Source organism: Lathyrus oleraceus, chromosome 6, assembly GCF_024323335.1.
Source record: "Lathyrus oleraceus cultivar Zhongwan6 chromosome 6, CAAS_Psat_ZW6_1.0, whole genome shotgun sequence".
NCBI classification, from domain to species: domain Eukaryota; kingdom Viridiplantae; phylum Streptophyta; class Magnoliopsida; order Fabales; family Fabaceae; genus Lathyrus; species Lathyrus oleraceus.
Window position 1 is genome coordinate 307,614,548 of NC_066584.1, and position 72,089 is coordinate 307,686,636.

Genomic DNA, 72,089 nt, shown 5'->3' on the forward strand with positions numbered 1-72,089 from the left:
TGTATCTGACCTTATCTGGTTGATGTATGACTATGGCACTGATTGTGCACTTTTGCTATGTGATGGTGATTTTTCATTCAGTGATTGGTTTTCAAGCTTTATTTGCTTTGCTGTATGCACTCTCACGAGCACACACATGGTTGGGGGTATCTTGCTAAATCACATATCTCCGATCTGCACGATAAAATCAGACGCTGAATATCAGAATATTGATGTCGGATTATTATTTGTCTCAGTGATGCCAGGATCGAGAGACAAAGTGTCCTTCATATGAATAGACACTGCATCCATGCATTGATCATAATAACTGTGCTTTATTTTGCAGGTGTTTGTTATTAACGTGCTTGCTTGTGACAGGAATCATTGCTCGCGCTCGAAGGACAGTACCTTTGCGCTCAACACGCCCTCACAGATATTATACCAGAAGGAATACTCCCAGACTCATGGAGCTTCCCAGTGCTGATATGCTTGAATTGAAGGAAAAGATGACCGAGCTGATCAATATAATGCAAGGCTTTGCAATTGGTCAGAAAGCGCTGGCGGATAAAGTTGAGAAACTCGAGCGGGTTTCTGCTCAGAACAGTGGGGTCAACCTGGATGGAGTCTCCAACCAGGGGCAGGGATCCAGAGACGGCGGGAAGAGGACAACAGTTGGTCTGGTGAATAATGCTGGTGCTGCTGGTCAACCTGGGCCTAGTCAGAATACGAAAGACAACTTTGTGCCTCCGTTTTATGGTTTTGACGAAGATCAGGAGGAAGATAGAGAGGCTGACCAGTTCTCTATGCGAAATGAGCCTTTTGTGCCTTATGACATTCCTCCTCAGAACAAGGAAATTCAGCTGCTGGCTGAGAAGATAAAAGTGCTTGAGAGCTATGCCACGCCTGGGGTGGTAAACATGTCCAACATGGGATTGGTGGAGGGAATTGTGATTCCTCAGAAGTTCAAGGCGCCTGCGTTCGATAAATACAACGGTAGTTCCTGCCCGGAAACTCATCTCCAGGCATTTGTCCGCAAAATCTCAGCATACACCGCGGATCAAAAACTGTGGATGTACTTTTTCCAGGACAGCCTGTCTGGAGGCTCCTTGGAATGGTACACCAAGTTGAGATCGTCCGATATCAAAAGCTGGCAAGATTTGGGAGATGCTTTCTTTAAGCAATACCAATTTAATGCTGATATGGCTCCGAGTCGTACCCAGCTGCAGGGTATGTCTCAAAAGCATAACGAAGGATTCAAGGAGTATGCTCAGCGATGGAGAGAACTGGCTGCGAGGGTGCAACCTCCTCTGGTGGACAGGGAGATGTCGGATTTGTTTATGGGGACCCTGCAGGGGCCGTTTGCAGAACGAATGGTGGGTGTCCTGTTACCAACTTCTCTGATATCGTGGTAGCTGGAGAAAGAATAGAGAGTTGGTTAAAGCTGGGCAAAATTCAGGGTGCGTCTTCTTCTTCTTCAGGGTCGAAAAAGCCGTTTGGTAACAATGGTGGACAGAGGAAGAAGAGGGAGATACCAGTGCAGTGTACGCTCAACGCGGACCCAGTAGGGACCGTTACTTCCAGCACAATGCTGCAGTAACAATTCCTGCTGAGTCTCATTCAGCACAACCGCAACAACAACAACAGCAGCAACAGCAACAAAGACAACAACCCTTTCAGCAGAGACAACAAAGGGCTGGTTATCAGATCCGAGGCAGAGCGCAGGATCGTCAATTTGATAGGCCTCCAGTGAGTTATGCTTTCTTGTTTAAGAAGCTGCAGGATTTGGGCCTTGTGCAGACCAGAACTCTGGCACCTTTGAGACCTGATCAAAGGCCAGCCAGTTATGATGAGAATGCTAAATGTGAATTCCACTCGGGTGCGCCCGGGCACAACATTGAGAACTGTAAAGCTTTTAAGCACACAGTTCAAGACCTGGTGGATTCCAAAGCCATTAATTTTGCGCCATCTCCCAATGTCAACGCAAATCCCATGCCCGCGCATGGTCAGAGGGGGGTGAATGCAATTTCTGAGGAAAGTCGAGTTGGGCTATTTGATGTTGATCAGCTGAAGACGCCTTTGGCTGAGGTCAAGAGGCAGTTGTTAAGAAATGGGGTTTACCCGGGCTGCGGGTTTGAGTGTGCTGAGTGCACTATTTCTGCAAATGGTTGTGAGCTTCTGAGGAAGCATGTCCAGGGGCTGATGGACGATGGGGAGATTGTGATCGATAAGTCTGAAGGGAAGAAGGAGGAGGTCTCCACCATAACCATTTTCTATGACCCGGTAGATTTGTCAAATCTAGTGGAGGAGGCCCCAGTTACCATCACGGTACCTGGGCCGATTCCATACGACAAAGAGGATGCCGTGCCATGGCATTATGGGGGAGAGGTATATTGTAATGGTGAGAGGTTGGAAGAACAATCTGCTAGTGAAACCACCGTGCTAAAGGTGGATAATGCCGGTCCCAGCGGTTTCACTCGCAGTGGAAGGTTATTTGCTCCCGATGCTTTGAGGAGGGGGGAGGAAGAAAAAGAGAAAAAAGAAAAGGCCGAGGCTTTAGCCAGGGCGAAAGGGAAGGCTGTGGCAGAGAATGGAAATACTCCTGTGACGACACCGACGCCTGCGGGGTCGGATAATAAATTTGATGATGAAACTGAAGAGTTTCTGAGGATCATCAAGAAGTCAGAGTACAAGCTGGTGGATCATTTGCAGCAAACTCCGTCCAAAATCTCCATTCTTTCACTGTTACTGAGCTCAGAGGGGCATAGGGAAGCCTTGTTGAAAATATTGAAGAAAGCTTATGTTCCTCAGGAGATCACAATCAACCAATTGGAGACGGTCGTATCCAACGTGCATGCTAGCCATGGGCTGGGCTTTACGGATATGGACCTGACAGTGGACGGCAGGAATCATAACCGGGCTCTACACATTGCCATGGAATGCAAAGGAGCCGTGCTTTCGCATGTGCTGGTTGATACCGGTTCCTCTTTGAATGTGTTGCCTAAGAAGGCCCTGGCAAAGCTAAACTGTGATGGGCTGATTTTGACCCCGACTGATCTGATTGTGCGGGCATTTGATGGGTCAAAGCGGGCTGTATTTGGGGAGGTGGAATTGCCAGTGAAGATTGGCCCAGAAGTGTTTAAGTCGACCTTTATGTTATGGACATCCAGCCAGCCTACAGTTGTTTGTTGGGTAGGCCGTGGATCCATGCTGCGGGAGCAGTTACATCGACTTTGCACCAGAAACTGAAATATGTCTGGGGAGCCAAGTCGTTACTGTTTGCGGAGAGGAGGACATCTTTGTCAGCCACCTGTCTTCGTTTAAGTATGTGGAGATGGATGGAGAGATATGGGAAACGCCTAGTCAGGCATTTGAAACCGTCAAGGTGGAGAATGCTCTGTTTGCTAAGCAAGAAGAGGAGAAACCATCCATCGCTTCGTACAAGCAGGCTGCTGAGGTAGTTAAAAGTGGAGAGGCTCCAGGCTGGGGCAGAATGATGGAAGTCCCTGAGAAGAAGGACCGGTTTGGGGTCGGATATAAGCCGAGCCGAGGCTCTGGGCCGAACAGAGGGGGTCGTACGTCTGTAACTTTCACGAGTGCCGGAATGCTAGATCCAGACCACATCTGCATGATGGGTGAAGATACTGACAGCGACTGTGACATGGACCGGTGGATAACGCCGTGCGAACCAGGGATGGAAATCCACAACTGGAAGGCCGAGGAAATCATCCGGGTCACTCTCCTCGAAGAGTAATATTTTTCTTGTTTTCTTTCTTATTTGCATGCAAACCATGCGTGTTGCCCGACACGTAATGGTCCATTGTAAGGGCCACCTCATGTTTAAATTTGCAGAATTTGGCATCATTAATAAAAGGATGTTTTTCAGTTAAAAGCGGTGTTCCCTGTTTTTCATTTATTTTTGCAGTTTAAAAATAAAAACAAATAAAAATGGCAATGTTTTCATTTTTCTTCTTTTCAAATTTTTCACACCGGTTCTAAAGCAATGCATGAATCAACATTCATGCAGATGCGATTCCTCTCCGGATCTCATTGATAACAATCCTGTTACACCCTTGTATGACTTCGACAATCCGATCTATCTTGCTGAAGAAGAAGACGAAGAAGATTGTGAACTACCAGGGGAATTGGCCAGGTTGTTAAAACAAGAGGAGAAGGTCATTCAGCCGCATGAGGAACAGATTGAGGTCGTGAACCTGGGTACCGACGAGGCTAAGAAGGAAGTGAAAATCGGGGCTGCTTTGGAGGAAAGTGTCAAGAGCAGAATGGTGGCATTGTTGAAAGAATATGTCGACATCTTTGCCTGGTCTTATCAAGATATGCCAGGGTTGGATACCGATATTGTTGTGCACAAGCTACCGTTGAGAACAGATTGTCCTCCAGTGAAGCAGAAGTTGCGCAGAACTCGACCTGATATGGCGATGAAGATTAAGGAAGAAGTGCAGAAGCAGTGGGATGCTGGTTTCCTTGCTGTCACTAATTATCCGCCATGGGTTGCGAACATTGTGCCAGTCCCGAAGAAGGATGGGAAGGTGAGAATGTGTGTGGACTACCGAGATCTGAACAGAGCTAGTCCGAAGGATGATTTTCCACTACCTCACATTGACGTGTTGGTAGATAATACTGCTCAATTCTCGGTGTTTTCCTTCATGGATGGCTTTTCTGGCTATAATCAAATCAAAATGTCGCCAGATGATATGGAGAAAACAACGTTCATTACACCGTGGGGTACCTTTTGTTACAAGGTGATGCCATTCGGTCTCAAAAACGCCGGTGCTACTTATCAGAGAGCTATGGTGACTTTGTTTCATGATATGATTCATCATGAAATTGAATGCTATGTTGATGACATGATAGCAAAGTCCCAAACAGAAGAGGGGCATTTGGTAGATCTGGCTAAGTTGTTCGACCGGTTGAGACAGTTCAGACTGAGGTTGAATCCGAACAAGTGCACGTTCGGAGTGCGGTCCGGTAAACTGCTGGGGTTCATTGTAAGCGAGAAAGGAATCGAGGTTGATCCTGCAAAAGTGAAAGCAATAAAAGAAATGCCTGAACCGAGAACAGAGAAGGAGGTTCGTGGTTTCTTAGGTAGATTGAACTACATTTCACGGTTCATATCTCACTTAACAGCCACGTGTGAACCGATATTCAAATTGTTGAGAAAAGATCAAACGGTCAGGTGGAATGATGATTGCCAAGCGGCGTTTGAAAAAATAAAAGAGTATTTGCAGGAGCCTCCGATTCTGATGCCTCCTGTGGAGGGAAGACCGTTAATTCTGTACCTGACAGTCCTCGAGGGGTCTATGGGGTGTGTATTGGGGCAGCATGACGAGTCTGGTCGAAAAGAGCATGCCATATACTACCTTAGCAAAAAGTTTACCGACTGTGAAACAAGATATTCACTGCTCGAGAAAACTTGCTGTGCTTTGGTCTGGGCTGCTCGCCGACTAAGGCAGTACATACTGGTTCATACCACTTTATTGATTTCCAAGATGGATCCAATCAAGTACATTTTTGAGAAGCCAGCATTGACCGGACGAGTTGCGAGGTGGCAAATGATTTTGACAGAATATGATATACAGTATACCTCTCAGAAAGCGATCAAGGGGAGTGTATTGTCTGATTACCTCGCCCAGCAACCCATTGATGATTATCAACCGATGAAGTTTGAATTCCCTGATGAGGACATCATGTTTCTCAAATCGAAAGATTGTGAGGAACCGATCCCGGAGGAGGGGCCTGACCCTGAATCCGAATGGATTCTGATGTTTGATGGGGCCGTTAACGTGAATGGAAGCGGTGTTGGTGCTGTTTTGGTTACGCCGAAAGGATCTCATATTCCTTTTGCTGCCCGGATAACATTTGAGTGTACCAACAACGTAGCTGAATATGAAGCTTGCATATTGGGGATTGAAGAGGCGATTGATTTGAGAATCAAGAACCTTGTCATTTATGGAGATTCAGCTCTGGTGATAAATCAGGTTAACGGGAAATGGTATACGCATCAATCTCATTTGGTTCCGTATCGAGATTATACGAGGAGATTGTTGACGTTTTTCACCGAGGTGAAGTTGCATCATGTGCCTAGAGAGGAGAATCCTTTGGCAGATGCTTTGGCTACTCTGGCCGCCTTGATTAAGGTGCAGAGGTGGAATCAGTTCCCCCATGTTGAAGTGGGACGTCTGGATAGACCGGCTTATGTGTTTGCTGTTGATACGGCCTCTGATGATGAGAAACCGTGGTATTATGATATCAAGCGCTATCTAGAGACTCAAGAGTATCCTGAGGGAGCATCGAAGAAAGATAGAAAGACTCTGCGGAGGTTAGCCATGGTGTTCTACCTGAATAAGGATGGGGTTTTGTATAAGCGGAATTTTGATTGGGTCTTGCTCAGATGTGTTGATGATGCAGAAGCAAGCCGATTGATGAAAGAGGTTCACGAGGGATCATTCGGTACCCATGCCAGTGGGAATGCAATGGTAAAGAAGCTGCTGAGAGCAGGTTATTACTGGATGACAATGGAGGCCCAATGTTTTAATTTCGTGCGGAAGTGCCATAAATGCCAGATTTATGCTGATAAGGTGCACGTGCCTCCAAATCCGTTGAGCTTAATGTCATCTCCATGGCCGTTTGCTATGTGGGGCATTGATATGATTGGAAAGATAGAGCCTACAGCTTCGAATGGGCACCGATTCATATTAGTGGCTATTGATTACTTCACCAAGTGGGTAGAAGCAGCTTCTTATACGAATGTGACGAAGCAGGTTGTAGCCAGATTTCTTAAGAGAGACATCATTTGCAGATATGGGGTTCCCGAGAGGATCATTACTGATAATGGTTCTAATTTGAACAATAAGATGATGGCAGAGCTGTGCCGGGAATTCAAGATTGAGCATCACAATTCTTCTCCCTATCGTCCGAAGATGAATGGGGCGGTTGAGGTAGCCAACAAGAATATAAAGAAGATTGTGCAGAAAATGGTGGTAACCTACAAGGATTGGCATGAGATGTTGCCGTTTGCATTGCATGGGTATCGAACGTCGGTACGCACATCTACTGGGGCAACTCCTTTCTCGTTGGTATATGGGATGGAGGCTGTGTTACCTATTGAGGTTCAGATTCCCTCTTTGAGAGTCCTGATGGACGTGAAATTGCAAGAGGCTGAATGGGTAAGGACCCGGTATGAGGAGTTGAGCCTGATAGAGGAAAAGAGGCTAGCGGCTATCTGTCATGGGCAGTTATATCAGCAGCGGATGAAGCGTGCTTTTGACAAGAAGGTGCGACCTCGGGTATATCACGTAGGTGATATGGTGCTGAAAAGGATCCTTCCTCCTCAAAACGATCGTAGGGGCAAATGGACACCGAATTATGAAGGTCCATTCGTGGTCAAGAAGGTTTTCTCTGGCGGAGCCTTGTTGTTAACGACCATGGATGGCGAGGATTTTCCATCCCCTGTGAATGCGGACGCAGTTAAAAAATACTTCGTATAAATTGACCCGCTGGACGAAAAGAACAAAATAGTCCAGGCAAAAATGGGCATCCCGGCGAACCGAAAAACAGAAAAAAGGTTCGGGCAAAAATTAGGGATAAGATGAAAAATGTACACCCGGCAAGTCGAAAACCTGAAGAGGCGACTTGGGCAAAAAAGGGTATCCCGGTGGACTGAAAACCTGAAAGGGCGGTCCAGGCAAAAGAGGGATTGAAACGAACAACTGCGTCTAGCATGATCGTTTGCGCTTTGGTTAAAGCATCATGGATAATACCCGGTAGGGATCAATCAGAATCGCTTTGTTCAGAAGGCAGAAAGCACGGAGAGTTTGAGGACATATGGGGTGTAACCGAGTTGGAACTCGATGAGATTACGGGTTTCACATTGCCATTAGGATAGATTTTTCATTTTGAGCGCAATTACCTCTTTTCAGGAATTGCTCCCTTTGTATTGCTCAGTTGAGCCACACACTTTTCAATCAATAAAATGCACATTCAGTCAAATAATTTTGTTTTTGTTTTTCATTACCGCTTTGATTGCAAAAACATCCGATTATTTTGATAAAGAATTTTTGCATTTTAAGACATACAGGTTCCTTCCAAGGCATGTTTATAAGATTGAATGCTGGAAATCTTATTTGGAAGGTTGAGTGACCCAAGTGTTGAAATCTTGACACGCCTGGGGCACGGTTTTATCTGACGATCTGTTTTGCAGGTACTGTTAGATATTCTTCACTCACTTGCAGGTTGTGATGTGGAAGCTTTGTAATAGATCCCCAGAGAGTTCGCTCAGGAACGAAGGTATGAAGGGAGGAACGACGAAGTGACGTTGAGGCGTACGACGATCCTTGATGATAATCAAGAAGACTCTTCAAAGTCGAAAGACTTGAAAGTATGTAATTCCCCACAGAGTCCGATCGGGGACGAGTGCACAAAGGAGGGCGACGAAGAGGCGACGAGAGACGTCCGACGACCCTTGAAATTAACCAAGAAGACTCTTCAAAGTCGGAAAATTGAAATTTCTGTATAAATCCCAGGAGTACGTTTCTCGTCGAGCGCGGAGCAATTTGGAATACAAAATGATGGAGCAGAAAAGGTCCAGACGAGTCTGGGAGTTCTCCAAAGTGGAAAGCCGATATGAGTATTGGAGGTAGACACCATGGTTCGACGAGTTGACGGGTGTTTTATACCAACTATTCTCATTTCCCAGCTAAGTCCCCAAGCAGAGTTATAGGACTAGCTCCCCAGCAGATCCAATGTCTGTGACTTCTCCAGCCGAGTCAAGAGGGCTGTCCCCGGCAGGTTTACAACGATGTTTCCTCAGCAGCCAAGCCAGAAGGTTGCTATTCCCCGAGGGGAGCGGGTTTCAATGAAATATATCTCCAACAGTGTTCATCCTACCAGTGGATTGAACAAGTTCCCGTAGCGGACAGATTTTGCATCCCCAGCTGAGATGATTCTACATATGGATTGCATGGGTTGTCCCAGCGGAGTAGTATGCGGTTCCCTAGCAGGGTCAAGATGGTTATCCTCAGCAGGTGATATATGGATGTTTCCCCAGATGAGTCTGGAGATTGCTATTCCCCTAGCAGAGTCTCTGTGAGAATTTCCCCAGTGAAGTCGACAGGTATCTGTGAGGGTTTCCCGAAGCGGAGTCAGTATTGATATCCTCAGCAAGTCAAAGATTGTTGTATCCCACAGAGTGCTGGTGGTGCTTATCCCCAGCAGTTTCTCGAGTGGATTGGGTGCAAAGGAGGTTCTTCCCCAGCAAGGGTTGCCTTATTCCCCGCAGCAGCGTTATTCCCCAGCAGGGTGGAAATCCGAGTGGTGGCGAGTTCTCAGCAGAGTGTCTCACATTCCCCAGAAGGGTCCCTTGAGGGGGATGTTTTTGTTTTTTATGCATTCATCATGAAAAATAACATGGCATATTGCATAGAAAAATGAATAATCGCGTGGCATTTCCATGTTTATGGAGCATTACGCAGAAAAAATCAATCATGCATCATTGCAAGCATAAGCTAGTCTCAAGCCGTGGTTACCGTTTGAGAAGTGGTTCTTGCCAAACAGTGAAGGTGTTGCTCCGAGGAGTTTAGCCTCATGGTTTGACCAAAGGTATTTCCCCAGTAGTACGATTCTGGGGGAGGTTTCTGTCGTGCGAGACAGATGGTGAAAGTGTTGCTCTGAGGAGTGTGGTACCATGACGTCAGATCAGCAGTGTTCCCCAGTAGTGCGATATTGGAGGAAATGTTTCTGTCGGACAGAGATGGAAATGATATCAGAAGACGTTACGCGATCAGCGCGATTCCGGGGTTCAAATGGAGAAAAGGAGATGTTGCGACATTTTCTGGAGATCGGGGTTCAATCAGAGAAGAGTATATGCTGAGGCATTTTCTGGGGTTCAAATGGAGATTGGAGTTGAAGATTATATCCAGGATGAGGTCCTTGGGATTATCTTCTGTTCATGTGTCACCTTAGACTTTGGCGGATGCCAGTGGAGGTCGTTACGGGTGTCTTCGGAAGAAGAGATGCACATGTTACCTTCCTTATGTGAAGGTGTACCCTCTGATATGTCGCCCTCAGAGTGGTTTGGTGTTATTTCCGTCATTGCCAGCGGAATTATCACGGGAGAATGGAGAAAAGGATATGCTGAGGCATTTTCCTGGGGTTCAAATGGAAAAAAGGAAATGTGGAGACATTTTCTGGAGATGGGGTTCAAATGGAGAAAGGGAGATGTTGCGGCATTTTCTGGAGAACGGGGTTCATATTGGCGATCGCGGGTTATCGTCAGGCGACTGGGGTCCAAATCGGAGAATGGGGTTCATTATTTTGGCAAAGAAGGAGTGCTGAGGCATTTTCCGGGGTTCAAATGCAGAGATCTGAGGATCGTTTGCGCAGAGGAAATTTCGGGGTTCAAGAAAAGAAAAAAAAGGAAAAAAAAGAGAATGATAATCCTGAGTGGATGTGTGGTGCTCAGACCATGGTTATCCCTGTGCTACCATTTATTTTGGTATCCAGGTCGACGGTTTCGAGTTTGTTTCTTCGCCGATGCTGACGGGTGTCGTTAATTATTATCCCATCAGAGTGCAAATTGTTCGTCTGTTCTTGGTATTCAATCACTCTTCATCCTGATCATCCGAAAGCCGAGGCTATTTCGTATCGACAGGTTCACAGTGGATTGAATAGGGGCAGCTGTAACACCTCAAAATTTGCCCTTCTCTCTTGGGACTAGCATTAACATATTTGCATATCATTTTAGGGCATTAGGCATTTCATATTGCATAACATGTGGTTACATAGTGCAAGCCATCTTCCCAAGTCTTGATCAGGAGATGAGGAAGTTCAAAGGTGCAAGCCTAGGGTTTTATTGACTGATCATGGCCATCTGAGGATTGGACTGTGAATTAGGGTTTCATGATTCTCAAGGGTATTGGTCTTCATGTTGATTGAATTGATACATCATCATCATCATGGTGGGATGTCATCAGAAGATTGAAGAAGATTCCTTGAGATTAGGGTTTTGACCACTGGTCAACCCTAATCAGTTGTATTGGCCAATCAGGGTTTAATCAGGAGATGGTGTTTGAGATGGAGATGAGGATCATTTTGTGATTATATGGTGATTATTGAGGCTAGGGTGTCACCCTTGAGCCATTTCAGTTGGAGATTGGGGCTTAAATTGATCAATGCATTGCCAAATTCATCTATCAGATGCAAAGTCAACTGTGGTCAACTGTGCTTGATCTGATGGATGTGGAGGTGGAAATGAGTTGGATACACTTCATTCATGTTGGAACAAGTGATATTTGACATCTCAAAGCTTAAGAATGAAGAAAATCAAGTCAGGACAAAAACTGCCAAAAATAGCAACTGACTTGTAATAGAAGTTTCCAAAAGTGGAAAGTTTTTGACCTCAAAAACAGAAGTCCAAGGAAGCTTCAAATGAAAAATTGTTCAACATGACAGATGTAGGTCTTGTTCTCACCTTTCCAAAAAGTCCAAGAACTTGAAAATCCAATGTACGGTTTGCAAAATATGGCTCAGTGAATTTCAGAAAAGATCCGTAATCAGGAGGCCATAACTACCACATACTTTGTCCAAATTGCGAGTTCTTTATATGCACAAACTCCATTTGACATGTACTTTGAGGGTGCATCATTGGATTTGTTCAAAAATGGCCAAGGCAAAAAGTCACTTTTCAACTGGACAGCTGAATTGGACCAGGGGCAAAATTGTCCAAAAGTCAAAATATTGGGAATTTTTGAATGGGACTTTTTCCAGCACCTCAGGAATGGCATTTTAAGTGTGTTTGAATATTCATTTCATGGTTAATGCACAAGGTTTGAGTTTTGTCTTGAAAAATGGAAATGACAAAAATGGACATTTTGCAAATACATGGTGAGTTTGAGAAATACATGACCAATTGCAATGGGAATTGTTTCTACACTTCACATATGGTGTTTTGGACATGTTGGAACCAATTGTGAGCTGGCATGATTTGCCCTCATTTGCAAAAATTACCATTTCACTTAATTATGCCAAATGCTAATTACATGATTAGTGGAGGATTAAGCCAACATATATATTCCAAATCATTTGCTAATCATAACAGAAAATCACATTCTCCAAAGCTAGATCTAGAACTCTTCCAATTCTCTCAAACCTTCAAGAACACACCAATCTTCAATCTCACTTTTCTTCCTCATTCTTCAACCAAAATTGGAGATTCTTGTTGCATTCGATCACAAACCTCATCCTCACCATCTGTTTTGCAAAATTAAGAGGAATTAGGTGCTGCATCGTGACTGTTGCTAATGCCTTCATCCATGGTGATTTCGGATTGCGAGCTGTAGGAGCGAAATTGAAGGGACCTGAGCATCACATCACCTTGCCTGGAGCTTCTTCTACTGCTGTTTGAAGAAAAGAAGCGCAAAAGACCTCTCAATCACGACTGCCATTACAGGTTTGAGCAATTTTCGAGTTTCATGTTTTGCTCGATGTGCATATGCGTTTTATAGAGCTTGCTATGTAGATCGTCGTGATAGTTTTGGAATTGCGAATGGAGGACTGTGTAGGGAGATATTCGGATTCGAATTTTGGATGTGAAACCCTAGATCGAGTGATTCGTTTGATTTAGGAAGAGTTGAGAGAAATAGAGTTCATAGTTGTAATCCTCTTGTTGAGACGGTTCGAATGGTACCGGCCATGTCCATTTTCGTTAGCATTTGATGTTCTTCATGATTTTGAAAATTCTGGAAAATCTCTTACTGAAAACGATGAAGAAGATGATGTTTGATCCAAATTGTCATTTGAATTTTCAAATTTGCTGTTTCCCGCCGCGCAAAAAAAAATTACCATAATGCCACTGAAATTTCATTTTTGTTAATTTAAGTTAATTCATTTTAATTCTTAAAAAATTCACTAACACCTTAAAAAATTCATAAAAAATAGTAAAAAATCCAAAAAAATATGGAAATTTTTTCTATAGCTTCCTTGGTGAGTGTAGGTTTTTTTTGACCTATTGGTCAAAGTTGTGCTTGGGGAATATTTTATTTGACCTAGGGTTTTCTAATGTATGTCACATTTTGATACATGTTTGTAATTTGATCATGAAATGCTCATAATGTAGAATAAATTCTTGAAAATTTTTGTGGTGGTTCTTGGCTCATTGAGGATTATTTATATGTAAATTTCATGAATTTTGGATACCTGGTTAGAGAGCAGCAAATTCTGGAACTTAGGTGTGACAATTTGTGTCACACCTCATTATGTCAACTTGCAGGATTTTTTTGAGTGACCTATACATGTTGAAATAAAATGAAATTTTGCATGATGATTGGTTGGCATGTTGGGATGTTGTATGAAGTTTTGTAGAATTTTTCACTGCATTTTCTATTTGATCATGATTTTTCATTTCTGGAGATCATTTGTGCAAGCTCATATGACATAGGTTTGTAATTTTGATGTGAAATCCTCATATGGTATTGTATGGCCATGAAATTTGATATGCATGAACTAGACACATGTTAGGACCTCCTTGTTTTGGTCTCATCCATTTCTTTTTTGTTTTCAATGAGATATGAATTTTTGAAGTGGATGTATGCATTGATGGTGTGAATTGGAGCATGAAATTGTGTCTGTTTTTGTTGATTTTCATTGACATGGTTCCATTTGCCCAATTGAGCTCAAATTTGACATGGTAGACCTTGATTGACCCCTGTTTAGGTGTATTTAATTTGAGATTTTTTTGATGTGTTTTGGCATGGCTTTGAATGCAATACTTCTGTTTGTATATTTGGTGCTTCATTTGAACCAATATGGATTGTTTTGTGCATGAATTGAACTTGATGGATGATATAAACATGAGACCAATGATGTTTGCTCTTGTTTGATGTTAATTTGATGTTGGATGGTGGATACCTTGCTGTTTTAATTTTTTTCTTGCTTTTGGACCCTAGGCTTGGCCTAGTGGTCTAGTTGCTAATATTTGCTTGGTTTTTCAGGATCAAAAGCATAATGTACATGGAGAATGATCCAAATCCAATTTTGATTGATGTTGTGGATGTTTGTACACTAACATAACATTTTTTTGTAGGTGTTGGAGCTTGGGCTTAAGCCTTGAGCTTGCTTTGTGTTGTATTGTTTAAACTGTTTGATTGTTTGCCGTATAGTTTGTCTGATTGATTACTGATTGAGTTTGATTGTTTCCAGGTACTTTAGTTGCTCAGTTCCTTGTGAACTTTTGCTTTGCGTTGCTTAAGCAACTTGCATTTGAGGTATAACCTTCTTACTTCATGTAGTCTGGAGACCCGGCTGTTACCGGGCCGGGCAAATTGTCTGAAGTCCTCCTTAAGAGGCAATGCTTGTGTATGTTTATTTTTAAGCCAAGCAGGAAAAGCCCTTCAAGTAAGGCAATTGGTGGAAGGTAGGGACAAGCAACCTGTCCCCCACTATTCAGTTGAGTCTTCTCCTTGCTCCCATTACATGGTTGTAGCATTGAGATCAAAAGCCCAAGATCTGTGCAGTGCACATTGAGTCAGAGTCATCGAGTATAAAAGGGTTCCCCTATTCTGGACCCATGCTCATTTGTCAGCTCTCCCTGGTTAGGGATAAGAGCTGTGAGGTCTGATCCTCACTTCATCCCATCATCTGCTTCACCTTAGCCTCGTAATGGCAAGGTTAAGAGCGAAACCAGCCTGTACAGACGACTTGCTTAGGCAGTCAAACCTGATTGATTGAGCCCCTTGTTTGGCTATAGTGCGTGTTATGTGGATATCTGATTGACATGCTTGTTTGAGATACCTGTTCTCATTTGATGATGTATGATTGTATGCTTGTGTGCTAGCTTCTTTCCTGGTTAGGTTAGTTTGCTTATGCAAGTAGGATAGAAAACCGAACTTAGGGTTAACGATGCATGACAACATTAGGCTCGAGTCTCAGCTCCCTAGTTGTGTATCTTTCCCCGGTTTCTGGTTAGCAATTTAGTCCCTTTCAGGGGAACTACATCGCCCTGATCCTCGTGCCAGACGAGGTATGTAGGCAGGTGGTCGTGCGAGACCACTCCGGGCAACCTTTTTCTTTTTTGCGTGCGTTTACTTGTTATCTGACTGTGCTGTTTGGTGTTTTGGTTCGGATGCCGACGTAAGCCCAGTGATTGGCTGTCGGGCTCCAAGTTTGCCGTTTTGTGCGTGTTTTGGTTCGGATGCCGACATAATTCCATCAAGTGGTTGTCGGGCTCCATGTTTGCCACCCTTGCTTGTTTGTATGTGTTGTGTTGTTTGGCGTGCGTAAGCCGAACTACAGTGGCTCTGATTCTTGTTCCAGACAAGATATGTAGGCATAAGGTGCGATACCTTATCGAGCCCGTTCCTCTTAATCCCACCTGCGTTCCCCGTGTGTGTGTGTGATGTTTAGCAACCTTTTCTTTATTCTAGGACGTGGATCCCTAGGAGTACCTAGGACGTGAGGGGTGCTAATACCTTCCCCTCGCGTAACCGACTCCCGAACCCATTCTCTTGGTCGCGAGACCATGTCTTTTCCAGGTTTCTCTGAGCGTTTCCTTTCCCTATCTTGGGATAAATAACGTTTAGTGGCGGCTCTGTGTGTGTTTTATTTTGAGTCTCGCCGGTTGATTTTTCGCAGGATGCGACAGTGGGTTGTTAATCAATCGCTGCAAAGATGAATGATACTAATGGCATTCTGAATTCTCTTCCAATTCTTGACGGAAAAAATTGGAACCGATGGAGCAAGCAGATGAAGTCCTTGTTTGGCTTTCATGAAACCCTAAAAGTGGTTACTAATGGCGTCCCTGAGCTTGCTGACAATGCAACCGATGCTCAGAGAGCCGCGAACAAGGAGGCGAAGAAGAAAGACTGCAAGGCCGCATATTGCATTCAATCGTCGATCTATTCGGAAAATTTCGACAAGATCTCTCATGTTAAATCGGCGAAAGAGACATGGGATATTCTTGTCAAGTACTATGAAGGAGGCGAGGGAGTTAAAGTCGTCAAATTATAGGCTTTGTGATGATAGTATGAATTAATGTATATGGGAGAAGATGAAAAGATTGCAGGCTATGTGTCGAAGGTGCAAACTCTCGTTCATCTCATGAAGGCTTATGGTGAAACCCTAACTGATAAGATGATAGTTGAGAAGGTAATTCATATGTTGACCTCTCACTTTGATCACGTAATCGTATCTATTCAAGAATCAAACAATCTTGAAACCCTGAAACTGGAATATTTGGTTGGTTCTGGAGGCGCATGAGATTAGGATTTTCTGAAGGAAAGGGGTTCAAGATTCGATACAAGCACTGCAGGCTTAGGCTTGAAAGAAGCATGGTGGTTCCGACAAGTTCAAATAAAAAGGAGACAAGACTCAAAGCAAGAAGTCTTGGTCGAACCCTCAAAAGCATAAGGTCGATGATAGGGCTTCTGAATCCTCGAAAAGAGGAGAAGGAAACTCCTATCAGAAAGACAAAAAGAGAAAAAATGAGTGTAGTGTTATAACTGTGAAAATGGGGTAACTTGGAGAAAAATTGTTGGTACAATAAAGACAAGGGAACGACAAAAGGAAAGGAGGAAGGTGTGAACCTTGAACGCCAAGATTCAAATGATTATGAAGATATGGTGGTTATGGTTGCAGTTATAGATGACCATGTCGACTCTAAGATCCGGTTCCTCGTCTCGGGCTGCTCGAATCACATGACTGGTCGAAAAGTGTGGTTAGCATATTTCGACTCGTCGAAGAAGAGCAAGGTCAAACTTGCTGATAATAGCTCGTTGCAAGCAAAAGGTACTGGCGACATAGTTATTTTAAAGGAGCAATGGAGGACAGGCTATGATCAAAGATGTATTTTATGTACCTAGAATAAAGTGCAATCTGCTAAGTATTGAACAAATAGTCGAAAAAGGTTTCTCATTGGTTATGAAATATAGAGCCTTGGAACTGTTTGACACTTAGAATAATTTGGTCTTAAAATCTCCTTTGTCGAAGAATAGGACATTCAAGACCATGATTAGTTCGACTGAAGTACAATGTCTAAAAACTATCGTCGACCATAACCATAGTTGGTTGTGGCATTTGAGGTTTGGACATTTGAACTTTCGATTACTCAATCAACTGATTACTCAATATATGGTAATTGTTATACCAAGTATTGAGATGCCCGACAAACTCTGTGAAGGTTGCTTAGTCGGAAAGTAATCCATAAAGTCTTTCGTTTTGACTATGTCAATGAGATTCTCTTGCATACTATAAGTAGTATATTCATATGTATGTGGCTCATTTGAGGATCATACCATTGGTGGAAACAAGTATTTTTTTCTCATTTTCCAATGAGTATAGTAGAAAGCTTTGGATCTATGTGATCAAGCGAAAAGATAAAATATTTGCAATCTTTAAGAAATTCAAAATACTTGTCGAAAACCAGAGTAAAAAGAAGATCAAGGTTCTGCAAACAGATGAAGGTGGTGAATATACATCAAAGATGTTTGAAGAATTATATGCAGAACATAGTATTGATTGTGAGGTAACAACTTCTTACATGCCTCAACATAATGGAATAAAAGAAAGAAGAAACAAGATCATATTAGACATGGCGAGATGCATGCTGAAGTAGAAGGATTTTCCAAAATCCTTATGGGGTGAAGTTGTTCCCACTGCTACTTATATTATGAACATATGCCCTACCAAGAAGCTGAAGAACAAGGTTCTTGAAGAAGTGTGGAGTGGAAAGCGACCATCAGTGATTCATTAGAAGGTATTTGGCTTTATTTGTTACAAGCATGTTCCTGATGTGAGAAGAAGGAAGCTTAATGACAAGAGTGAACCTATGATTGTGGTAGGATATCACAAAACTGGAGCATACATGCTATTCAATCCAATAAATGAGAAGATCATGATGAGCCGAGATATTGTTATTAATGAAAATTATGCTTGGGATTGGAATTCCAGTGATCTGATTAACAAGCCATTTATGAACTATGGCATCGACGAAGAAACCGATGAAGTTGAAGTCAAAGAAATTGTTGATATTCCAGTCGAAGCAGTTGCTGACATTCCTGAAATAGTCGAAGTCGGAGAGGGTATGGCTAGCACAAGCCAGAGACCTCAAAGAACTAGAGTTCATCCAATAAGACTTCAAGACTACGAAGTGACTGGTGATGATGAAGTCACGCCAAATTGGGAATTAGTTCATTTTATTAACTTGCAGGTGTTGAACAATAAACTATAACGATGCTTTGAAGAAAATGAAGTGGAAGTATGCTATGATCAAAGAGTTGTAAACAATCAAAAGAAACAACACATGGGAGTTGGTCGAATTGCCGACACTTACAAAAGCTATCAAAGTGAAATGGGTGTTCAAGCTGAAGCACAATGCTGATGGGTCGATAGCAAGACATAAGGCAAGATTTGTAGTTCAAGGATTTCTTAAGAGAGCAGCACTCGACTACTCTGAAGTATATGCACATGTCGCAATATTAGAGACTGTCAAATTGGTTGTAGCCTTGACATGCAAGCATGACTGGTCGGTATTTCACTTAGATGTGAAAGAAACATTTTTGAATGGTCCTTTAGACGAAGCAGTCTATGTCACACAACCTCATGAATTTGTGATACATGAGGAAGCAAGAAAAGTGTATAAGTTGGACAAAGTTCTATATGGCCTCAAGCAGATACTTAGGGCATGGAATAAGAAGATCGACTCATACTTAGTTGAATTGGGATTCATCAAATGTATGTCTGAGTATGGTGTCTATGCACAGGTTATGAACCACCTTTAGAGTCAGATCCACCATCAGAGTTAGACTCACCTTCAGAGTCAAAGTCATCTTCAAAGCCATACTCACCTTTGTAGTCAAAGTCATCTTTAGATTCAGACTCTCCTTCAGAGGAAGAATCTCCTTCAGAGGCAGAATCAAACTCTAGTGTTGACACTGCATTAGAGTTGGACTGAGACTTGCTTCATGTCGCAACCTGAAAAATACAGTGCGCAAAAAAAACAACCGGCAAAAGAAAAAGACAGAAGAGTCGCCACCGTGCGTTATTCATCCCAAAGGAAGGAAAGGAAACGCTCGAAGTAAACCTGAAAAAGGAAAGGACAAGACGGGGCCTCGCAACCAAATCTTGGGTTTGGGAGTCGGTTATGCGAAGGGAAGGTATTAGCACCCCTACGCATCCGTAGTACTCTACGGGATCCACTTTTGTAGTTTTCGTCTAAAGGGTGTGGGTTTATCTAATGTACTATTTACTAAAAAAAAGGGTTAAATGAAAATGACTCGCGCGGATGTCGCATCCACTGCATACGTATCTCATATGAATATGAGAATCAGAGTCTTCGTAGCTCGGCTGACCTATGGGTTGGGGGATGTGTTTTGGACGAACGACGTCACTACGCAATCTACCGGATGCTCGACCTTTGGAGACTTACTCGCCTGTAGTAGAAGGAGTAAACGTGTGTTATGGAGAAGAAAAATCAATGAAGGGTTTGTTTGCATTGTAGGAACGCGCATGCAAAAGGGTAATGAGGATAAGACCTCATAGCTCTTAACCCTGGACAAAGGAACCTGCATAAAGTAAACACAAAAACATTGCCTCCTATCGAGGTCTTCCAGCTAGGAAAGCAGTAAAATGCGGGAAAAACGTAAAAGTACCACACGGATAAAGATCCGAAGTAACAGCAATTAAAGGAGTAAGAAACCCAGGGATCTCCCAAGCTAATGCCATCAAAGAAAGGTGAGTCAGTACAAGTAATCGGAATGAAACCTCCAGGGGTTATCCCACAAATAAAGTGGGAAACCACGCAAGTTATCCCTGCAAAAGTCATGTGCCTTCACAAAAACTCAACAAAAGGGTTAGTGAAACAAGATAGGGTAACCAAGAGTTGCCCCCAAATCAAAATGTAACCACATGAATCATGCTCTTTCAATTCACAAAAAGCTCACAAAAAGCAACTAAGGGTAGGAGGCCTAAACCTCTTGTCAAACACATGCATCAAAAGGGTATCAAATCCACCCATAATACCTCATACATTTAGAGCATTCAAATTAAAGGCATAAAGATGATGGATATAGGGCAAACCTGATTGGAGAGCTTGATTGAAATTGAGTTGCACCCGTGAGGCAAAGGTGATTCTGTGCAGTTGAGTTCCCTTCAGGGTTTGGACCCTGCTCTGAACTCTGTTAGCTCTTCTCTCACTATCTTTTTCCTCAGGGTTTTGTTCCAAGGAAACCTCAGAGTATTTTACTTCTCTTCCTTTTTCTCAAGTGAAGCCTTGGTATTTATAGACTGAATTTCATGGTTTTGTGGGCTCAAATGAGAGAGACCCAAGTCCAAAATTTTTTATTATATTTTATTTATTTATTTTTTATTATTTTTATTTATTTATTTTTTTTGTAAAAAATTATTTATTTATTTATTTATTTATTTATTTATTTCCTTTTTTTTTTCGTTTTCTTTTTTTTTTTCTTTTTTTTTCGGATCTAATTCTGATTGACATGATGAAATGCAATATGAAATGCTAAATGAATGCATGAATGAGGAGGGCAAATTTTGGGGTGTTACAGCTGCCCCTATTCAATCATCAGCTAAACCGAGTAGGATGAAAGCGAACAGCTTATCAGACAAACGGGGTGAGCTGTGATTGAATACCAAAGACAGACCGAAAATTTGCGCTCCGAGAACACCACAAAAACGCGGAAATACACCGTGCTGTTTATTTTTCTTCCGATCCTCTGGCTTAATCTGGAGTTTCGATCCTCTGGCTGAACCTATACTCAATTTAGTCCTCTGGTTGGATATTAATTTTGATCCTCGGGTTGGATACGATTTTGATCTTCTGGCTAGATCTTCTTCGATCTTCTGGCTAGATCTCCTCCGTTTCGATTCTCTGGCTGAATCTATTTCCTTTGATTCTCTGGCTGAATCTACTTCGATCTTCTGGCTAGATCTGAATTGTTGCGATTTTCGATCTTCTGGCTAGATCTTCTTTGTTTCGATTCTCTGGCTGAATCTACTTCGATCTTCTGGCTAGATCTGGATTGTTTTGATGATAAATTCCCGTCATTAGGATCCCGCATCTGAGGCATGCGCTGGTTGACCCTCTTTTGAAATCTACACCCAACCTTCATATTAGATATGCAACTTCGAGAATATTCCACTTTTGGGCTTCATACATATTCTTCGGGCTAGAACATGTTGTAACGACTCCTCAATTAGACTTGGGCTTGCTGGGGAAATAAAGCTTATAGGCGACTTCACTGGGGAATCTTCAAATTGAGCCTTAGGCTGGCTTACTGGAACACGATTCTCAGGCTGAATCTTCGAAATGACCCTCAGGCTGGATCACTGGAACACGATTCTCAGGCTGAATCTTTGAAATGACCCTCAGGCTGGATCACTGGAACACGATTCTCAGGCTGAATCTTCGAAATGGACCCTCAGGCTGGATCACTAGAACACGATTCTCAGGCTGAATCTTCAAAATGAACCTCAGGCCGGATCACTGGAACACGATTCTCAGGCTGAATCTTCAAAATGACCCTCAGGCTGGATCACTGGAAAACGATTCTCAGGCTGAATCTTCAAAATGACCCTCAGGCTGGATCACTGGAAAACGATTCTCAGGCTGAATCTTCAAAATGACCCTCAGGCTGGATCACTGGAAAACGATTCTCAGGCTGAATCTTCAAAATGACCCTCAGGCTGGATCACTGGAAAACGATTCTCAGGCTGAATCTTCAAAATGACCCTCAGGCTGGATCACTGGAAAACGATTCTCAGGCTGAATCTTCAAAACGATCCTCAGGCTGGATCACTCACGCTTGATCCTCTGGCTGGATCTCATGACCTTGGTTGTAAAGTAATTCTTCAGTCTGATTGGAAGAACCTGTTTATCAGCTTATGTGTATGCTTGATATGATATGCATGCAAATGCAAATGTTATGCATGGTGTAAAAAGAAATCTGCTTGGGGAAGCAAACTCCGATAGGGAACAGATCGCTGTATCAATCCTTGAATGCTCTGTGGGGAATGATCCGTCTTTCGGGATCAATGAGCCACCAAAAATAAATTGGCTGCTTGAAAAGTTGACCTTGCGGGGGGAGTATCAACTATGGAAACTTTGTTCGGCGAGGCTCTGTGAGGAGAGTCTGTGGGGAAAACACTTCCTGGGGAAATGTCGTAGGAAACGGCCTTTGCTGGGGATAGGAACTTGCTAATCGCCCTCAAGCTGGGGATTAACAAATCTGTTAAAAATAATCTGCTGGGGAATGAGATGAACACTAGGAACGCCACCCTCTCATCTGTTGGTTATGCAACCACTCCGCTGTTGCTAGGAAGATACAGTCTGATACTGTCAACTTCACTGGGGATAGACAATCTGGATACTGTCAACTCTACTGGGGATAGACAGTCTGGATACTGTCAACTCTGTTGGGGAACATGCTCTGCTGAGGAGAGACTTTGTCAACCGCTTGGGGATGAGGATTCATGACTTGGCATCCGGTTCCTGTGACCTACAACCAAAAATACACGTATGCCTCGGGGGAATTACTCGGTTTGAATTCACCGTTCGGGATTAAGCACATTCAAAGCAATTTTAAATGTTTTCCTGTGCAAATCATCTGCAAAAGCCACCATTATGTTCATATGCAATATGTTTTATCAAAAATTCGGACATTTTTGCAAACAAACTGATAAATGAAAAATAAAGAGACTCTTTAACTGAATTATTCGACTCTTAATGGGGAGAAAATTTGTGCCAGGAATAGGCGAGGGTATCAGGAAGCTGATCCCTGAAAAGAGGTGATCGCTATAAAAAGAGAACTATCCTAATGACAACGGGGATACGGGGTCCCACTGAGTTCCGACTCTGCTATGACTCGTATGTCCTCAAGACGCTCTGCTCATCTTGCTTTCTGAAGTGGATGATTAGTCGATCTTTAACCTTCGAAGATTGTCGGATTGAATGAAACGGTGATATAACACTGATGAACTCAGATCACAGTCATTCGCTTATTCCCTAACTTTTGCCTGGATCGCCCCCTTTTCGGGTTTTCAATCCATCGGGATACCCATTTTTGCCTGAGCCGCCCTTTTGGGTTTTCGACTCACCGGGTGTACTCTTTTTTTATATCCCTAATTTTTGCCCGAACCTCTTTATTCTCTTTTTTTGGTTTTCAATCCAGCGGGTCTATTTTATGCGAAGTATATTTTTATAACTGCGTCTGAGTTAATAGGGGACGGGAATCCTTCGCCATCCATGGTTGTTAGCATCAAAGCTCCGCCATAGAAAATCCTTTTAACCACGTACGGACCCTCAAAGTTCGGTATCCATTTGCCCCTGTGATCTGTGTTGGGAGGAAGAAATCTTTTGAGTACCAATTCACCGACTTGATACCCCCGAGGGCGCACTTTCTGACCAAATGCTTTCTTCATTTGTCTCTGACCGAGATACGTCAATTCTGGGTACGTAGTTCCAGCATAGCACCATTTCCCGTTGGTTTGATTGATGACCAAAGCTGAATCCCTGTATACATCCGGGGTTTTAATCTGTATATTGATGGCTTCCTCAAGTCTTAGGATACAGGCTTCGTATTCGGCTTCATTGTTGGTGCAGGGAAAAGTTATTCTGGCACCAAATGGCATATGAACCCCCTTCCGGTGTGACCGACTCCGCGACCATTGACGTGGACCGCCCCATCAAACATCATAACCCATTTGGATTCAGGGTCAGGCCCCTCCTCCGGGAGTGGTTCCTCTCAATCTTTCGATTTGAGAAACATGATGTCCTCATCAGGAAAGTCAAACCTCATAGGTTGGTAATCATCAATCGGTTGCTCTGCAAGATAGTCTGACAAGACACTTCCCTTGATGGCTTTTTGTGAAGTGTATTGGATGTCATACTCTGTCAGTATCATTTGTCACCTAGTAACCTTTCTGGTAAGTGATGGCTTTTCAAAAATATACTTGACTGGATCCATTTTTGATATCAATAGAGTCGTGTGAGTCAACATATACTGTCTTAGTCGGCGAGCAGCCCATGCCAAAGCGCGGCAAGTTTTCTCGAGCAATGAGTATCTTTGTTCACAGTCGGTAAACTTTTGCTAAGGTAGTATATTGCATGCTCTTTTCGACCTGACTCGTCATGCTGACCGAGCACACAACCTATTGACCTTTCTAACACAGTCAAGTACATGATCAATGGTTTTTCCTCTCGGCCTGTAGACTGGCCCCGATCTTGATCTCTTTCTTGTCGTCTTCGGTACCAACGTTGATGGTCTCAACCACCTCCTGGTAAGGTGTAATAGCTCAGTCCTCCTGTTTCAACAATCTGGCTAACCCTTCAGGCAATTCACAATCTTCCTCAGCCCATTCTTCGGCTTGATAGATAGGATTGTCGAAGTCATACTTTGCCATAGCAGTGTCGTTAGCAGTGAGATCCGAGTGGTCGGCTCTGCATGATGGAGGATCATGCTTTACCTTAGAATGAGAGATTTTTTTTTGGAAAGAAAGAAAAAACGAAAAAAGAAACATTGCCATTTTTTTTTGTAAAAGTAAAAAAAAAAACTGAAAGAAAGAGAACACAAAATTGTTTGCAAAAACCGTCCTTTATTGATGATAAAAATAATTGCGAAATGTAACTAAATGGATGGCCCTACAAATGAGCCGTTACACCTTGGGCAAAGTGTGAGACTTTATTATGCATGTAATAAAGGAAAACAATAAAAATCACTCTTTCAGTAGAGTAACCCGGACGGTTTTTTCAGACGACCAATTGTCGAGCTTTTCTCCCGGGACACACGGGCGAATCCAGCTATCTAAGTCACAGTCGCTGTCAGCCTTGTCTTCATCTGCAGCATTGACGATGTGGGGGGAAACCAAACCCCCGCTGGAGAGAGTACGGTTTCATTCTTCTGAGATCCCGGAGCATACCCCAATCCAAACTTGTCTTCTTTGATGACTGGCTCCACAAATTTGCCCCAGCCTTGGGCATTACCAGCTTTAACCACTTTGACAGCTTGCTTGTATGAAGAGATAGAAGTCCCGACCTTCTCAAACTCAGGTGAAAAGACAGCTTCGGGCGCGACCTCATTGATGTTTGTAGTTTCGAAGCCCTGACACAGCATCTCATGCATCTCGCCATCCATCTCTACATACTTAAATGTAGACAGGTGGCTAACAAAAATATCCTCTTCACCACATACAGTGACGATCTGACCTTCTAGTTCATATTTGAGCTTCTGGTGGAGGGTAGAAGTAACAGCACCGGCAGCATGAATCCAAGGCCGACCTAGCAGACAGCTGTAGGCAGGCTGGATATCCATCACATAAAAGGTGCTCTTAAACACCTGCGGTCCAATCTTAACTGGCAACTCAACTTCGCCAAAAACAGCTCTCTTAGAGCCATCAAAAGCCCTCACAACTAAGTTACTTGGCCTCAGGATGATGCCATCGCAATCCAACTTCATTAAGGCTTTCTTTGGAAGAACATTCAGAGAAGAGCCTGTATCAACCAAAACATGGGAAAGCACCACCCCTTTGCACTCCATTATGATATGCAAGGCTTTGTTGTGATTCCTGCCCTCAGGTGTCAGGTCATTATCGGTGAAACCTAGCCCCCGGCTAGCGTTTACATTGGAAACTACCGACTCCAGCTGGTTAACAGTTATCTCAGGTGGAACATAGGCCATATTCAGTACTTTCAATAAGGCTGCTCTGTGCGCCTCAGAGCATAGCAATAGTGAGAGAATGGAGATCTTTGAGGGTGTCTGATTTAGCTGGTCGACTACCTTGTAGTCACTTTTCTTGATAATCCTCATAAACTCATCCACTTCCTTCTCGAATGCGGTCTTAGGAGGATCTTCCTCAGTAGTAACCTCTTCGGTGGATACCTGTTTCCCTTTAGCCTTGGCAGCTGCCTCGGCTTCAGTATTCGCGCGTAATGTTGATGGTGCAAATAGGCGTCCACTGCGAGTGAAGCCACCAACCCCTCCAACATTGTCTACAGCGGAGCTACCAATGTCAATGTCTTCTTCGTTAACTTTCTGCCCCTGGCAGTAGATATCAGCCCCATAGTGCCACGGGATAGCACTGTCTTTCTCATACGGAACAGGTCCTGGTACCGTGATGGTGATTGGACCAACCAAAGTCGGTTGAGGGCTGTCAGAGTAAATTGCGACTGGTGCTGAACTTTCGATGTTCACCGCCGCTGGTTCTGTACTTTCTGGGAAATATATTGTTGTCGGAGCGAGTCTCTCGGGAACATATATTTCTTCAGGAGTGAAATAAAACGTCACCGTTGATACATCATTCTTCACCGGACGGGCCTGATCGAACTTAAGACAACCTTCATCTATCAGCTGCTGAATACCCCTTCTCAAACTGTCACGTCCGTTTTCGGCAGCTTGACAATTTCTGTATTCTTCCCCACAGCCCGGGAAAATCTGTCCTTTCAGAAGTCGGTCTTTAACCACCGATAACGAAGTCTTCACCTTAGTCACATCAGAAACCAAATTCAAAGTTTCCCCACTATCAACAGCATTAATCCTCTGCCCGCCGTGAGCCGGCATCGGGTTCTGGATAACATTAGGCACCGGAGCAAAATTGATAGCCTGGGCATCTCTCAAATCTTGTACCTTTAACTGGAGAGCCTTGCAATTATCTGTAGTATGGCCAGGTGCGTTGGAGTGAAAAGCGCATCTGGCGTTGACATCATAACCTCTAGGCAAATTATTGGGATCGATTGGTGGGGCCAGAGTTCTCAATGTAACCAGATTCATGTCAATCAGCTTGGGAAGTAATACTGAATAAGGCATTGGGATTGGCTCGATGACCCGGTCCGTCTGCCTTGGACGTTGTTGATAGTGTCTCTGCTGACCCGGATTACCTCCTTGTTGTTGATTGTTGTACCTGGGTTGTTGTTGCGGATGATATTGCGGTTGAGGAACAAGTGTTGGAATAGTGACTGCGGCCACTTGATCTTGATAATAATTAGGGCGTCCTTTACTCCTGCCTCTGCCGACATACACAACGCTTGCCTCGCCTTCTTTTCTTCGCTGACCGTTACCAGCAAACGGTCTCTTGGGACCTGATGGGTTGGAAACACTATTGTCTTGAATTCAGCCCATCTTCAACAGACTCTCGATTCTTTCTCCAGCAATTACTATCTCTGCAAAGTTGATTGACGGGCAAGCAGCCAATCTCTCAATATAATTGCCTTGAAGAATGTTCATGAACATGTCCGCCATCTCCCTTTCAGACATAGGGGGTTGGACGGACGCAGCAATCTGTCTCCAACGCTGAGCATATTCTCTAAAGGTCTCCTTGGCAGTCTGGGACATACCTTGCAACAAGGTCCGATTTGGAGCCATGTCCAAGTTGTATTGATATTGCTTGACAAAAGCCTCTGCCAAGTCTTTCTAGCTCTTGATGGTAGTACGAGACAAATGAGAATACCATTCACGAGAAGCTCCAGTTAGACTATCTTCAAAATAGTACATCCACAACTTTTCATCTTCCGTGTGAGCTCCCAACCTTCCCAAATAAGATTGGAGATGAGTGCGTGGGCAAGAAGCCCCGTTGTATTTCTCAAAAGTAGGGGGTTTGAACTTGTGAGGAATCCTTACTCCCTGAACCAGACCAAGATTTGTGACATCAAAGCCTAAGGAATTTTGAGACTCCAAAGATTTGAGCTTCTCAGCAAGCTCATCCATACGGCGAGTGGTCTCGAGGGCCTCGTCGTGCAAAGAAAATTGATCATACTGATAATCTTCAGTAATGGGGTGCCCGTTAATCCGAATTCCTTGATTCACATTGTACCTTCCGCCAATACCATTTCCAACATTCCCTATGTTGCCAACATTACCCGGGTTTCCATCAGCATTTGCGTTACCCGCGTTACCAGTGTTCACAGGGTTATCAGCGTTCCCAGGGTTACCAGGGTTTCTCTCAGCATTTAGTATCTCCACCTCAGGCCTCGGTTACCCAACCAATTCCCTCAACTTTTCTTGACCTGCTGCCATACCAGTCATCAATGTCATGAACTGATCCATCCTTTCACGCATATCAGCCAGCTCTTTCTGTACTTGGTCCATCGCTAGTCGTGGACGGTTTTCCTTTGTCGGGTATCTGTGAACTCGCTTGGGACCAATAACTGCCTGATACAGGGAACAAACATTAGACACTGCGGTGACACTTGCAAAACAGACAAGGGTTAATATGCATGGTATGCGATGCACTGCTTGTTCAGTTTTAAGGCACCCCCGTTTTGAAAGGGAATACCCTGCAAATGAATAAGCATGAGATGTTGGATGCAAATATGCAGATGATGTTATGCAATGCAAAGGCATGTCAATCAGAATTGATGGATCCGCTTGAACATCTGTCAGGTTGCACTTCCTGGAGAGAAATTCACTGAGGAATATAATACAACCCCAAAACTCTGCTCCAGAAAACCGGGTTGGTTGGAGGTTAAGGTTTCCTGAATTTAGCCCACCCCTCACTGGTAGGTTCTAAGAACAGAAGTTCGTCAGCTTCAGCCCTTCAGTCGCGAATAATACGTTTACCACTGAAGGTTTGGCATTATTACGGGATAAAAGACCTCCACTGACTCCCCTCAACAGGACATCCTAAAGCAAGTTCCCAGTCTCGGGGTCCTCGGATTGATCAGCGAGAATGCGCCCACCAGAGCTAACATAATCACGTCTCGGAGGAGAGACCTCGACTGAGTTCTCGGGAAATGGTCACCAGAGTCGACGATTTCTAAAGGAACACCATGTCGTTACGGAACATCCGTAGGATATAATATATCCAAAAGAAACCTCGTCTGGGTGTGGTTCTTCACGAACGACTTAACGTAGCAACATGCCACGCAAGCCTCATGATCATCCACTCTAAAACCTGTGTGTACACTCAAGCCGGGGTAATGGGCTTATCTCTCATAGAACATCCCATCCCAACAAACAAACAAACAGATCCAGCAGATATAGCAGGTGAATGTAAGCAGGTAAGTAAATAAAGGTACAAAAGCATGAACACCCAATAAACAAGAAATCACACAAGCTAGGAGAGACTCGCTTAGGGAAGATGGACCAGCAAGAGGTCAACTTCTTTCAGGTCCCCAGCAGAGTCGCCAGCTGTCGCAACCTGAAAAATACAGTGCGCAAAAAAAACAACCGGCGAAAGAAAAAGACAGAAGAGTCGCCACCGTGCGTTATTCATCCCAAAGGAAGGAAAGGAAACGCTCGAAGTAAACCTGAAAAAGGAAAGGACAAGACGGGGTCTCGCAACCAAATCTTGGGTTCGGGAGTCGGTTATGCGAAGGGAAGGTATTAGCACCCCTACGCATCCGTAGTATTCTACGGGATCCACTTTTGTAGTTTTCGTCTAAAGGGTGTGGGTTTATCTAATGTACTATTTACTAAAAAAAAGGGTTAAATGAAAATGACTCGCGCGGATGTCGCATCCACTACATACGTATCTCATCTGAATATGAGAATCAGAGTCTTCGTAGCTCGGCTGACCTATGGGTTGGGGGATGTGTTTTGGACGAACGACGTCACTACGCAATCTACCGGATGCTCGACCTTTGGAGACTTACTCGCCTGTAGTAGAAGGAGTAAACGTGTGTTATGGAGAAGAAAAATCAATGAAGGGTTTGTTTGCATTGTAGGAACGCGCATGCAAAAGGGTAATGAGGATAAGACCTCATAGCTCTTAACCCTGGACAAAGGAACCTGCATAAAGTAAACACAAAAACATTGCCTCCTATCGAGGTCTTCCAGCTAGGAAAGCAGTAAAATGCGGGAAAAATATAAAAGTACCACACGGATAAAGATCCGAAGTAACAGCAATTAAAGGAGTAAGAAACTCAGGGATCTCCCAAGCTAATGCCATCAAAGAAAGGTGAGTCAGTACAAGTAATCGGAATGAAACCTCCAGGGGTTATCCCACAAATAAAGTGGAAAACCACGCAAGTTATCCCTGCAAAAGTCATGTGCCTTCACAAAAACTCAACAAAAGGGTTAGTGAAACAAGATAGGGTAACCAAGAGTTGCCCCCAAATCAAAATGTAACCACATGAATCATGCTCTTTCAATTCACAAAAAGCTCACAAAAAGCAACCAAGGGTAGGAGGCCTAAACCTCTTGTCAAACACATGCATCAAAAGGGTATCAAATTCACCCATAATACCTCATACATTTAGAGCATTCAAATTAAAGGCATAAAGATGATGGATATAGGGCAAACCTGATTGGAGAGCTTGATTGAAATTGAGTTGCACCCGTGAGGCAAAGGTGATTCTGTGCAGTTGAGTTCCCTTCAGGGTTTGGACCCTGCTCTGAACTCTGTTAGCTCTTCTCTCACTATCTTTTTCCTCAGGGTTTTGTTCCAAGGAAACCTCAGAGTATTTTGCTTTTCTTCCTTTTTCTCAAGTGAAGTCTTGGTATTTATAGACTGAATTTCATGGTTTTGTGGGCTCAAATGAGAGAGACCCAAGTCCAAATTTTTTTATTATATTTTATTTATTTTTTATTATTATTTTTATTTATTTATTTTTTTTGTAAAAAATTATTTATTTATTTATTTATTTATTTTTTCCATTTTTTTTTTTTCGTTTTTTTTTTCCGGATCTAATTCTGATTGATATGATGAAATGCAATATGAAATGCTAAATGAATGCATGAATGAGGAGGGCAAATTTTGGGGTGTTACACTTCAATCCCATGTTTATGATTCTTTCACTATGACATCTCAGCTGACTTCAACCTTGTTGGTGACTGGGCAATATAACTTATAAGCACATCTAACGTGGTAACCTATAAGCAACATGACTTTGCTTATGTCATCCAATTTCCTTCTACTGGTATATGTTTGTAACATATAGAAACAAACACCTTGAAATGGATGACACTTTTCTTTCTTAAAGTGGCAATTACTTCACCCCATAATTTCTTTGGTAGATTATTCTTCTTCAGCGTGTTCCTAGTCATGTCAAGCAGAGTTATATTTCTCCTTTCAACAAGACCATATGTTGTAGAGTGTATGGAGAAGTCACCTCATACTAGATATTGTATTCCTCACAGAACTTCTTGAACCCCGTTGAGTTGAACTCATCTCCACCATCAGTTATGAGGATCTTCAACCTTTGTCCATTTTGATTTCCATCTTTCAGTTTCAACTTCTGGAACTCATCAAACACCTCACATTTGAAATTAACGAGTTCTATCCATATCATTATTGTTAAATCATCCGTAAATGACACAGAGTACTTATTCCCTCCAAGTGAAGGCACCTCAAATGACCCACATACATCAGAATGTACCACACCCAAAGCATGAGTTACTCTTGGAGGCACTTCTAATGAGAATGACAATCTTGGTTGTTTGACTCTCATGCATATATAACATGATTTCTCTGGTGCACAATCTTAGGAATTCCATGTACTAGATTCTTTAAACCCATATGCCCTAAACCTCTGTAGTTCAGATGCCATAATCTCTTGTGCCACAACTGACTTCCCCCTTCAGTATTTCTTTCACTAAGGCATTGAGTGCCTGTTGTTTCAACATTCACCTTGAATGTCCTATTTCTTCTTAGTTCATACTGTATAATCAGCTTATGATTAAATTTATATAACTTAGATATTTTCCTTCATGGTTACTGAAAAACATTTTTCAATCAGCTAACCTACACTCATCAGATTGCTATTCATGTCAAGATCATACCATACATCCTTGATCAGTATAATTTTACCATTATTCAACTTAACTCTGATATTTACCATTATTTTAGCATTTAGATACTCATCATCAGTACATCTGATCTTTGTCCTTTTACCAGAGTCAAAATCAATCAGTCATTGCTTATTTCTAGTTAGATGACTTTAGTAGTCAATGTCCATATACCAGTTCACCGTTGATCCACCTACATTATTAGATGCCATTAATATCACATGTTCATCATCAGAATCTCCTCTGGATATGTTGGCTTCTTCACCTATGCTAACCTTGTTTGACCAAGAATTAACAACAAAATGGCCAAACTTGTTGCAACTATAGCACTGAACCTTCCTCTTGTCAAACTTCTCATTTCCCTTCTGAACATTCTGATGTTTCTTATCAAAATTGGAGAGTTTTGACTTATAAACACCACCACCATACTTTTTCTTGTTCTTTAGCCATGCTTTCTTCTAGTTCTTCTTTCCAGAAGAAGCTTTTAGAGTCTGAGCCTTCAGAGCATGTTCAATCTCATTTTCAGAGTTTCTTTCAATCAGACACAACTTTTGTGCCTCTAAGCTACTCTAAAGATCTTCAATTCTCATGGTGCTTGTATCTTTAGAGTATTATATGGCTACAAATATGTAATCAAATTGAGGAGTAAGTGATCTCAGTACTTTTCAATGATTACTTGTTCATAGAGCGTTTATCTATAAGACTTCATCTCATTTGTGATCACAATTACTCTAGAGATGTAATCAGGCACTTTCTCATTATTCTTCATGCTGAGATTCTCATATTTCTTGCGTAGGGACTACAACTTGTCTTTCTTCACTGATGTATCACCATAATAGCACCGCATCAGTGTATCCCATATCACCTTCGCCATTGTCGAATAAGAAATTTTCTCAAACACCTTTATATCCATACACTAATAGATATAAAAAAATTCCTTCTGATCATTCTTCCATGTTTTACGTTGCATATTTCTTTGCGCTTCTATTGTATTTTCTACAACCGGTGTGTAACCGTCATTGACGAGATCAAGAACATCTTGAGCTCCAAATAATACACACATCTAAATCGACCATTGATTCCAATTCTTTCTGTCGAATACTGGAAGCTTAGTGTTCAAGCTACCATTCCCGCCATTCATATTTGTTCTTGTGAAAATCGCTCAGTTCTCACCTACACTCGTGTTTCCCAAACCCTGAGAATCAAGATTTGTGATTCTCTCGGATTTCAAACTTTAATTCAACGCGAATTTAAGAAACGAAATCAATCACACACCTCATTACACTCATGTTTCTATGTGAATCGAACCAAAGCTCTGGATACCAACTGTTGGAGTTCAATAATGAACCTCTATCAACAATGCATAAGAATTGGAGAAGATACAGAGGAAATAATGAGGAGAGAGAGAGAGAGAGAGTTTTCTAACTAACTTTCTTAAATTGGAAATGTGTAAGATTCTGTTACAAATTCACTTTCGTTTGAGTTTTATACAAAGACTCCAATGAAACTCAAATTCAAATGAAATACAAAATCAAAATCAAATGCAAATGCAAAACTAGAATGAAAATGAAACTATTCTTGAATTTTAAATTACATTAAACATCCACCACCGGTAATTAAATCAATCATCATGAGCACTTAAAAAAAATATCATTTTAATCATGAAATCATTGACAAAGTTCAAATATACAACAAAAGAAATTGTTATACTTGCAACAAAGACATAAGCATATAAAACTCGATTTGGATCTCTGCATTCTCTTGTCTGTTGCTTTGACTCCATCTTCATTCATTATCTTCCTAAGTTAATTTCACTTGTGCTATTTATCGTTGTCGTTCTTTACTCTTATTTCAGTTTCTGTCATTTACCACCAAAATTTCCATATGAGTTTAATACGTTTTGACTTAATTTTACATATATATATTTAAAATATTAGACACATATTTATTGTTACATTTAATTTCATCGAATTAAAATTATATATATATATATATATATATATATATATATATATATATATATATATATATATAAAAGATAATAGACTGACTAAGTTATTAATTAAAAATGTCATTTTATATCATTTTAAATGTATTAACTAGTGGAATCATTAATTCACCCAAACTTTTAATTATAAGCTATCAATCATTAGGTATAAATCATTAGTTATCAGACATTAATTACAAGCTATCAATTAAAACTCTTATGAGTCGGCCAAGGATCCAATAAAAAAAGATCATATTTGCTTCAGATCTAAAACATCTCAACCACCCCTCATATAAAATAAACCTCAAGTGAAATAATAAAATGTGTGATTCAATTCACTTTCATTTTGACATTACCTCTTATTTCTTGGGTGAAAGTGTGAGGGGTTAAGTCTCATATTGGTTAAAAATATGTGGAATGTTAGATTTATAAGAGAGATAGTTTATTTGCTTAATGTTTTAAGATTTAGAGTGAAGTTTTGATGTATCTCTTGTTGGTGTTATCACACCTTGCGCATGCAGAAGTTAATTGAAAGAAAGATAGAGAGAGTATTGGAGTGGAAGAGAAGAAGAGAGAGTAAAGAATATTGAGTGAGAAGAGAAGATTGTTATTAAAGAGAGAGATTACAAAATTACACAAGTAATTCTTATATATATATATATATATATATATATATATATATATATATATATATATATATATATATATATATATATATATATATATATATATATATAGACACACACACACAAGTAGTAACTAACTAACTAACTAAGTTTGAATTAATACACAACATGCTCCTTTAATTCAAACTTTCACCAAGTGATACACATCAAAAGCTGATACTTCAGACTATGCGTCTTCAGACTTCAACCAATCTTTAGAAGTTGCTTCAGACTCTACTGGTTCTGAAGTAGTTCCCACCTCTGACTCCTTTAGAGGCCGATGGTTCAGAAGCTATCAAAGCTTCAGAGGCCAAGTTGCTCCATCCTCTAACTCCTTCAGAGGCTGTCGTTTTAACGGCGAGGTTGTTCCAACCTCTTACACCTTCAGAGGCTGATGATCCAGAAGCCATCAAAGCTTCAAAGGCTAGTGATCCAAAAGTTGTTCCAACCTCTGAATCAAATTCCACCATTCCCATATCTATCTTCAGCTTAGAAAATTGTTCTCCTTTTACAGCCTTAGTTAAGATACTAACAATATGGTCCTTGGTAGGACAATATCTCATTGGCAATCTTCCTTTGTTCACTTGCTCCCTTATTTAATAAAACCCTGTTTTAATCTTCTTTGATCTTCCATGAGAGACAAGATTCTTTGCTAAGTTTATTGCGGATTTGTTGTCCATAAGGAGCTTTATTGGTACTTGAATGTTCACACCAATTTTAGTCAATACAACTTCAATCCAAGCAGCTTGACAAGTAGTTGAACAACTAGCAACATATTCTGCCTCACAGCTAGACAAAGCCACAATAGGTTGCTTCTTAGAGATCCAAGATATTGGAGCTCGTTAAAACTTGAAGACATAACCTGTGGTACTCCTCTCGTCCAGTCTGTCACCACACTAGTCTGAATCAGAAAAACCTATCACCTCTTCTTTGCTTCTCTTTCTTCCATATGAGAAGAATACAATATGCCTCAAAGTTCCCTTGATGGATCTTAGTACTTTTTTCGTATACAACATATGAGAATTCCTTGGATCATGCATGAATATGTGTAATCCTCTTACAACATAGTTGATATATGGTCGACTATTACATAAGTACCTTAATGATTCAATCATCTGATTATACATGACAACTTCTACACTTTCTTCATCATTATCCTCTTTTAGCTTCTGACCTGATTCAACAGGAGTCACAACAACATTGTAATTCAACATGTTGAATCTTTTCAGCAAGTTAGTAGCATACTTTGTTTGATGCAAGATTATTCCACCTTCTTTGTATAGAAAATCCATACCAAGGAAGTAGGACAAGTTATCTAGATCTAACATTTCAAATTCTCAATTCATTGTACTATTTAAGTCTTTAATTTCCAGTTGAGATTCTCCAGTTATCAAGAAGGCATCCACATATAAACATACCAGCAATAGTATTTCACCTTGCTTGTAATTTACTTACACATCATACTCAATTGAATATCTTTTAAAGCCATGACTGATGAAGAAAACATCAATTCCCCCGTTCCAGACTCTTAATGCTTGCTTCAAAACAGACAAAGCCTTGTATAGTCTATACACCACATGCTCTTTTCCCTTTACTTCAAAGCCTGGAGGTTGAGACACATATACTTATTCATCAAGAGGACCAATTAGGAATGCATATTTTGTAAGAACATGATTTGGTTATGCATCTAACCTTATGTTTTGATGATAACCTGTAACGATTCTAATGATCCTCCGATCATTTTTGAAGGAATTCAGGTAGTACTCTAGTGATCCTCAGGTTGCCGCTAATGAAACTTCTGATGAAACCCCTTGATAAAACCCTCGATGAAACCCTGGTGGAACCCTTGATAAAAAAAACCTTGATAAAAACCTTGATGAAACCCTGATCGAACCCTTGATAAAACCCTTAAATGTAACCCTTTATGAAACTCTGATGGATCCCTTGATGAAACCCTGGTGGAATCCTTGATGAAACCCTTAAATGTAACCCTTGATGAAACCCTTGTGGAACCCTTGATGAAACACTTGTGGAACCCTTGATGAAACCCTGATGGAACCTTTGATTACTTTTATGGAACCTATCTCGTATGAGGGATAGGTTGCTAAGTTGGGAATATGAGTGGTGAAAATCTGCTCACTGGCCGGTAACGATCATTCAAGATGACCTACTATTGGGTAGATTCTCTTGAAGACTCACCGTGAGTGAGCTTACTAAGGAAATCCTTTATTGAAAAGGCTTCGCGTAGATATGATTTACCGGGGAAGGCCAATAAATATTCCTACGTGGGAGTTGTACTGGTATAGCTGGGGATATGAGAATTCAATCGTCATCAGTATAAGAATCGGTGCTTAATAAATCATCATTGGCAAGAAAACTGATGTAAGACCCAAAGTAGTAATAGTGGTATAAGAATTGAAAGAAATAACAGCGGTAGAAGAACCGTAAAACAAGATGCTAAATGGTGTAAGAACCGTAAACTGAAATGACAAATGGTGTAAGAACCATAAAAATGAAATGATAAACGATGTAAGAATCGTGAATGAATGACAACGGCGTGAAAACCAAAGTGGGTGACAACGATATAAGAACCAAAGTGAACAATGGTATAAGAACCTGAAGTAAAATCAATGGTGTAAGACCCGAAGTGAGTGACAATGGTATAAGAATCGAAGTAAAAACAACGGTGTATGAATCAAAGTGAGTGACAACAGTATACGAACCAAAGTAAAAACAACGGTGTAAGAATCAAAGTGAGTGAAAACGATGTAAGAATTGGAGTGAATGAATGATAACGGTGTAAAAACCAAAATAAAAATAATTGTGTATCATGGTACTTGTATACTTAGGGAGAGATCCCTATTGGGATTTCGTGGGGATTCTTAAATCAAACTCTCACTACTATGGTATTCGAGAAGTAAATGTAAGAATGGAGTGAATGAATGTTAATGGTGTAAAAACTAAAATAAAAACAACAATGTATCATGGTACTTGTATTCTTAGGGAGAGATCCCTATTGGGATTCCATGGGGATTCTTAAATCAAACTATCACTACCATGGTATTCAAGAAGTAAAGGTACCATGGATAAGACCAGAGGAAGAAGGATATTATCTTGGATGATACTAGAGCAAGAACTTCTGCTGGGGAGTTCTCTGAGAAGAACGGTGTAAAAAAGAGATCGATAAAAGAACTCGATGTCTCTACTGGGGAAGACTGGTGTCACATAAGATGACTGTTTACTGGGGAATAGGTTTCCAGGCGAGGTTCCCTAAGGAGCGCGAGTTCTGGGGAAAGTCCTAAGAAATCCATTCAAGGATCTGGTGTGGGAATTGTATATCATTAGGGCATACCAGGGACTGCGTCGCTAAGTATTTTCTGCTTGTGGAATGAGTTCCAAAGATACTTGTTAGGAGATTGTTCTTAAGACCGACTTACTGGGATGAATAGTAAGAAATTTTTTGGGGAGAATCTTGGACGAAGATCTATCAACGACTTAAATATGAACTGATCCGGGCTCTTATGATGAGTCCTTAGCCTATGTTATGTATCTATATTATGCATGTGTGTTATGCCACATTATGTATGCATGTTTAGAGTCTGTATGGCGTAGTGGTCCACATTCATGGATATGATATTCATGATATGAAGCATGAATGCAATGTCGTGGATGATCCGTCCATGAATGATATATTCTTTTGAAGAATAAGGCTTATTTTCTTTTGGTGAAGGGTTAAATGGGATCTTCAGAAAGAGGCTTTTGAAGGTTGGTTTTTGGAATTTTTATTGAGGATAGGCTTTAGGATTTTTGAGACGTTGATTGAGGTTTAACTCTTTGGTTATGAATGTTGGGTGCCAAACAAGATCAGGCTTTTCCGGGAAATGCCAAGTGAGGTTGGACTTTTTGTAGGGTATTGAATTTCGAGGGAGGTTGGATTCATCACTTGGACTTTTTGTAGGGTATTGAATTTCGAGGGAGGTTGGATTCATGTTGTGGGAATATGCTAGATGAATGAGATGATATGCATGATTAGATGCTAGAGTGAAGCAGCATGATTGATGCGTGATGATGATTCAAATGTTTCAACAAGTGCCCCTGTGGTGAGTCGAGGATTGTTAAGGCTTAGAGAGGTTGTTTGTGTAACCAATCTATTTGTCAAAGGTGGTAGGGTATTACGTTAACATGACATCCCGATACTCATTTCTAACTTGACGGTTTTTGGTGTACAGCAGATCTTGTATGTGCATCTTAAAAGTATTGAGAGGGTTTGTCCCTGCAGTATCCTATAGTTTCCTCAATCTGTTAGGTCTTTTAAGAGATTTGCTTAAATATAAGTTTTGAAGCAGCTTGTCTATACCATGAACTTGAGACGACTTGTTATTTTATGAGCCTTGGAAAGATTTGTCCTTGACTAATTGACACTTGGAATGATCTTCCCCTGATGAATCGTTTTTTTGAAGCGATTTCTTTTGATCAATCCTTACAGCGATCTGCCCCAGATTAATTGAGCCTTGAAGGCTACTGCCCTTATTTGTAGGTGTTCTGAAGGATTTGTTTGAAAAGGAACTTAGATCGTGTCATGTTTGGATACGACCTTGGTATGAACTGCCCCCAGTATTTGGATCTTCAAAAAGTATGCCCCTGATTAATTGGTGTTTGACCACTTCTAGGAGTGATCTGCCCCATGTCACTAGGATCTTCATATGATATTTCCCGAGTTCAGATAGTCTTAAAGCAATATGCCCCTGATTGATTAACTTTCATAGTGATCGGCCTCACTGTGCCCTTGAGTTGGTATGCCCTAGTATGAGAGTATTAAAAAAGTATGCCCCTAATCATTAGGGTCATGAAGGTGATGTCTAAAGAGGAAATTGGATCTCACCATGTTGTGATACGACCTTGACATAGTCGGCCCTAGTATTTAAATCTTTGAAAAGTATACCCTTGACTAACCAACTCTCAGAGTGGTTGGCTTTATTGTGCTCTTAACGTGGTCTACCCCAACACGAACCTCTTGAAAGCTTTGCCCCTTATCATGGGTCATGAAGGTCATTTAACATCGGTGAGTCAAGTCTTAGGATATTTTTCCCCTAGTTAGTATGATCTACAGATGGTGTGCCCATGATTATAAGGATTTGGCCCTGATCAATAGGATTCTTAGGTGACTTGCCCCTAGTCATAAATGTCTTGAAGTGACATGCCCCTGATCAGACCATTGTTGATATTCCTTTGATGCTAAGTATTCATTGCGAGTAAAATTATTCCCTTTTGAAAAATAATTCTAATGCAATGCATGTGCAAGTTTTGAAATCGAGAATTGCTATTGAAAAAGGATATGGTGTATACAGAAGATATCTAGCCACGAGGTTGGCACAAATGAAGTTGTGAAAATGCGATTAGCAATTATGTAACAACATTTGGAGTCAGTTTAACAATGATTTTTTCGAGTATGCTTTCATAGTGAACCTAGCTTCAATTATGACTTTTTAAAAGTTATAATATGGCCTGGTTCACGGTTTATGAAACAAAAGGATTATAAGGCTCAATTTTTTACTAAGACCCACCCCTTCTTCTTGATGATTTCCATTCCTAAATCTAATTAATCAACAAATGCATTCAGTTACAAGAGAATTTTGGTAGATGATGATGAAGGCAGATGTAATGGTTCAAGCACTGATGAGATTCATTGATAGTTTTTGAGGTGGAAGTCACCTACTCCCGCTTACAAGCTTGTTTCTTTTCTGTTTCTGCTTTTAATCCCTACTTTTGCATGGACCGATTTTTTTTTTTGAATTTGCGATCTATCGGGATGTCCTAACTTTTGCCTAAGTCATTTTTTTTAGTTTTTGACTTAGCGGACTCTTTTTGAAACATGATGCCTTAACTTTTGCATAAGTCAAATTTTCAGTTTTTTTTATTTAGCGTAGTTTTTTTAAACAACTCTTGTGAGATTTTGCTTGTGATTCGGAAGTTCGTGTCTGCCATGCTAACAGTGCAAGAGAACAACTATTGTGAGCTTTATTCTTTCACTGCTTCCTCGATGTTGGATGATGTGTTCAGGAAGAAGATGTGCTTGAACCTATTATCCATGTGATTAGATAGAATAATTCTCTTGAGATCAGAATGCATCATTGACTTAATTGAAAAACTACCCTGCCCCTGGTTAAGATTTAGGGTTTTTATGAAATGAAAAAGAAACACCGATTTCTGACTCGAGGGGGTTGACTACTATTTATCTCCTTATTTCTCTAGTGTTTGGGAAGTGAAATAATGTCTTACATCGTTAGCCAAATCTTACTAATAAAAGTATACATCAACAAATTCAGTTATTTTATTTACATCATTCTCTTGCTAAGTTTGTTAATAGGTGGGAAGTGAAAAAAAAGGTGTGAATTTTTATTTTTTATTTTTTATGATGGCATAAAGAAAGAGTAAAAACGAATGGATCGATTCAAAAAATATGCATGCCCGTTTTATTAAAATTACTTTTCAAATAGTACAACTTTAAACAATAAACAAAACTTAGCAAGAAAGAAATTACAACTGTAAATGACAAACTCTATTAATCCTAGAGGTGAACTTCCTTGGATCCACCGACTTTAGGTCATGCTTCTTGAAGTTCTTGCACTTTGTCAAAGTAGGCGTGACAGTTCACCAATGAGACTCCTCATTCGAAGGTCATCTGCTTATGGTCGACCAGGTCTTGGACTTTGTGTTCACACCCGACGTTATCGTCATAACTGGAAGGATATGGACGACGAGGAGGATCACGCCGTTGTAGTTCCACTAGGGAACTTTTGAGTAAGTTGTGATGAAGTGCACAGGGATGTTGCCGAAGTAGATACTGTTGCAGACTTTGTTGTGGATGCGTCATCCAGGGTTTCTGCATTTGAGGCTCTAGGTAGGCCTGTGGCTGGCATGTCAAAAGGTTACCTTCTCCCTTCAATGGTACTTGCCCCTCTTGAGTTCCTCCATAGTTTCTTGAGACATTATCCGAGTTCATTCGTGAGTATTAGAAAGCCTACTAGCTAGATAGTTGAAGGAAGGTCGGTGAAGGTGGAAGAGGTATGGTTTATGCAAATGTTGTATGCAGGTGGATGAGAATGCATATGTGGTATGCAATTTTATTTATTTATTTTAGACATGTTAAATTTTTTTTAATGTATGCAACTGCCACATTAGGATAATGACAAATATGTATAATGAGAAGTATGGAGACTCATATATGGGTTTAGGGATAACAATGGAGTAGGGAAATCCATACGGGTTTAGGATAATGACAAACATAAAAAAATTCGAACAGGTTCCGAATATAAAAATACCTTATTTAGTAAGGTTTCTTACAAATAGGGATAATGACTGACATGAGAAACGCAAACGAGTTTAGGAATAGGACGACGAAGGAAGTTGTTTAATAAAACACATGGCCGTGTCTAATAAATTAAATTATAAAGAATGAACTTGTTTCAAATAAGTTTTGATAAAAATCTATTTATATTTGAATTTCATTTTTTTAATAATAAAAAACGGTATTTTGTAATGAGAACATAATAATTGTTCCAAAAAAGGAAGGTACGGTCTGAAATACAACCTGACATAATTTACGTTAGGTTTATAATTATATTCGTAACAGAGATTTTGTTTGTTAAAAATATTGTTGAACGAAATGACAATCTTTGGCAAAATCCCAACAACAGAGAAATAAAAGGAAAAATAATTAGAAAAAATGACAAGAGGAAACGAAAAAAACGGGAAAAACAAACGCTAGAGAAGTTAATCAAGAAATGATTGGGTGTCGTTCGAGTAACAGAGTGATGGAACCGAAAAAATGACAGCAAATTCCTTATTTGCATGTCTTGTCGTTTTCTTCTCTCTTCTTTAGTCCCTCCCCCCTCTTCATGCCACGCCCTCCTACGTCGTCCTCCTCCCGGACGACTCCGAGTGGCACCCCTCCTCCCCATCGCACCTCCCTCCATTTATCTTCCCTTTTCACCTTCTCCTGGATCAAAACCCTCAGACTCAAACGTTCCAAAACTTCCGAAAAACTCTACCAAAAATACGTCAGATCCTATAAACTCAAATAATCAACATCCTCATTTTCATTCTCCTTCTCATTCTCGTCATAATCTTTAACAATGTCGCAAATATTGGCACCGTTCCAATTACTGGAACTCAATGTTATCTCAGCGCAGGATTTGGCTTCCGCGGGAAGAAACATGAGAACCTACGCGGTTGCATGGGTTCATCCCGATAGAAAACTTTCCACACGCGTGGATACACAAGGCCACACCAATCCAACATGGAATGACAAATTCGTTTTCCGCGTCGACGATGAGTTTCTATACAGCGACACTTCAGCGATCATGATTGAGATCTACGCTTTGCATTGGTTTAAAGATATCCATGTCGGCACCGTTCGTGTCCTTGTCGGCAACCTTATTCCTCCGCCGGCTAGACCTTTCCACAACGACCGTGCTCCGCTAGGTATGCGGTTTGTCGCTCTTCAGGTTCGTCGTCCCTCCGGGAGACCTCAGGGGATTCTTAATATCGGTGTAACGGTTTTGGATAGTTCCATGAGGAGTATGCCGCTTTATACTTTGAATGCCTCTGCCGTTGGGTACCGGCATTTGATGGGAGAAAAAGATGCTTATGATAGCCATAATCATCTTAGTCCTCATGTTTTAGCCGCCAATGGTGGTGGAGGTGCTGGTGGTGGTGGAGGTGGTAAACCTGAACTCCGACGAACGAAAAGTGATACGAGTTCTGTTATTGCCTCTGAAGCGATTTTGCGTCACCAACGTGCTATTATTAATAAGGAAAGAGCTAGTTCTGCAATTTCTGGTTCTGAAGTTAGTGATAATAAGGTGAGAAAAAACAAGAAGAAGAAGAAAAATAAGAAGAAAAAATCCTCCAATGATGAGGCTAGTTCTATCATCAGCAGTGTTCTCAGCGATGCGGTTGTTCCGTGGATAGTTAAAAATGGAAAAGCAAGTTCTACTCCTTCTGATACACGTGTGGAACCACTGCCGCCACCACGGTATAATGATGACGAACACCACAACAATGATGAAATTGATATTGATAATCATCATGATCATTATCATTATCATGATGATAATGATGATAACGAGAAGGACGTTTCGTTCGTTAACACTATTTCTGAAGCACCTACAAGAGACACTGATATCAATGAGAAACAGAACATTGCCTATCAAATAAAGGCCACGCCAAATCGTCAGTATCCAAAATCTCCGATGATGGAGTTTAAAGCCTCTCCGAAGCCGAAGTTTATGAAATCTCCCACTATGCCAGAATATATGAACTCTCCAAAGCCGCAGTTTAAGAACTCTCCTAAACCGCAGTTTCATAAATCTCCAATGCCGGAGTATAAGAATTCTCCAAAACCCAAGTATATGAGATCTCCGACTATGCCAGAATATGAGAACTCTCCTAAGCCACAGTTTAAAAACTCGCCGATGCCGGAGTATAAGAATTCTCCAATGCCACAGTTTAGGAATTCGCCTATGCCGGAGTATAGGAATTCTCCTATGCAGCAAGTTAGGAATTCTCCTATGCCGGAGTATAAGAACACGCCTATGCAGCAAGTTAGGAATTCGCCTATGCCGGAGTATAGGAACACGCCTATGCAGCAAGTTAGGAATTCGCCTATGCCAGAGTATATGAACTCGCCTATGCAGCAAGTTAGGAATTCTCCAATGCCACAGTTTAGGAATTCCCCAATGCCACAATTTCGAAACTCCCCAGCTGTGGCACCACATTTTAGGAATTCGCCTGCAGTTTCGAAGTTCAACCCTGCAATGGGATTTGGCGGTTCGCACAGGGGGACCCCGAAGCATCCGTTTGGAAGGTTGAATGCTGGAATGGAATATGCAACACCGATGAGGTCCAACTTGGCTAACATGAGGCCAGTTATGATGACAGAGTCCGAGCTGGGACCATCTCCGTCAGAGGTTGCGGCTGCAATGGCAAAGAAGCCGGTGATCGATGAGGATACCTCAACAGTGGGAGGGTGGAGCTTGGATGAAAGTGTGGAAGGGTTGGGGTCAAAATTAGAGAGGTGGCGGACAGAGTTGCCTCCGGTGATAGACCAAGGTGAGCTGTCGAGCTTACCAACGACAAGCACGACGAAAACTAAAACTAGCCGCCATTCGCGGAGGCATACAGATGGAGGAAATGGGTTGTTTTCTTGCTTTAGTAATATCTGCGGTGTTGAGTGCTCCATTGTATGTGGTGGTGACTCTAAAAGCAAGGCCAAGGCCAACAAGAATAGTCGCCGACTTACTTCTTCTGCAGACGGCAGTTCCAGCCTTCTGTGACAAGACAGCCTGAGTAGCATTGCATGCATGCCTGGTGGATCATGGGAAAGGACTAAAATGTGATTTTCATTATTATTCTCCTTTTTTAGTTCTTCTGTGTCATTCCTATCTGAAATTATTGGGATTCAACATAACTCTTATACACATTATATCATACAATATATAATTATGTATTTATATTTATGTATTTAACTCTTGGTTTTTTATATGTATATGATGAGTAGCATTTTGTAGAATGATAGTCTTGGTAAGCTTGTTGAATTTTTGGACTAGCATTTCGTTGATCTAAACAACTCATACAGAGACGGACACAATATTGACACTGACACAGTAAATAAATTCATGTATACAGAAGTTGTAATCTAACAACTTCCAAAAGATTGCTTCTGTTTGAATTTCAACAGAAACCCTTGCATATCTTGACATGAATTCATGTATACAGAAGTTGTAATCTAACAATTCTGCGGATTGCTGTCAAGTTGTAACATACTAATATGATTTATGTTTACAAACTCTAATTTGAGTGAAAAACAATTGACTTAAATACAATACTATTCTATGATATAAATTTGGATTCTTCTTTTCAGATAAAGTATAAACTGTTTTTTTGCATATGATATCACACTAGTTACAAAACCTGTTAATGCAGATGCTGCTGCAGTATACGGGGAAGCAAGATAGACCTGGCCTTTAATGTGCCCCATCCTACCAGGGAAATTTTGATTTATTGTTGAGACACAGACACGATTTCGAAGTTCTTTAATCAGTTTCATCAAAAGAAAATTCAAAAGACACACTTGTGACAAAAAAATACGAATGTTAGGGAACTACTTTATGAATTTGACATCTTGTATTGATGCAAAATCTAACTGGTCTAATCTCTGAATAACCAACGTGATTAAAACCCCTAATGTGTCTTTCCTTCATGGTTCTATTACTGAGAAATTTTGAGTTTACCTTGGGTTCATTTAGGCGCCCTTATGTGTCTTTCGGGCCACCCACATACATGCAGCACAGCTAGGACTTGCAGGTGTATCACAACCAGCTTCTTCAAATATCTTTGAACATGTCTTGCCACCCGATCCTACCTGAAAAAGTTGTAAGGAGTGGCATGTTCAATTCATGAATATGGTGATTAACATTGCTGAAACTAGAAACATAGTCCATAATCTCGAATATAAATTTGTACACCTACACGCACCTTTCGGATAGCAGGAAGAAAAGTAGGAACCTTTGGGATTAGAAGTACAATATCAATATGAAGGCATTTTCTTACCCAACACAAATATGTTTTAGCTCTAATTAAGCTCGACGGTCTTGCCAATGTAACTACGACTGACAATCCCATGAAAGTCGACGTGAAATATCCATGAGATGAAGGTGAACTTTTATGAGACCCAGCTATTTATAGAAAATTTGTGGGAAGTCTTATCTACCTAACCATCATTAGACCATGTATCTCTTTTGTTGTCCATAGTGTAAGCAAATTCATGCAATCTCCCTGTACTTGCATATTTTATCCGTACATCTTATTATTAACCCTGAACCTATTTATGTTTTTTAGATTCATTAAATAACTAATGTATTTGGTCTATATTTTGTCCAATTACATTATTTATTTAATGAATCTAAAAAATGATTTGTTTCTTATAAATAAGAGAGGGAGTATTAGATATTTCATTGGCACCTCCAATGGCGGTCTAGTTTTCCCTTTTGGTGCATCTCCATAACTTCAAACCTACGAAAATGCTGATTGGACTGAATATCCGATTGTGGTCTAGTTTTCCCTTTTGGTGCATCTCCATAACTTGAAACCTACGAAAATACTGATTGAGCTGAATATCCGATAGTCAATAAATCTACTACTTGCTGGTGTATGTTTTTAAGCAATGCATCAATTTCACAAAATACAAGAAACAAGACTCCATCTCCGAGTACTGTAAGATTATTTGGTTGCATGGTCACAATACATGAATAAATCCCATAAAAATTTCTCTTCTCCAGAATGACAGACATATTCACCAAATCTTTGACACGTAACAAAGATCAGAAAATTGATGTTGATAAATTTACCAACATTAATTTTAAAGGGATGTCAATGGAATTATTTAACAGAATACTTATTATTATTATTATTATTATTATTATTATTATTAGCAAAATAATTACAAGATAATATTTATTATTATTGAGGAATAATATCGGAGAAACAAACGTTTTTCCTACTAAGTTGTGTTTAACAAGTTAGAATGAGTTTCAAATGCTAATCATATGTTTAGCTATTCTCCAAGATTGCCTTAACTATTATGATTTAATGTTTATTTTTTTTAACAACATAACTTATATACATGCATATAATAAAGTACCATTAGATATTTGTAAATATATTTAAAAACAAACTTATAAGAACTTATAAAAGTGACATTATAATGTAATTTAATTCAATTGAATGCATGTGTTAATACCCTTCCGAAAGTCACAAGTGCGCTGAATAGAAGGACAGAAAGTAGTGAGACCTGTCACCGTCATACCATTTTTTTTGTTTCTCATAAATTTCTTCCACATAAAATAATCTTATTTGATATTCCCCATTATGCCAATTCATAAATAAATAAAGAAAAATGACATGATGGAACAACTTTGTGCTAGTCATGTCCTGCATATTTGCAACAAGGCAATTTTAATAGGATAATATATGAAGACAGTATCCTCTTGGCTTACAAATTGTATCTTTCTTTATCTGCTCTCCAAAGTTGTTAGAAAAATATGACACAACACCAAAATTAAAATTGTGTTTTTGTCCTTCAAGTAAAATCTTCACCTGTATAACTTTCTCCAACTCCAAGTTCTACATTTATTTGCCAATAAAAAAAATTATGACAGATATACTCTTCTGCTCTCTTGGAAAATGTTTTATTAACGGCCTTCTGACACTAAAAGCTTCTGAAATATGACAAGTGACAACAATGCAGATCTCATATCATCATTTTGGTTGGAGCAGATAAATTTGCATCTTTGCTCGCAGTATCTCCTGGAAAAACCACAATAGCAGTAATTGAATGTAAGAGAATCATGATAGCATACGATCCATTGTGAGTAGAAAATGTGGATTTTTAAGTATAATACATCTCTAAATAGGATAACCAGCATCAAACCTTAACTACTGCTTTACATGATAGACGTGTTATAATATTTTACGCACAAAAACAAACATGTGAAAGAAATCCGCACATGTAGTTAAACTAAACATGTCTAAGGCTGTGGGATTGTAATATCAAGCACTTCAGAGTTTAGAAGGGGTCTCTCTTACAGATAGCTTACAGGGTCGAAACTCGAAAGATACAGTGTTTTATTGTTGTCAATTTAGTTTTTTTCTTTTTTTTTTCTATCTTTAATAGGTTGGATAGATATTTTGCCAATTATCTTTTCACTGTCTTTAAAAATGTTAACATTTAACCGCTCGGTTAACTACTGTCTTACCTTAAATCCCACTTTCCCTCTATTTCCTATTTCCCCTATCACAGTTTCTATCCCAAATGGAAAATTTCAGATGAATAGGTAGTTGTGTAGATGATAAGCTCACTAACAAAAGCAAGACTTTATCAACATGACATGACCTTCATAAGAATCAACATATATTCGGCAACTTAGACATCCTATGGTAAAACAACAAAAAATACATCCCGGCTTCCTAATCTGATTTTGGGCTAAGGCATTATTTTTCTGTTTTCCTTTCTGGAAAAAATCTTAGATATACTTTGAGAAGAAATACAATTTGAAACCCAGAATTTTTTAAAAAATAGAACTACCTCAGCAAGTAATAAAACACCTCCGTGTCTTTCCACAGTAATATCATATCAGCTGTTATAAGTGATCTGTTTTTCCAAATGTTATAAGTGATCTGTTTTTCCAAATGTTACTTCGACACCAAGACAATATATTTTCCTGATTAATTACCATACAGGGACAATGAAACTAGGTTCCCTCTCATACAACTGCCTTCCAAAACAAGATGGACAGCCCACCTAACAGCACAAGTATAACTCAGTAAACTACAATCTTGTTTGGATAAACAATTTAATCAAGCGCATGTAGCATAAACATTAATCTATAAGTTATTTGTATATCAAAAGATAATATAAAGTCAGAATTTTTTTCAGATAAACTAAAAGTTGTTTCATAAGTTATCCTACAGAACTACGAAAATAAACCGAAAAGAACTTAGGACATATCTAGCTGTTTTCGCAAGCCCTCCCAAACAATATCATGAGCTTATGCAAGTAGATAACATCAAATATGTTAATCTAAACAAACACTATGTCACAAAAAAATGATATTAACACTCATATTGCCTCATCTAATTGGTTAATGCTATATGAAGAGAAGAGATAAAAATGAATTACCAAATGCAGAATGTTGAGGAGGCGGGGCTTCTCCATAGATGGCTTGGAGTCTTTCAAGGGGAACAGGGGCCGAATCAGTTGCGGCTTCAGCATAAAGCTGCTGTTTCCAATCCCATAGAGTCTTTCTAATGGACTTATTAGATTTGGTTAGAGATTCTTTCTCAGCTTCTAAAGCTTCAACGGTATTCTGCTGATTCCAAGATCTCACTCCCAATAAAGCAAAAGACGAAAACAAACCAACATTGATCACTGCATTGTTGTTTGAAGCTCTCTTAGCTATGTCAACTATTTTGTAAACAAACTCCATTTTCTGTACTGAAATCAAAAGGGCATTCCATTTCAGCCTAATCATATAACAAAACCCTAAAGGTAACCAATTTCAACTTCAATTTTGAAAGGATTTAGTGATTTACAAAACGCATATTCTACTTAGATCTCAATTTTATTTTCATGATTTTTGTAATTGAAATAACCTTATATCCTAACCCTAATTTTTCATACACAGACATAAAAGGTGAACAGTTTCCCAAATAAAGTTAAAATTCATTCTTAAAATTCACACAAGAGAGAATAATAATAAGAACACTAACTTACTAGAAATGGTGGCAATTGGTGAAGAGTATGTTGCAGATAGAAAGAGAAAGACGGATGATTTTATTAATATCGTGAATAATGTATCCTCAAACTCAAACCATCACTTTGAGTATTTCTCATAAAATAAAATAAAATAGAACTAAAATAAGAAAATAAAACTCAAATCCTCAGAAAATAATTTTAGTAAAAAAAATTAACAAGTTAGGATTTTTTTTTTAAAAAGAAAAGGATTTTAATTGGATTTTTCATACACAATTTGGGTTTGAAAGAAGGTTAAACTAGGAAATTATTCTCTAAATTTTATGGGGTGCTTCTCCACCACTTTAAAAAGTCACAAATGCTTTTAAAATCTAGAAATGCATCTCAAGATGTATTTTTTTTATATTCATCGGTGCAAATTGGTGAGTCACCTTTATATTACCAAAATTTAATTTGAGGATGCATCATCGTATCAGCATAAGGGTGTGTCCGGAGGTGCATCTCTGTAAAAACCCTTAATTCAAAATTTAGAAAGTTTTACTGAGATGCATTTTCTGACGCGTTTATTTCATATAATTGCGTTAAACCCTTCCCTTTTTCCTTCATAATTTGCTTCAAAGTCACTAAAACCTCATTTGATCTCTTTTGGTGCAAAGTCATTTCCACTCAAGCATCTCACCCACAACTCTAATTTTGTAAGTTTCTCATCTCATTTCTTTTTTGAGATTTGAATGATGTTTTAGGTAACATAGGTCGTTCAAGATGCATTAGATAATAGTACATTCGAAATAGGTAACTGATAGAGACATGCATTCTCATTTGATTGGAGTTTAGTGCATCAATGAGGTTTATGCCATTGCGAAAAATCGTGAGTTTATCCGGAGATGCATCTCTGGATTTTGTTTGAATGATTTTCAGAGTTGTGTCTTCGAATTTGGTTTGACTGCATTTTGATGTGATTTTTTGGTTTTATTACAAGAAGAATGGCTAAAAACAATCAGGATAGAATTAGGTCTGGTTGTGTGTCGCAACACACGTGTGTGCGATGTGAGAGGGCTATGGGCAGGGCCACGATGCCACAAGTAAATGCAACCCCATTTGATGGTTCACAAGGTTGAGAGGTTCGCAACCACCTGCTTCTACTTCCCAAAGTCGTCTGTCTCAGGCCTCTACTTCACGGGAAGCAATTGAAGCTTATGAAATCAATCAGAAGGAACCCGTTACTGATGTTGATGCCCCTGTAGATAGTTATCCAGGAGGCCCATTTGACACCTTCTTACTTTAATTCTATGGAGACCATGTTGCTAGGCATGTATGGAAAAGAGAGGTATATTTATTTATTTTTGCATTACATATGTTTTATAGTAATTTATCCGCGACTGATGGGGATATTTTTTTTACAGGAGCATCCATGTTTAAAATCTATAAACCACAAAGGGAAGATTTTGGATTTGGAATAACTCGAAGATGACTGGTTCAAGAATGTTATCCGCTACTTTGGGTTTGTCGGTTTATGTGCTGTTGCGTACAAGACCATAAATCATGGTGTGTAGACGACATTTGCAGAGAGATGACACTCAGAGATGTCATTTTCCATCTTCCTATTGGCGAGATGATCATCACCCTGGATGACGTCTCATGCCTCATACATCTTCCCATTAAGGGGAATTTGTTGGACCATCAAAAGATCAGTCGAAAGGAAGTCAGCGAGATGATGGTCGCGTATTTGGGAGTTTACACAACTGATGCCACAAATGAGGTAGCTAACACCAGAGGTGTTCATGCTAGATTTTAAAATTTGGAAGATCTTTATAAAGACCATATGCAGATGGTTATGGATGTCACAAGTGACGATATGTAGGTTGAGAACCACCGACAATGTGCATTACGGTGTTACCTCTTATTCCTGGTTGGCATGTCCATGTTTGTGGACAACAGTGCAACCTACGTCGATGTGGTCCCTTAAATAGTTCATCAATTTGACGACGATTCACTAGTACAACTAGGTGGCTTCCTGTTTGGTCTACCTGTACTCAAAGTTGGGCGAAGGTTGTCTGTGGAAGACAAAACAGTTGAAAGGAAGTTGCACGCTGCTTACGATAATTTATTGTTACTAATATTTTCATAACTCTTTTGTTATAGTTGTTACTAATATTTTATCTGAACCATTTTCAGAAATGGATCATTTTCCACTTTCTTCGCATTTTCTGGTGGGAACCTATGCTTGACTACACAGAAGATTGGCCACATGCTTATGCCTTTGACCCTCTCAGGGAAGTTAAGAGATTGATCCCTTCCAGATGTATCTTGAATGTCATGTAGCATATGACATTGCCTTCTTCCCATACGATAATCATTGTCAGACACGTCGGTTGACGTCATTTCATTATACTCTAGATGTCTAGCTTGTGGGTCAAGTATGATGTATTTGTATGTGCCTGAGAAAGTGATGTGGAACTTTGGGTATTTGTAGGTTATTTTGAGACACCCTTCACAGATTGTTCCTCCCATCATCCGCCGCACAGATCTTGATGCCATACTTGAGGATCTCGACTATTATACTAGAGGACTACCGCGGGGTACTAGCTCCTGTACATGGTCGTATACATATGGATACATCGCATGGTTCAACAAGGTGTCTCATCCTATCATGACACCAGATGCTTCTGGAAGACCAACTAGGTTATCTAATTAAAAGGTATTGGAGGCTAAGGATGACCACACCCAGGGCGTACGCAGCATATGTCGTCATATTGTAGGTATGGAGAGATTCGACATAGAGACAATAATTTTTTAGGAAGGCGGTCCCCAGTTGGTCCTTGTAGAAGGAATTATTGTCGGGGGCCCTAATGCATTGCAATACATGTGAAGAACCCAGATGATCAGACATACACAGTAGTTTATGTTTTGTTGTATTTTTTTTAGACAAATGTTATGTATAATTGATACTTTTTGAGTTTACCTTAATTAATGTATGACTTCAGGGGGTTTCCGGTATGCATCTCCGAAATATCTCATGTTATGTACAATAAACATGCACCCAATAGCTTAAAATGAATCCAGGGGGTCTACAGAGATGCATATTTTGACACACCCCAAATAATTTTTGGAGATGCATTTTCGAACCATATTTGGGCAAACTGGGGGGCGTGTGTCTGAATTATGAGGGCTGATGTGATCTTAGATGCATCCGGAGATGCATTTGCGCATGCAATAATAACATTTTTGGGTTTTCAGAGGTGTGAGGCGCACTTCATGGGGTGGAATGAGCATGAAGGGAAATCGCGATATAAAATCCAACGGAAGAAAAAAATTCCCCTTAAGTTGATCCTTACGAATGATGCATGATCAGTGATAGAACATTTACCTCTTGTGGCGATTAACAACTTTGATGCAGAATTAGAGGAATGATCATGAGCGTTGAATGAAGAACAACGCCTTTACTCAAGCCACACGAACAGAGAGCCTCCAATCTTCAATGTTAACTACTAAAAATGAAAACTTTGAGAGAGAGAGAGAGAGAGAGAGAGAGAGAGAGAGAACTTACCACAAGGTTTTCCTAAACCAAATTTCATCAACTGTAAAAACTTATACACAAGGGTTTTGTTTATAAAATCAGTTGTATAGACAATATGCCGAAAAAGCCCAACTTAAATGCATCATATGTAAAATAATAATATTATATTATTATAATAACTATTATTATAGTAAACACACGTTTATTATTACTATATTTAATAACTATAATAATAATAATAATAATAATAATAATAATAATAATAATAATAATAATAATTGTTATTATATTATACGGTGTTCCATATTCCACTTGAGTATATTGTATCTTACAGCGTTCCATAATTCTCTCAAGTACACCGTACCTTACAGTGTACCATATCTCACTTATTAATTATATATCTCATCATTTATCCTTATGTGTGTGACCGTGTAGGTTCTCGTGACGTTGACAGTTTTACTAAATTACACATTTAATATAATAAACAGTGAGCAGTATCTAGCAACACATCACTGCTACTCAAGTAACGAAAATTTCATGTGATCTGACAATACATTTTCGTGATAATACTATTGTGTATAATTATCCTTTTTCCCTTATGTATATATTGAACACAAGGCATAGACAGTGTCACCCCTGTTCAGTTCAATATTAGACCCTTAGACATTTATCGTGTTACGCAGGATGAGTAAATTCCATCTAGGTCACTCATGTCTCTTAGCATGCTTTGTGGAGTATCCATAAACTATCTTTATGATCATCCAATTAAGGAAAATGTTTGATCAACAATAAAGTACTCAACTCCATATCTAGGGTCCATAGTGGTTTCAAGACGAAGGGTGGTATACACCACTATCACTAAGAGAATAACTTATGACACTTTGCATAACATTTTATGTAGTATTCTCATAGCGGGTCAATCCGGTATAAATATTACTCCTAATATTCATACATATGTTAAGATTCAATAACTCTTTATCCATGATCCATGAGATGTGATCATCAGTCTATCCACATAATAATCTCAGTGCTTTAATGTTATCCCACTTCACAATAAAGATCGAATATGTATACTTTAAGAATATTGTCCTTAACATTTCATTAAATTGACTAGATATTCTAGGGACTTTATTATTTTAGAAAAACAGACATAATAAAGAAATGCCTTTTAATTATTAATAAATAATTCGATACAAGTACCAAGTTCTAATAAAACTATTGGCCTCTAGAGCTTACACCAATAATCTTCTACTAGTACTATAGCCAATCAAGCATACCCCTAATACCCATAGATCTAGTATAGTTATCATGCTTCTGATGTGCAAGAGGTTTTGTTAGTGGATCAACGACATTGTCAAGTGTTAGTACTCTGTATATTTTCACATCCCTTATATTTATTATCTCTCGAATGAGGTGATATCGCCTAAGTATATGTTTGGATCGTTGGTGAGATCTAGGATCCTTAGCTTATGCGATAGTACCATTGTTACCACAATAGAGATCAATGAGATCCATAATGCTTGGAACTATGCTAAGTTCACCAATGAACTTATTGATCTAAACAACTTCCTTTGTTGTATTTTAGGCAACAATGTATTTAATCTCAATTGTAGAATCAACAATTGTATCTTGCTTTGAACTCTTCTAGCTCACAACGTCACCATTTAAGCATAACATATAACCAGATTGCAATCTAAAGTCATCCTTACCTGTCTGGGAGCTAGCATTGGTGTATCCAATTATAGAGAGCTCTTTTCTACCTCCATATATCAAGAATGAGTCATTAGTCCTTCTCAAGTACTTAAGGATATTCTTGACAGTTGCCCAATGAGCATCATCAGAATCATATTGGTACCTACTCATTATAGTTAAAGGATACTAGACATCTGATCGAGTACATAACATAACATGCATGATAATTCCTATTGCAGATGAACATGGAATCTTATTCATGTGATCTCTTTCTTCCTTATTTAAAAGGGATTGTGTTTTTGATAGACACAAACCGTGTTGCATATGTATGAATCCTTTCTTGGAATTATGTATATTAAAGTATCTCAACACTTTGTATATGTATGTACTCTGACTTAGGCAAAACAGTTTTTGTGATATATCTCTATAGATATTTATTCCTAATATATATGCTACTTCACTCATGTCCTTCATAGAAAATCATTTCCCTAGCCAAATTTTCATTTGCTGTAAGGTAGGGACATCGTTACCGATGAGTAATATGTCATCTACATATAATATAAGGAAGACGATCATGCTCCCACTAACCTTCTTATAGACAAAAGGCTCATCTTCAGTTTTTATGAATCCATTTTGTTTTACCGTTTTATCAAAACAAAGATTCCAACTTCTGGGATCTTGCTTCAATCCATAGATTTATAACAGTAACTTGCATATCTTTTGAGCTTCTTCTAGTGTGTCAAATCCTTCAAGTTATGTCATTTACACATCCTCAAGAAGATTCCCATTAAGAAAAATAGTCTTAACATCCATCTTCCATATTTCATAATCATGATATGCAACGATAACAAGTAAAATCTGAACATATTTAAACGTTTTAGTCTTTTTGATTAGTTTGTTGTAAATTACTCAAGAGTAAGTATTTAAGTAATAAGGTAATGCCCCCCCCCCCCCCACACACACACCACCACCACCACGACACACACACCCAAACATCAAAACTTGGTTTATACAACTTTTAATTTTGAAAATGTTTATGTTATGTTATAGAAGAAAGCAGAGAAGGAGAAACGGAATAATAGAGAAGATAAGAGGCAGGGAAATAACCAACGGAGTTAAAAAAAAGAAAGAGATAATAGATAGAAAGATCACTCTAGTGAATTATCCTGATTCATCCTAAACCATTTGGTCTATTCTAATTTCCAAGAGTTTTTCTTTGATATTTTCACTAAAATAATTATGAGCTTTTTCATAGAATCAACCCAAACAACCTTACTAGACAACTTGAACTTTTGTATAGGATCAACCCAAAATCCTTACAAAAACAACCAAAGCTTTTTCACAGGCTTAGCTCAATAACCTTAACTAGAGATTTTACACAGACTCAACTCAATAACCTTCACCCAAGCTTTTTTTTTTTCAGGTTTAGCTTAAAACCATCAAATCTATTACAAAGAGATCTTAAGAGATCTATGCCCATGAATACATAATTTCAGCAAAACACTAGTACAACACATCTCTCTAATGGAACTTTTCACTCTCTTGGGACTAAGACAACTCTAGTGAAAAAGATTTTTAGAAAATAATGAGAGAAAGAAAGGTAGAAAAAATTTTCTATTTAGAAAATTGATGTGTTTTGAAATGAGGAGAAGTCTCATTTATATAGTAAGAAATCTGACTCAAAAAGGAAACAATTCATAGGGATTTTTAATGATTTAATCTATTAAAACCATGTATTAATCTATTAACCAAGCTAAACTAGAAAAATTTTATTTTTTTACGCCACTTAATCAATTACAACCTCCTTAATCAATTAGGAGGCGTTACACTTTAATTTAATAAATTAGAAGGACATCTTAGTCAATCAACTAGTATATTTTATCTTCCTAATTGATTAAATAAGCTTTTAATCAATCAAGTGATTTCCCATATTAGTTTTAAGAAGTTTTTTCAAAAGGGAAGAAATGTTTGAAATACATTGTGTGTGTGCGTGTACGCTCGTTGTCTTAGTCTTTCTACTTAAGACCTACTCTTGTTCCTTTTACAATTAACTAACCAAAACTAAAACTCTAAGCGCATAAATATACGAACTTTCACACTTTCACATCTTTAACTTCAGGATCATAACTTCATAGACTTCAAGTTCCTTTGCTTGATTAAAGATTATCTTAAGCACTTTTAACTATAACTTGATATATTTGTCTGACGAGGCTTGTGACGTCTCTTGTTTAGATGCCATCATCAGAAACCTTTTGAACAATTGTTGTAATCAACATGATTTGACAATTGTCATCAACACAACTATTTGACAGTTGTCATCATCAAAACTATTTGACGATATTGCCTACACAACACATAGAATCACATTTGATAGTGGAAATCTCTAGAGGAAACTCTTAGGGACTTAAGTAGGTTGTGCAGTTTACGGTTAAACTATTATAATATCTGATGTGATCTCTCTAACTTTATCTCTTTTATTTTTATTTTTATTTTATTTTTTGGATGCTTAATTCTTTGTTTCTACCATTTTCTTAAAATAAATTAACTTACAATTAATATGTCTTAAAAGAGTTTTGAAATTCAAATATCACAATTACTTCCCTCTTGTGTTTGAAGTTGCTTGTTCAACATCTGCTTTATCTCTCTTCTTAAACTTGACCAAGTGGTATCAAAGCTTAACTCTTATAATATAACTAATTGTCTCGAGAGGTAGGATGACTTCAAACAATTCACTAAACAAATCTTCATCCTTTAATGGTGATGGGTATGCTTATTGGAAAGAGAATATGAAAAATCTTCATAAAAGCTATGGATTGTGAAATTTGGGCAGCTGTTAAAAATAAACCATTTTTACATATACATCAAGTTGATGATGTCATGGAAAATAAACCTAGAGAAATTTGGACAAAAAGTGATAAAGAAAATGTGTAGCATAGTTTCAAAGTTATATCTATTATCATTACTTCTCTCGGTATTGATGAGTTTTTTTTCATGTTTCTCATTATAATACTACAAAATAAATGTCGGACACTCTTCAAGTTATCTATGATGGTACATCTGCGGTAAAAAAGGTTAGGATGAACACATTAATTTACGAGTATGAGTTGTTTAGATTGAAACATGGAGAAAAATATTTAGGACATGGAAAAAAATGGTTTATTCATATTGTTAATCACTTAAGAACTATGAGTAAGACTTTTCAAAATGAAGATTTAATTAACAAAGTCCTTAGATGCCTAAACCATTGTTGGCAACTTAAAGTCACTACAATTTATCAATCTAAAGACTTGTCTTATATGGATTTGGTTACTTTGTTTGGAAAATTGTAGAAACATGAGATTGAGCTGAAAATGATTGCTAAAAAATGAAGAATGTGATAATAAAAAAAGAAAATCCTTACATTCAAAGTCGAAGAATTCGAAGAATTAGAAAACGATAAAGATATTAATCTCTTAGTCGCGTGTTTAAAATGTTCATAAAGTATGAGAAGCAACCTCAAAGTTTCCAACATAAAAAAAGAAGAAAAATCTTCATTTGTGACAACATGCTTCTAATGCGGAAATATGCCACATAAAGCTCACTTTACCTCAAAACCAAAAACAATATGATAGATTCAAAAGACCTTAAAACGAAATGAATAAGGCATACATGACATGTGATGATAATGATATGGACTCTTTCGAAAAATTAGAAAGAGCAGGAAGAAGTCAACATCTGTCTCATGGAGAATCACGAAGACAACAAGATAAATGATCTAACTTCTGAGTTTACTTATTATGATATCTTCCTCATCTATAAAAAAAAACTAAATAATTAGCCCAAAAAATTAAAAGAGGTTGTTTATACCTCTAAGTCAACTATATTTTCTCTTGAAAAAGAAAATAAAAAATTCTTAGAGGAAATAAATGTTCTTAGAGAAAAAAAACTCTTTTGATTCAAACTCTCTCTAATTCTTTTTGTGAAATTTTTGATAATTCTATCAAGTGCACAAAATTCAGTGTTTTGGAAAATAAAATTGATGATTTGCATAACACACTCGATAAATTTATCCAAGGAAAAGTTGAACCTCATTATAGGTAAATAAAGAAGAATATATAATAAAGTTGGTTTAGTATACCAACTTGAAAAAATGCTAAAAACTTTAAGAAATTTTGTTATGCTAGTGAGACTCATAAATGTAATATACCGAAATGCATTTGTTGTGGTAAAAATTATCATATTGATTTATCTTATTTTATAAGAAATAATCGTAATCATAATATGTAAAGTGTTTGTTCTTCATCTTACAATACTTATATAGAAAAAATATTGGTCATGGCTCAAATTGGACTCCTAGAAATTCTTTGCATTATACTAACATTAGAGGGTCTAAAATAATTTGGCCACCTAAAGTAAAAAAAAAACTTAAGCTTATAATGTATGTATGCTTTACAATCTCAAATTCTAAATGTTATCTTAATGCTAGTTGGTCAAAGGATATGATCGGAGATATAACTCTTTTTTCTTCCTGTACTCTTAAAAAATGAGGATTTATTTCATATGGTGATAATAAAAAGAAAGATCATTAGTTTTATTATGGTTGGTAAGCATTTCAATCCAAAGATTTAGGATGCTCTTTCAGTTGAAGTTTTAAATTATAACTTGCTGAGCATTAGCCAACTATGTGACAAAGATAAAGAAAGTAACATTTAATTTGTTTGTATGCGGGATCATAAAATTTTAAAACAATCAAACTCTTTTTACTAGTTTAAGAAGTGGAAATACATATACTATTAGTTTTAATATATTACCATTAAATTGTGTTTTTCTATAAGCAATGGGGATGGATTGTAGTTATGACATATAAAAATAATCTGTATCCACATGAATCATTTGAACAATTTGTTTCACAATGAATTAGTAATAGATCTGCCAAACTTTCATTTTAAAAAGATTCAGTTATGTGATGTGTGTCAAAAGGGGGTAAACAAGTAAAAATATATTTTAAATATAAATAATTATTTCTATAAATAGCATTTATAATTATTAGCACATGAATATGTTTGGTCCATTCAGAACTATGAGTTTTGATGGTAATTACTATGCATTTGTTACCGTGGATGATTATTCTGTCTATACTTGGACACTTTTCTTATCTCATAAAGAAGATGAATTTGTTGCTTTTCGTAAATTAGTCAAAGTTATCCAAACCAAAAAGGCTTAAGTATTGCATATATCCGAAATGATCACGAAGGTAAATTTTAGAATATGGAATTCGATAAATTTTTTATTGATAATGGCATATATGATACTTTTATGCTCCACAAACTCGCCACAAAATAGGATAGTGGAACAAAAAAATTAGATCTTTTGAAGAGCTAACGATGATAATGCTCAATAAGATCAACCTTCCTAAATATATTTGGGTTGATACAGTAAGCATTGCTAGCTATGTAATGAATCATGTCTTGATAAGTTCAATTCTAAAGTTAATGCCCTATGGATTATACAAAGGAATCAAGCTTAATATTCTCACCTTCGTGTCTCCGGATGAAAATGTTTTGTCTTTGATAAAGGGAGAGATAACCTTGAAAATTTTATTGCTAAAGTTGATAAAGGTCTCTTCTTAGAATATTCCACTTATAATAAATATTTTTTGAATTTTTAACAAACAAACTATAACTATAGAAGAATCAGTTCATGTTACATTTGATGAAATTAATCCCAAGTTAGTAAAGGTAGAAGTTTTTGACTATGCAATTATTATGGAGAAAACTCTTTTAGAAGATAAAGACCCAAATAAAGACAAAATTATAACCGAAGACAAAGACAATAATCAACTAGAAGACATAAACAAAGACCAAATCATAAAAATAAAGATAATCATCAATATCTACCTAAAGAATGTAGAACAACAAGAGATTGACACCCCCCTTAATCAAATATGAAATTTTATGCCTGTATTTCCTAAATTGAGTCAAATGACTTAAATGAAACTCTCGTTGATGAACAATAGTCTCTTGCTATGCAATAAGAGTTAAATAAATTTGAGATAAACAATGTTTGAGAATTTGTTCTATGAGCTAGTACTAATAAAGTGATTGGAAACAAATGAGTCTTTCACAACTTCACAACTTTAATTCCTTCTTTATTTAACATTGATTAGATATTTCAACTAAAACTTTAAACACTTTAACTTGTGTTTGCTTCTTGATTAATGATGCTTCAGATTTATTCTTTCTTGATCAATTGTCATTATCAAAACCTTTAGAAGACATTAAGACGTACAACACATAGAATCACACATGTTGGTATTGTAAAATTTAAGTTGAATTTTGTTGATACTAACATGGAATTCATATGAATATATATGTAGTATTTATTTCATAACTTTTTCACTAGATCTTTATTTTTAATGGTTGATGATTTTTTTTAAAAATAGATTTATTTCCCTTTACTTTCCTGGAAGGTTCATCTACCACTATCATCATCTAATCAACTTACGGTTCCTCATTCAAGAGCACAAACATAAATTTGTGGGAGCATGCATTGATTGAAATGCAAGGTCAAGGTTAGATAATTTGGAGAATAAAGATGATGGAGAATTTGAAGGAAATGACTTGAAGATCATGAGCACTGTTGGAGAGGAGAAGTGACCATCTCCAAGATTGTCATAACCAAATTTTTTTCTTAACTTGTTTTGCTTAGATAAAATTTAAATGTAAAATTGAAACGTGAAACCGTAGAGTTTATTTCATGTTAAATTAATATTAAATTTATATACATAAAATATACATATACTTATATAATATTATAAATGCATCGGTAATTTAATTTTTTAATTTAATTATAAAAAAATATAATAAATCACCATAATAAATTGTAATATTTAAATGATTATCCAAAAAACAAGAGTTTCACAAGTTCAAAAAAAAGTGTTTTCATCTTCAATTTGATCAAATTCATTTATAAATGATAAATGTTATTCAAACTTATGGGTCAAAATATAAAATGGGCTTTTTAAATTTTGACAAAAAGGTTATATCAGGTCAAAGAGTAAAATTTAACGATTTTACACAATTTCATCGATTTTAGAGTGATTTAAATCGTTTAAAATTATCACAGAATACGATTTCACATAAAAACCTTTTTACATGCGATTTAACACGAAATGCTGACCTAAAAACATGAAATCTATAGGGTTTAGGTTTTAAATCGTGATTTTAACAACCTTGATCATCTCATCAACTTGTAAGAAGAATTCATCATTGAGATGTGTTTTCTTAAAATTTAATCTTAGATAGATTTAGATAATACTATTGTGTCATGTATCTATAATATAAGAAAATGAGATGTTACAAAAAACTCTCTTTTGCCCTTCCCTCTAAATTTGTCACCTCACAAAAAAATGAGGGTAATTTTGGTACAAAAATTACTTTTTGCAACTAATGATGTCGTATTGTTCAATTCCAACTACATGCTTAGTGTATTATGCATTTGCTTGCTATGTTTGGTTCAATTAATGATGTCACATGGTTATTTTTGGTTCCAAACCATATTTTTCTGCTTTTCACGTTTACCAAAGTGTCATCACATCACTTTTGAACTTTTCTTTGCATTTTCTATTTCTTCCTCACAAAGAGTGCATCCTCTCGCTCGCTCTCTCTCTTCCTCTTGTCGAGCTTCTCTTTCTCGCTCTCTCTTACTCTCTCTTCTCTCTTCGCTCCTCTTCGCTCGCTCTCGCTCTCTCTCTCTCTCTCTCTCTCTCTCTCTCTCTCCTCTCTCTTCTCTCCTCTCTCTCTCTCTCGCTCTCTCTCTCTCTCTCCTCTCTCTCTTCTCTCTCTCTCTCTCTCTCTCTCTCTCTCTCTCTCTCTCTCTCTCTCTCTCTCTCTCTCTCTCTCTCTCATATCCCACCTTCCTTTTCTTCTAACCTTTTTTTTTCTTTTAACACACAAAAGTAAACATGGTTCTCTCTTCGGTCTTTTATAAAAGAAACCATTTTCTTCTTTTTCTCGTCGTAAAATCATCTCTCTTACAAACAAAAATCACAAGCATGGATCAAAGTGAAATCAAGAAGGCAAAAAGGGGTACCAATCAGAATAGGGGAGTGGAAATTGAGTTTTCAGCAGTTTTACGACGGTGTCACGGTGGTAAATTTATGGTGTTGGCAGCGCATTTTTGACTGTGAGTGTGGTGGTGGTCGAATTCGAAATGGTTGTTGTGTTTTACCGACGGTTTGGCCACAACCATGCTCCGATTGAAATGGTGATGATTAGGGGTGGTAAAATTGACCGCCCGTCCTGCCCTGCCTTAAACTCGTTAAAAAAGGGACGAGACGGACAAGTACGCCAAGTGAAATTGAGCTTAAAAATCTATTCCGTCCCACCAAAGTGATGGGTGGCGGGCGACGGGTTTGTCCGCCTATTTTTTACTTTTTTATTTAAAATTAATTTTTAATGTCAGTATACATATTAATCAAACTATAATTTTAGATTGAAAAGAGAAAGAGCAGTTATTGATGATTTTGGAAAATAATAGTACAGACAACCATGAGAAGTCGATGAATCCAAATAATTTTAGGTTGTTTTTGTTTTTTTGGTATTTAACTTTTTTTTTATAAAAATTAAACGATCTTGGCGGGCCAAACCACCCTATTACATCTTTAGCTCTATAGGATTTTTGTTTTGGCAGGAAGGGTTGAGCGGGTAGGCAATCCAAAATTCTAACCCAACCCACCATTTTTTTGGCAGTGATAATGGTAGTGATAATGCATGCATATATACTCTCTCACAACCAAAGAATGATGCAAATTGTTTATATTTCTTCGAGGGTAAAGGGGTCTGGGAGTATTGGATAGCAGGATAGGAAAATGTTCATCCCACTTGGATTTGCATGAAGCTTAGAATTAATACAATTGATTTCAACCCTCAAAGATCTCATATTGTAGCTACCAGTTCTTCTAATGGAACTGTATGGACATTTTCTCACAAAAGATCTGTGCAATCAGCCCATTCCTCTCCTTCTAGTGACAATGGATCTGAGTTGGAAAAAGCTCATGCTATACTTATTATCCTAATGAAATAGTCAAGAGAGGTGAGAATTAGCCACATGTATACTGTAATATTCAAGTTGGTTTGATGAAACGGAGAAATGCAATTATTGTTGATATGTGTACGTATGCTGCTGTAGGAGTTATGATTGTTCAGGTGGTTTTGACTTATACTCATTTTGAAATAGTAATGGTGTATGCACCTGGTGGAGAACTCTTGGAGAGGCTATGTAATGCTTGACAGTTTAGCGAAGACGAGGTTAATAACTTTTGTTTTAGTTCAGTAGCATGACATATACACCTTCATCTGATTTGAAAATTAAGAGAAAATCGAAGTTGAGAAAATCGTAATTCTTGTTCACAATATCATTCCTCGGTTCACCATTCAGAATCTACCGGATAATAAAGTAGGAAATTCACTTGACTGGCATATAAGGTACAAAACTGCTATTCGAGTTGCAATAGGTCTCCATTATCTGCATAAATGTTACAAACATCGAATAATTCATCGTGACATTAAAGCCTCCAATGTTCATCTCAATCACATGTAGAGATATACTAATACTACTATAGAATAGCAATAAGCAATTTCAATTAACATTCTTTTGTTCTACCCAATTTGACTAGCACAACTTAAAAGTTTAACGATTAATTTACTTTATTTTTCATGTATTATATTATATATTTTGGACTTGCAAAGTGGCTTTCTAACAAATTGACTCACCAACCTACTGTAATCTCAGTTGAGAGAATATTTGGATATTTAGCACCATAGGTTTTTATGCATGGCATTGTGGACGAGAAAACCGATATTTTTGCATTCGGTGTTCTTATTTTGGAGTTTTAAAATAAAAACACACATATTTTCATATTTAGTTCTTTTAAGGTTTATGTGTTTCAATATGATCAAACTTCGCTAAATAATATTTTTATTTTTGATTTTATGTAAGTGTTGAAGATTTTGGTATATTAGTGTTGTCAAACGGATTTAATTTATCGGTTAGGATAATTCATGGAAGTTAATCTACTTTTTTTATCACTTAAAAGGTTATATTAGTGTGATGACGACCGCACAATCTGTGCGGTTGCAAAAATAGAAAAGTTAGTTGAAGAGGCTCCGAACAAAGCAACACACAAAGATTTCTCGACCATTCATTAGCAGCCGCCAATGGCTTCTATCTCTTATAGAATTCTCCATGATACAGACACATCTTATTATCACCACATCTTCATCTAACATTTTCATCCAAACTCCAATGATGACACCGCATAATCTGTTGTTACTTCCAGCAATGCAACCAATGGTGGACTCAATGTTATGCCGCCAACATCAGCAACTGAGTTCTTTTTATGGCCTAATCAGTCTTATTGACATTGAGTAGTGTTATTAATTATATTTATCTTTTCCTAATTTCTTGCTTTGTAAAGTAATTAAACTCAAAAACTATAATCTGTTATTAATTATATTTATCTTTTCCTAATTTCTTGCTTTGTAAAGTAATTAAACTCAAAACTATAATCTTTGACACAGTTTCAGCTTACCTCTTTTATGATCTCCTCTGTATGATAAACCCTTCAGGTATTAATCCAAGAACTTTTTACAAAAATAATCCATTTTTTCAAAAAAAATCCTAAAATACCTCTGATTTTAAAAAATTTCCTAAACTACCTCACTTTTAGGAGGAGTCACCAATTCAATTGGTCCAATTCAATTGGCGGCTCCTCTTAAAAATTGAATGCAGACGCCAATTGGATTGGCAAGGACATGTGCCCTAGCCAATTGGATTGGCGCCCGTGTGTATACCTTGAGAGGAGGCGCCAATTGGATTGGCGCCTCAGTGTAAAATGCAATTTTTGTGTTATAAATATATGTGTTGTGTTAGTCATTGTTCCACATCTCATTTAATCATTTGACAATCATGTTTGGTGTTCGTCACCGATACAGAAAGGTGATCTGTGCGAGAGACAAACCTCAGATGCTGATGCTATTCTAGAACATCACTATGTTCGATCAACTGAAGAGGGAACTGGTTCGTTGGTTAGATGGGAAAATACCAGAAGGGGAAAAATTAGAAGTATTGAGAGACTCGACAATATCTTTGGTTGGGTGCGAATGAAGACTGATAAGGATGCTAGGGAAATGATGTTCGGTCGAGATGACATCAATTTGATTGTTGTAATCAGTTAGAAATATTTATGTTTTTAGATAGCTTATTTTGTACTGATGTTTGTTGTGAACCTCGTTGTAACAAAAACTTAATGATATATAATGATTGAAGGTTACAGAAATACAATGTTACAAAAAGCTTAAGACCCAGATGATGCCCCTCGATTGGCACAGTTGTTCTTGTTGTGTCCTGGTTGGCGACAAATACTACATAATCTTATCATTTTATCTATGGAATCCATTTCTGTCCTAATACGTGTGCTGTTTGGCCTTCCTTTTTTTTCTACGCATCTCATCGTTGTGCCAAACTATATCACCTTCATATGGAGGTCAGTATTCCTCCATTGGTAGTGTAGCGGTGTATTCGTTGCTATATGATTTATCGATTAAACCATAAGCAAGAGATACAATGAATTTCGAGTCGCCACCGCACTTTTATTTATCCAAAGGACTGGCTAAAAAGCGAACAAAAGCCTAAGAAGTTTTACACGTAGAAAACTAATAAAAAGATCAGAGAGTCTGGGTAAGGGGTAAATTACGCAATGGGAAGGTGTTAGGCACCCACTACGTCCTAGGTACTCCTAGGGAGCCCTTTTCACACTTGTTGTATAAAATTGTTATTTGTTATGACATAAGTATTGTGCAAACATGATTGGGATGATGAGAAAAGAATATACAAATTTTATTGGGTTTGAACGGATGAACCCGTTGCCTACGTACCTTCCATCAAAGGTAAGGATCAAAACGCCGTAGTTCGGCTAAAAGATTTCCAAAAGTGGGTTAGGTTCAATTTTAAACACAAACCCTAGGTCTTACGTTATCCATGGGAGAAAACTCAACCTTATACAAACAACAACGTCCACCATGTGAGAACAGCTTCAACTTGCCAGGGAGGGGTTAACCCTATAATAGGCAAGGAAGACTTACAATTCAATCACTAAAGACAGAAGGTGAGATTAACATCAACCACTAAGATAAATCAAACCTATAGCTCACGTATGAAAAGATTAATGGACAAAGCCAAAACAAGTGAATGAGTGAAGTTACTGATTAGGATTATGAAAATGAGGTCAAAGTATGATTAAGATCAATTCAAATAAGTATTATGAAATGGAGTTTTGAAAGAAGTCAAGGACTTGAGTCCAGGTTTTTTAGTTAGAAAACATGAAGATGTTTGCACAACACTTATGTCAAGTTTAAAAGATAAAGTGTGAAAAGGTTTAGGACATAATGGATGATGAATGGATGAGGATGGAAAGTAAAACTTCTTAGAAGGTTCACTTCTTGAAATCATATAGCAGATGATTCAAGTGTGTCCTATGGAATAGCAATTAATAACAACAAACAAACAAAGCAAAAAGCGGATATCGGATGCCAATCAATGGTCTTATACCAATCTCCTAAAATACAACTGGATATCAGATGCCACTCAATGGTCTTACACTAATCTCCACAGGCAAAGAAATAAAAGCGGATACCGGATACCAATAGATGGATTTACACCAGTCTCCTAAAACAAAACGGGATATCAGAAGCCACTCAATGGTCTTATACTAATCTCCACAAAAGAAAAACAAAGATGAAATATGGAAGTCAACTGCCAATCTATCTGGACTTAGGTTAACTCCACAGTATGGTCCTAGGAAATCCAATGCCACATTACAGGGACTTATAATGGATCCTCACATACAAGAACAAAAGCAACAATATGATCACAGGAATGCAAATGCCAACTTACAGGGACTTATAATTGCAACCTCTCATACAAACAGATAAAACAAACTATGATCACAGGAAAGCAGATGCCAACTTACAGGGACTTATAACTGCAACCTCACATGCAACAGATAAAACAAACTATGATCACAGGATAATAGATGCCAACTTACAGGGACTTATAACTGTATCCTCACATACAAATCAAACAGATCAAATTATGATCACAAGACAACAGATGCCAACTTACAGGGACTTATAACTGTGTCCTCACATGCAAACAGATAAAACAGAAGATATGAGTGACCAATGAGGTCTTACACTCTATCCTTCCATATCATAGGAGCAAATGCCAAAGCAATGGACTTACAATTGTCCTCAATGGGCAAACAACAATGATAAAAATCACACAGGCAAATGATATGATCATGCACTAATGGCAATTGATGATGATAATGAATGCATAGCATACAGGCAAGCAAATGCATATGAAGCAATCAATCAAGCAATGAATATCAAACAGCACACTCTATAGCCAAACAATGGGGGCTCACACAAGAGGGTTTGACTTTAAAAGTCCACTGTAATAGGTGAAGGTTGCTCTTAACCTGGCCATTGAGGGGGCTCAGGTGAAGCAGATGAAAAGGAAATGAGGGGTGTACCTCATTGCTTCAATCTCAAATCAGAGAGAGCATCAAAGAAAGTGTGGGAGTTCAGAAAGTAGGAACTCTCTCCACATTATTGACTCGATTAGATCTTGGGTATTTATCTCATTGCTTCAACCATGTAATGGGAGCAAAGAGAGGACACACTGAATAGTGGGGGATAGATTACTTATCCCTACCTTCCACCAATTGCCTTACTTGAAGGACTTTTCCTGCTTAGGACAAATTTAACACACACAGGCATTGCCTCTTAAGGAGGACTTCAGACAGTTTGCCCGGTCAAATAACAGACCGGGTCTCCAGACTACATGAAGAAGAAAGGTTTATACCTCAAAGCAAATGCTAAAAAGCAAGGCAAGCAAGTTCAGAGAACTTAGGCAACTAAAGTACCTGCAAAAGTCAGACCAATTAGTAAACAACTCAACAGTCAAAATCAAAAGGAAATAACCCAATAGTCAACCACAGAGGGACCAATTGTGCAAGGCACAAAGACTCAAGCATATGATTCACCTACAAAACAAAGGTTAGCACATGATAAACAATTCAACTCAAACAAATTTGAATGATCCTCAAGGCATTGGTGCTTAACCTGAAACAGATGAACTCAACATAAGCTTAGAAGACCACTAGGACTAGCCTAGGGTCAAAGGTGAAAGAAAAAAAAAAATCAAGGCAGCAAGGAAAAAAGTCAACCCAAACCAAGTCTAAACATTCAAGAAGCATTCTCAATTGGATTCATAATTATATCATGCATCATGGTCATTTCATATGCACAAGGATGCGAAGCATGGCAAGAGAAGCATACAAAAGTCAACAACAAAGACTTCATTCGAAAGTTAACTCAAACAAATTCAAAAATCATGAAATAAATCACACTCAATCCTAACATCTAACATGGTATACATGTCAAATTTCATGGTATTTGGATGAGAGGAAGGCAATCAATTAAAATCATGAAGTCAAACCAAATTCAAGGAAGCATGGTAAAAGTCAACAAGCATAGGTCAACTTCAAAAAATCATATCAATTTGAAAACAGAAGAGAAATGAATGAGATTAACACCAATGCAAAGCTTGAGATGTCTAGTTATCACATATGAAATTTCAAGATCATACAATATGGTATGAGGATTTCACAAAAGATTTGGCAAGGCATAGCACAAAAAGTCAACAAATGACCAAGCATGGAAGAAAATTCACAATCAAATGGAAAACAGCAAGATTAATTCCAAGAAAATTCATACACAAACTAGACATGTAAGAGATGATTCATGCAAAATTTGGGATCATTTGGATGTAGGGAAGCATGTGAACAAAATTTGGGAAAATGCATGTTCATGGTATAGCACCAAATGTAACACATAACTTCAGAAAATCATAACTCTCAATCCACAAATGATAAATGCACAAACTTTATATGGAAATGAAGGTCAATGTGTCTAGTTTCACCACAAAAAATTTCAAGCTCAAAGGATATGACATGAGTATTTCACAATTGAAATGGCAAAGGGTGTCATTTATGCACACATGTGAAGAAAATAATTATCATTTAAAATCCAGCCAATGGAAAATTAATTAAAAATCATGATAAAATAGAGGACACATTCATGAACATGAGGAAAAAATTTCATAATTTTTGAGTGAAAATTGAAAGAGAAATTAATTGTGGAAGTTGGATGAAATTTGAATGGAAACATGAAGAACATGGCATGGCAATTGGTCAACATAAGAGTCAACGATGGCATAAGCGTAATTTCGGGCTCATTAATCAAAACTGCAGCGTTTTGGGGGAAGGGAACGAAATGTTCCTATTGGCTCTCAGCCAATGGAACAGTAGAACGACCAATGGAGCAAAATTCTGGGTTTTTCTCATAAACCCTTAGGGTTTCACAGCATACATGGCATATGGCAATCAACAGCAACACAAAAACTTGACTAGCATACAACAGCATTCAAGCCTGATTCCCATGGATTCTAGGCATGGTCCTGAGGCTTAATAGCAGGGCAATTACTCATGTTCAACCACATCAAACAAAACATGATTCAACTAAACCACACAACAGCATAGCAAGAATTTCAACATGCAGTCTCAACCAATAAATACAAAACATAAATCATGGAAATCTGGACAGAGCTAGGTTTTCAAACAAAAGCACATAAACAGCATGGCTTAGCAGCATCATGTCATCAACCTCATAACACAAAATTTGAGCAAGCAATCACAACAGCACATAAACAGCATGGCCTTCAGCATTTATCTCCATGTTATCGATCAAAATATCACCAGGTAAACAGCAACAAAAATCAAGCACAGCCATGGAACACTATTCTCATACAACATTTGAAAACAACTAAACAGAAGCAAACATGGGAGTTTTCTGGTGCAGGGTAAGTTTGAACAACAGCAAGGTGTTAACAGCATTATGTAATTCTAAGCAACAGGGAAACCAACATGATGAGGAGAGAAATCTGGCAGCTAGGGATTAAGAGCAGTCATGAACTTCATCATCAATGTTTATCATTAAACAACAACTTTCAGATAGAGTCAAACATACAGCAATGCGATTGACAAAGTTATTTATGCAACTACAACACAGCAACAAACTAACACAAGCATGAAACATTTCTGGACAGCTCATCATAACAGCAGGCCACATCATCTTCAGCAACCAAAATTCGAAACAAGCATTATTCAAAAGCATGGCATGGGAATGTTCTTACAGCAAACAGACAACAGTATGTAACACAAAACACATGGTTTTTTGGGCAATGTTCATTGTGTTATTATCAACATTAAATCAACGTTCGAGCACCAGCAGACAAACAGCATGAAAAATTACTGGACAGCTCAAGGTTAATCAGCAGCATCATGCATTCATCAACATCCAAACAAAACAAACAATAGCACACAACAGCATAGCATTCAGCAAGCAGCCAACAGCAACATTCATCATTATTTATCAACCAAACCAAATAAACAACAGCATGGTATTGGCTCTCACACAACTAAAACAAAAGTAAGCCACTATATTCATGTAAACTTCTGGAAGACTAGGGTTTAAACAGCAGCTTGATTCAACATCATCCAACTTCATCATCATGAACTCATTCAAAAAATAAGCATCAAGCAAGCAGCATCAAACCACAACATTAGTTCATGCGAATTTCTGGGCAGAATTTAACAACAGGGCATATGCAGCATGGCTCATCATCATAAAATCAATTTCAAGCAACCACACAATAGCATGATATTGTAACATCATACAGCAACAACCAAGTACAAACATGAAAATTTTCTGGGCGTGGCAGGTTAATATGAACAGCAAATCATCATCATGCAGTATTAACCAACAACAACAAAACATTAACCATGGAAAATCTGGGCATATTAAGATAGCAAAACAGCAGTAGGGTTTTAGCATGGCATCATGTGGTCATCATTAAACAAAATTCGAGCAAAAGCACACAATGACATAGCATCAGTGCTTATGTAGCATCATAACACCAGCAAACAAAACACACTTCATGAGGATTTCTTGGCAGGTTTTAGGGTTAGAACAGCAGTAAGCAACATCATCATGTAAGAATCAACATGCCCAGAAAATGAAACTACACCCACCAACAT

At 38.5% G+C, this 72,089-nt stretch overlaps 3 protein-coding genes across 6 annotated transcripts; 1 reads left to right on the plus strand and 2 right to left on the minus strand.

Annotated features, from left to right (window-relative positions):
* Positions 1 to 35,263: 35,263 nt before the first annotated feature.
* On the minus strand, positions 35,264 to 35,695 carry LOC127095363 (uncharacterized mitochondrial protein AtMg00810-like). The gene has a single exon (XM_051034066.1). The coding sequence runs from the start codon at positions 35,693 to 35,695 to the stop codon at positions 35,264 to 35,266; it is 432 nt and encodes a 143-aa protein (XP_050890023.1).
* A 6,363-nt stretch (positions 35,696 to 42,058) lies between these two features.
* LOC127092966 (uncharacterized) lies at positions 42,059 to 44,965 on the plus strand. Its single transcript, XM_051031861.1, has one exon. It carries the CDS (start codon positions 42,503 to 42,505, stop codon positions 44,702 to 44,704), a length of 2,202 nt encoding a protein of 733 aa, XP_050887818.1. The 5' UTR covers positions 42,059 to 42,502; the 3' UTR covers positions 44,705 to 44,965.
* Positions 44,966 to 47,365: 2,400 nt separating this feature from the next.
* Positions 47,366 to 49,912, minus strand: LOC127092967 (uncharacterized). 4 transcript variants are annotated; one of them, XM_051031864.1, is made up of 3 exons: positions 49,702 to 49,912; positions 49,108 to 49,417; positions 47,366 to 47,735 (listed from the first exon to the last, which is right to left on the minus strand). In XM_051031864.1, exons 2-3 carry the CDS (start codon positions 49,412 to 49,414, stop codon positions 47,680 to 47,682), a joined length of 363 nt encoding a protein of 120 aa, XP_050887821.1. In that variant the 5' UTR covers positions 49,415 to 49,417; positions 49,702 to 49,912; the 3' UTR covers positions 47,366 to 47,679. The 4 variants fall into 4 exon arrangements, with proteins under 4 accessions (XP_050887821.1, XP_050887819.1, XP_050887820.1 ...); XM_051031862.1 differs by having other exon boundaries at positions 49,108 to 49,422; positions 49,702 to 49,888; XM_051031863.1 differs by having other exon boundaries at positions 49,108 to 49,422; positions 49,698 to 49,842.
* Positions 49,913 to 72,089: the final 22,177 nt, after the last annotated feature.

Excerpts from the sequence above, each read along its gene's own strand:
- LOC127095363 (XM_051034066.1), bottom strand. The coding sequence starts at position 35,695 with ATGTTAGATCTAGATAACTTGTCCTACTTCCTTGGTATGGATTTTCTA.
- LOC127092966 (XM_051031861.1), top strand. The coding sequence starts at position 42,503 with ATGTCGCAAATATTGGCACCGTTCCAATTACTGGAACTCAATGTTATC.
- LOC127092967 (XM_051031864.1), bottom strand. The coding sequence starts at position 49,414 with ATGGAGTTTGTTTACAAAATAGTTGACATAGCTAAGAGAGCTTCAAAC. Across the intron at positions 47,736-49,107 it reads TCCTCAACATTCTGCATTTG|GAGATACTGCGAGCAAAGAT; the intron begins GTAATTCATTTT and ends TGGTTTTTCCAG.